The sequence below is a fragment of the Phacochoerus africanus genome, unplaced genomic scaffold, assembly GCF_016906955.1.
Source record: "Phacochoerus africanus isolate WHEZ1 unplaced genomic scaffold, ROS_Pafr_v1 Scaffold_22, whole genome shotgun sequence".
NCBI classification, from domain to species: Eukaryota; Metazoa; Chordata; class Mammalia; order Artiodactyla; family Suidae; genus Phacochoerus; species Phacochoerus africanus.
The window spans coordinates 34,142-105,252 of record NW_025927394.1 but is presented as its reverse complement, the minus strand read 5'-3'; the positions used below and the strand labels follow the sequence as shown (position 1 = coordinate 105,252).

Sequence of the window (71,111 nt, the reverse complement as noted above, 5' to 3'; positions counted from 1 at the left end):
GGAGGTCAAAAAAAGAAGATGATCACGGAAATAAATGTGTACATGCTAGGTAATTTGGTCTGGTCTGATGTCAGTAGGTTAGGGATTCTTGCCAGGTTCACCGGAGCCAGTGTGCCTCTCTCTTCCTGAGAGTCGGGCGAATAGACCCTGACACCTTCTAGGATGAAACCTGAGGCTCTAATGTTGGGGTTTTTTAATTATTTATTATTTGTGAATCTCGCTGATTCCTGGGGGCCCATTTCGCTGCAATGATAATGCAGTCCAGTCGTACCTGGATACACAGGCACCTTTTCTTGCTTTATCGTCCTTTGGCTTGAAAAAGAGTGATGAGATATAGGTCCCTGTGATAAACAGCAGGATTTTTATGCTTCCCCTCTCCGCAGGCCATAGTTTGGATGTATGCTCCTCCACATCCCAGCCCTCCCTGCAGCCTCCCCCTCCAGTCTGGCAACCCTGAATCTGTTTTCCAGTCCATGTGTTTCTTTCCTGTAGACAGCTTCATGGGTGTCATTTGTCAGAGTCCAGAGGGAAGGGGTTTCCCATAGTATTTGTCTTCCTGTTTTTGCACATATTTCATTTAGTGTGAGTTTTTCTTACCGTCTGTGTGGCTGCCGATGGGATTTTGGTCAGCCTTTTTTTGGAGGAGTGCTGATCCAATGGGTATATGGACATCCTCTTCCTAATCCAATGATCTCTCCATGGACAGAGAATGTGTTTGCATGTGTTGCTATTGAATAGTGCTGCATGAACATAGCAGGGCATTTAATTTTTGCAAAGAACATTTTCAGGATACATGCCCAAGAGTGGGATTGCTGGGTCATTCTGTCTTACTAGGTTGATATTTCGAATGACCTAGTTCCTGTGCTCCTTAGTCATTGTACAAATCTACTTACACACCCTCCTTTTTTGGGGGGGGAATCTTCACTTCCACATCTAGTCTAGGATCGTTTATTTAAGAGGTCCTAATAATGGCCATTCAGAGAGGGTGAGGGGTTCATTTTGATTTGCAACTCCTTCCTAATGAGCGATGGTGTTCATTTTCCTGGTGCTTGTTGCTCTCTGTGTGTCTGGTATATATAAAATTGTCTTCAGGTCTTTCCTGCATTTTTAAATGGGGTGATGGTTTCATTCTGCTGTGGGTCTTATCAGTGGTTGTGTTGTTTATTTTGGAATCCTAGCCTGACCTGGGTATTGGGATCCAGAGAGAGTGCCTGCAGGTTGAGCCTGGCAGGGGCATGAATAGTGATACTTTGAGAGCAGCAGTGCCAATCGCTGGGCATTTTCTCTAAAGAGGACTCATGAAACTCCATCCTTTTCTATCCATGTGAACCTCTTCTCCTCTTTCTATGCACCTTATATGTAGATATGACCTAAAGCCAGGTTGGGCATTTAAGGCAGTTAGATTGATATAAAGAGAGCTCTCCCTGAGATCCATCCAGTTACCATGGGTCAAAGAACTGCTTTTTTATTGGGGTGGCTTGTGTAACCACTGTGGCCTGAAAAACATTGATGGGCAACCCACACATATACACTCCAAGTGGGGTCAGTAATTTTAGAAACAATGAGGGAAAGAGAGAAAGATAAGCATTTTTAAGAGAGAGAGAGAAATGAGGCCAGACTTATCAAAGGAGGGAATTCCAGGTGGACAATTCAGGAAAAAATAGATTTTTCCATACCTACACACCTATCTTCATAAATACATAAGTGCAGGGTTATACAGACAAGGAAGAAGACTGGCATACTATGATGGGTAAGGAGCTGAGGGTTTAAAGAATGAGGCATGGCATGTGTTGGCCTCAGGGCTCTGAAAGGCTTAGAGAGTGAAATAGCCCACTTCAAAAGGCACTTCTTTGTATTTCATGAATGCAGGGTTAGGAGGCCTAACAGGCATCTCCCCTGCCACCCGCCCCCTGGCAGTGAAACCCCTGGGACTGTTGAGCCAGAGAGAGGAGGAAAGCCTGAGAGTGGCTTTTAGAGCAGAGGTCCACATAAGGGGGCTAGAGGACCTTCCGGCCCCAGGTACAGCTCTGAGGCTCTAAAAGTGCAGGCTCAGCTTTGGGCTGATAGTGTCTTGAGTGCATCCAAAAACAGGCACCCAGGGGATTCTTGGTTGTTTCCTGGACCTCAGGGATTCTCTGGTCCAAGAAGGCTCATGGCAGAAGTGTCCCTTGAGTATTTGGAGGGTCATGGGTATCCTGGTTGGGTGGAAGTGTGCTTTGAATGCTTGAACCCTTCCCTGGGTTTTGGAATGCCTTGGGTTCCTCGGGGGCAGGAGCCGAGAAACACACAGCATCAATGTGGAATCATGAGCTGGCCATTTCCAAGTGCCTGACCATCTGGCCTTTAGGTAGGTGTCAAAAGAGTGGTGCTGATGACTAAATGGGGGCGCTTTGGTGGCATGAGTGTGAGCAGTTGGCTAATCCCTGGGCTTTGGTCACTCAAGGGGCTTAGGGATATTCCTTTCTTGCCTTTCAAGATGAGCCTCACTTTTCAGGATGGTGCTAGGGTATGGAGGCCTGACCAAAACCAGGATTGATGAATTAAGCTGGGTTGATTGGTATCATCCAGCAAGCTGTCAGGGAGTTCCCTTGTGGCTGCCTGGCTTAAGAGTCTCTCCATGTGACTGTTGTGCCTGTGGCAAGAGCTGCATTGGCAGATCAAACTTTGGCCAGCTATCATTGCAAAGTTGAAGGGGCACCCAATTCATTCATAAATACAACCACATCTTTAAAACAAAGATCTGAGTTGATAAAGAAGTCAGTGAATACATACATTCCTCCATAAATATATTTATTTATATATACACGTGTATATTTATTCCTACAGAAAGCTAAGGGAATGGAAAGGAAAGCAGTCATAACTGTTCCCTGGACCCAATATCTCCAGTGGCAGAGGTTGGATAGGCAAGCCTGGGGAGGTCCATCATAGGAGTGGATTCATTTCCTGGGCAGAGTGTATCTGCATGCCACACATGGGTGCACGAAAATAACTTGGTCATATAAAAAATAAAAAGATACAAATATTTTCACAGAAATAAATTCATACATGCTAGGGAATCTGGTCTGGTATGTTATCGCTGTGTTAGGAAGTCTTGCCAGGTTCAGTGGAGTCAGTGTGCCTCTTTCATTGCCTAAGAGTCAGGGGAATCGACCCTGACACCTTCTCAGATGAACCCTGAGCCTCTAATATTGTTGGGTTTTGTTAATCATTTATTACTTGTGAATCTCATGATTCCTGGGGCTCCATTTCACTGTAACCATAAAGCCATCCAATCGTACCTGGATACACAGGCACTTGTCTTGGTTTTGGCATGATTTGTGTTCCCATGGAGAACAGAGCCGGGGCACACAGAGCATCGGTGTTGTATTGTGTGCTGGCCATTTCCAATCACCTGACTTTCTGGTGTTTAGGTAGGTGGAGAAAGAGGATGGTGCTGATGACTAAATGGGATGGCTTTGGTGGCATTAGTGCAGGAAGTTGGCTAAGCCCTGTGCTTTTTTCTCTCTAGTGGCTTAGGGATATTTCTTTCTTGCCTCTCAAGATGAGCCTCTGTTTTCAGAATGGAGTCAGGGTACAGAGTCCTGATGGAAACCAAGATTAACAAATTAACCTAGGTTGATTGATACCATCCAGCAAGATGTCAGGGAGTTCCCTCATGACTGCCTGGCTTAAGAGTCTCTCTGTTTCACTGCTGTGGCTGTGGCAAGAGCTGCGTTGGCAGATCAACTTTGGCCAGACCTCATCCTAATGTCACAAGGGGTACACAATAAATTGATAAATGCAAAGATATTTAAAACAAGGAGGTGAATTCATAAAGAAGTATATGAATACATACACGCATATGTAAATATAAGTATTCATATATATACACAGATATGCACATAAGTATTTATTCCTACAGAAAGCCAAGGGAATGGATAGGTAAAGTAATCATAAAGGCTCTCCTGTCTCAATATCTTGGGTCACAGAGGATTTTATGTGTGACCCTAGGAGGTCAAGCATAGGAGTGGATTTATTTCCCATGCAGAGTGTATCTCCATACCACACATGGGTACAGGAAAATAACTGGGGAAGTAAAAAATAAGAAGATAAAAATGTTTTTACAGAAATAAATTCATACACTCTAGGTAATTTGGTCTGGTCTGATGTTGCTAAACTAGGAAATCTTGCCAGTTTCAATGGAGTCAGTGTGACTGTCTCTTCCTGAGAGGAAGCCGTCTCGACCCTGACACCGTCTCTGATGAATGCTGAGATGCTTATGTAGTTGGTTTTTTAAAAAATCATTTATTATTTGCCATTATCCCTGACTCTCGGGGCTCAATTTCATTTTAATGACAAACCGATCCAGTTGTACATGGATATACATACACCTTTTCTCCCATTATCCTCCTTTTGCTTGAAAAAGAGTGACTAGATATAGGTCCCTGTGCTAAACAGCAGGATCTCTACACTTACCATCTCCACGGGCAAGAGTTTGGATGTATGACCTTACAAATCCCAGTCCTCCCCACACCCACCCCTCCCTTCTGCCACCCCCACATCTCTCTTCCAGTCCATGTGTTTCTTTCCTGTAGAAAGGTTGATGGGTGTCATTTGTCAGAATCCAGAGGTAAGGGGTTTCCTATGTACTTGTCTGTCACATTTGGACATATTTCATTTACTATGAGAGTTTTTCTTTTCTATGTGGCTTCCAGTGGCATTTTCTTCACCTTTTTGGGGGGGTTGATTATTGTCCCTTTGGGGAAATGGACATCCACTTCCAAATCCATTCATCTGTCCATGGACATAGAATGTGCTTCCATGTGCTGCTCTGGTGACTACTGCTGCGTGACCATAGTGCAGCATTTAACTTTGCGAAAAGAACACTTTCAGGATATATGCCCAAGAGTGGAATTGTGGGGTCATTTGGTTGTACTTGGTGGATGTTTCAGATGACCTAGATCCTGTGCTCCTTAGTTGTTGTACAAATTTACCTACACACCCTCAGTGTAGGAGGGCACCTTCAATGCCTAATCCCATCCAGGATTGTTTAATTGAAGATGTCCTAATGATGGCCTTTCAAGGGGGGCGAGTGGGTACCTCAGCTTCATTTTTATTTGCAATTCACTCTTAATGAGTGATGGTGTTCATGTTCCTGGTGCTTGTTCCCCTTGGTATATCTAAATTAAGGAAAGGTATCTTCAGGTCTTTTCTGCATTTTTCAGTTGGGTTGTAGGTATCGTTTTGCTCTTGGGTGGGATCTATCGTTTAGCAGTTTTGGTTGGAAGGCTAGTCTGACTTGGGTGTTGGGATCTGGATACAGTGCCTGCATATTGTGTGTGGCAAGTGCATAAACATTGATAATTTGGACAGCAGCTGTGCCAATCACTGGGCATTGCCTCTCATGAGGTCTCATGAAACTCCATCCTTTTCTTTGCATGTGAGCCTCTTCTCTTATTTCTATGCATCTTATATGCAGACATGACCTAAATCCAATTTGGGAATTTAAGGCTTGTTGATTGATTGATATAAAGAAAGCTCTCCCTGAGATCCATCCTGGCACCTTGGGTAAAAGATCTGCCTTTGCTCTTGGTTTGGTTTGCTACCTACTGTAGCTTGAAAAACATAGATGGGCAAAGCACTCATGCATGCTCCAGGAGGGGTCAACATATTTAGAATGAATGAGGGAAAGAGAGAAATATAAGGAGAAAAAAAACTCAAGAAAGAAATGAGGGCAGACACAACAAAGGAAGGAATCCATGTGGAAAATTAAGAAAAAATCAATCTTTCCATACCTACACACATATCTTCCTAAACATGTAAGCACATGATTATATAAAAAAGGAAGGAATCTAGAATGACATGATGGGTAGGGAGCTGAGGGCTTAAACAGCGAGGTCTAGCATAGGTTGGCATCAGGACTCTGGGAGATTTTGAGAGTGAAATAGACCACATCTAATGGCACTTCTTGATATTTCAAAAAAGCGGGGGAAGGAGACCTAACCCACATCTGCTGCCCCCCCCTTCCAGTGCAGCCCCCAGGGTCTGATGAGCCAGAGAGAGGAGGAAAACCCAAAAGTAGCTTTTAGAGTAGAAGTCCATGTGAGGGGGCCAGAGGACCTTCTGGCCCAAGGTGCAGCTCTGAGGCTCTAACAGGTGAGAGCTCCAAGGCTCTAAAAGTGCAGGCTCAGTATTGGGGCTGATGGTGTCTTGAGCGGATCCCACAACAAGCACCCAGCTGATTATCAGTTGTTTCCTGGATGCCAGGGACTCTCTGCTAAAAGAAGGATCACGTCAGAGAGTGGGAAGAGGTGTGCTTGAGTATTTGTAGGGGGATGAGTAGCCTGGTTGGGTGGCAGTGTGCTGTGAGTGCTTGAAGCCTTCACGGTGTTTCAGCATGCCTTGGGTTCCTCAGGGGCAGGAGCTGAGACCCAAACAGCATCGGTGGTGGTATCATGAGCTGGCCATTTCCATGCCCCTGGCATCTTAGCATTTAGGTAGGTGGAGAAGGAGGGGGGTGCTGATGAATAAATAGGGGGACTTCCATGGCATGACTGTGGGCAGTTGGCTTATCCCTGTGCTTTTTGGCTCAAGGGGCTTAGGGAAATTTCTTCCTTGCCTTTGGAGATCAGTCCTCACTGTTCAGTACAGCATCAGGGTATGGAGGCCTGACCAAAACCATTATTGATGAATTAACCTGGGATGATTGGTATCATCCAGCAATCTGGCATGGAGTTCCCTCCGGGCAGCTTGGCTTAAGAATCTCTCTGTGTCACTGCTGTTGCTGTGGCAAGAGCTGCATTGGCAGATCAAACTTTAGCCAGATATCATCCCAATGTCGCAAGGGTCACCCAATACATTCATATAAGCAGATGTTGAGAACAATGAGCTGAATTGATAATGTAGTCAATGAATTCATATATACATATATAAATATAAATCTGTCTTCATATGTATATACACTAACACAGATATATATCATATATATCTCTACAGAAAGCTAAGGGAATGGATAGGTAAAGCAGTCATAAAGGCTCTTCTGACCCAATATCTCAGGTGGCAGAAGGTTTTATGTCAAGCCTGGGGAGGTCCAGTGTAGGAGTGGATTCATTTCCTGGCCAGAGTGTATCTGCATGTCACACATGGGTACAGAAAAATAACTGGGGAAGTAAAAAAATAAAAATATAATAGTGTTTTTACAGAAATTTCATACAAGCTAGGTACACCTTCTCTGAGGAACCCTGAGCTGCTAATATTGTTGGTTTTTTATATCATTTATTATTATCAATTATCACTGATTCATGTGATCATAAAACAATCCCATCATACGTGTATGAACATAAACCTTTTCTTACATTATCCTCCTTTTGATTCCAAAAAGAGTGACTAGTTATACGTCCTTGTGATAAGCAGCAGGAACTCTATGTCTTGCAGTATTGAACATCTTGTGGTATGAGAGTTTGTCTTATCATCTATGTGGCTGCCAATGGCATTTTCTTGCCCCCCCCCTTTTTTGGCTGAGTACTCTTCCACTGGGTATTCTATTCTCTATGGATGAGCAATGGTGTTCCTTGTCCCAGGAACACCATGTGTATATCTAGTTGAGGGAAAGTTCTATTCAGGTCTTTCCCCCCTTTTTTTCATTTGGGTTGTTGGCTGTGTGTTTCTTTTGTTTTGTATCAGTTGTTGTAACTGTTAATTCTGGAAGCCCATCCTGGGCTGGGTTTTGGGATCTGTATAAAGTACCTGTGCCATGTACATGGTCAGATGCAAAAACTGATATTTGGGAGAATAATTGAGAGAATTGTCTCTCAAGAGGTCTCATGAAACTCCATCCTTTTCTTTCCGTGGGAGCCTCTTCTCTTCTTTCTATGCATCTGGTATGAAGATGTGACCTAAAGCCAGATTGGGCATATTCAGGATGGTATATGGACTGTTAAAAAGAAAGCTCTCCTAGAGATCCCTTCTGGCGCCCTCAGTAGAAGTTCTGTTTTTAGCACTGTGGTTGGTTTGGTAAACACTGTGACTTTAAAACACCGATGGGGAGATATTTTATGCACCCTCCAGATGGGGTCAATACATTTAGAAAGACAGAGGGAAAGAGCAAAACCAAAAAAATAATTTAGGAAATAAGGACAGATTTTACTCTGTGAATGAAAGAATCGCAGTTTGGAAATTATGAAAAAAATCAAATGTTACATAACTACACACCTATATTCATAAATACATAAATGCAGGGCTATATAAAAATGGAAGAAGGCTGGAATCACATCACTGGTCGGGAGAAGAGGGTTGACACAGCCAGGCATTTCCTCCAGGCTCTGAAAGCCTTTGAGAGAGAAAGAGCCCACATGGAAGGGCACTTCTTTGTCTCTCCTGAAAGCAGGAGATGGAGACCCAACCTGTATATGGGCCACAGAATTGAAGCCCTGGGGAGTGCTGAGTCAGAGAGAGGAAGAAACCCCAAGAGAGGCTGTTAGAGCCAATTTCCCCACGAGGGCGCCAGAGTCCCTTCTGGCCGCAGATGCAGCTCTGAGGCTCTAACAGGTTAGAGCTCCAAGGCTCAAAATGTGCAGGCTCAGAGATGGAGCTGATGGTGTCTTGACTGGAACCCACAGCAAGCAAGCAGATTTTTGGGTGTTCCCTGGGCACCAGGGTCTCTCCTCCCCAAGATGCCTCATGTCAGGCAGAGGGCACAGGAGTCTCTTCAGGATTTGGAGGTGGATTGGCAGCCTGGTTGAATGCCAGTGGCCTTGAATGCTTGAAGCATTCCCTGGGTTTTGGCATGCCTTGTGTGCCTCTAGAGGCAGGCCCCAAGACACACACACAGCATTGGTTTTTTATTGAGAGCTGGCCATTTTCAAGCTGCTGACCATCAGGGATTTATGTAGTGGAGAAAGAGGGTGGTGCTGAAGAATCAGCGGGGGACTTTGGTGGCATTAGGGTGGTCAGCTGGGCTAATCCCTGTGCTCTTTTCCATCAGGAGCCTGGGGGAAATTTCCTCTTGCCCTTCTACATGAGCATGGGGGTTTGAACAGAGAGGCATGGCTGATCCAGAAATACCTGGCTTGAGACTCATTTCCAGAATTGGCAAGGAGTGAAGCTTGACTTCAGGAACACTTGGGTACAGCCCATGCCCCCAAAACCGCCACAGGTGGACACTGCATTCATGACCAGAATCCCAGCTTTCCAGAAGCCAAACTCCACACCAGGATTATTTGAACGATCTGCAAGTCTAACATTGGAGCTACAGCTGCTGGCCTATACCACAGCCACATCAACATGGGATCCAAAATATGTCTGTGACCTACACCACAGCTTGCAGAAATGCCAGATCCTTAACCCACTGAGTGAGGCCAAGGAAAGAATCTGCAACCTCATGGTTACAAGTCGGATTCATTTCCACTGCTCCACAATGGGAACTCCTCCTGGAACAACTCTGGACCCAGAGACACCTGGCTTGCTTTTTCCCATACAGTTTGCTAGGATCAGGGCCTTGTGAAATTGAGCTTCCAGGTATATGTATTTATTTTGAGTGTACTGTGTCATCCCAGTTGTTTTGGGGGTCAAGCTGTGCTCATACCCATGCTCTTCCTCTCTAGAGATTTCCTCATGCTTTTTCTTCCCTCCCATCTGAGACTCTTCATCCTCTGCAAGACACTGGTAACAAGAAAGCTATCTGCAACAAGATAATGTGAATAAAGGCTGGGTGGTTCTTAGTTTCATGCTGGTTCCTAGGGCTTAAGAGAGCTGATTTTTTCAGAGCCTGCTCACATGTCTTATTAAGTGGGGTCATTGATTCCAGTTTGTGTGGAGATGTCATGGGGGGGTGAGCGTCTTTCCCAAATGTGAGATAGTCATACCCCAGCCCATAGTGTGTTTCACTTACTCCAAAAGGGAGAACAGTAAGGACATCCTGCTGGCAAGTGCCCCAGGCCAGAGAAGACCGGCTTCTGCTGAGGGAGGCAGAGGAAGGTCTGAGAGATGCTGTTCAAGCATATGTCCACCAGAGGACGCCAGAGCAGAGCAGAGCACTATGTACCTGCTTGTTTGTATCTCCAGGCTCAGAAGGAATTGGAGTTTCACTCATGGATCTTCAAGGGTGAGTCCTGGAGCCTGGCATTTGTGTTCCTGGTACCGCTCACCCTGAGCTCAATTGGCCTCAACTCATTGAGGGGACAGAGTTCTGCCACCACAAGTCTAATTGAATTCTGGTCTTTTGGGGTGACCACAAGATGAGAGAAATGGACAGGTTTCCTGGGGTCTAAGTGTCCTTTGCTTGCTTGGAGGCAATTCTGGACCCAGAAACACCTGGCTTCAATGTTAGACTTGCAGATCGTTCAAATAATCCTGGTGGGGAGTTTGGCTTCTGGAAAGCTGGGATTCTGGTCATGAATGCAGTGTCCACCTGTGGTGGTTTTGGGGGCATGGGCTGTACCCATGGCTGGGTTTCTCTCTCCAGATTTCTGCACAACTTTCATCTTCCCTCTGCACTTGCCTGAGTTGCTGCAGCCTCTACAAGACACATATTTGAAGGAAGTTCTCTCAATCCATGTAAGGTGAATCACAGCTGGGTTGTTGAGGACTCCAAGCAGACTCCCAGGGAGGAAGGCTGCCAATTGGAAGCCTGTTGCCCTGACATAAATAGCAGGGTTGTTTATTTCAGGGAGTGAGCTAAAGTAATGTGGGTTGAGTGGCTTGGCAAACTGTGAGAGTGTCATGCCCTGTATATGATGCATTTGAGTGTGCTGAGTGGGAGTGGAGGAAATAAATCTCACTTGTGATGAGTTCCTGTTGTGGCTCAGTGGTTAACAAATCTGAATAGGAACCACAAGTTTATGGTTTTGATCCCTTAGTGAGGAGCTCAGTGGGTTAAGGATCTGGCATTGCCATGAGCTGTAGTGAAGGTCGCAGATGCTGCTTAGATCCCCTGTTGCTGTGGCTCTTGCGTAGGCCAGAAGCAACAGCTCCAATTAGACATCTAGCCTGAGAACCTCCATATGTCACCAGCGTAGTCCCTAGAATAGACAGAATGACAGCTGCGGGGAGCTGAGGCGATGCTAGGACTCAAAAAAAGGACCTTGCCTGATGGCAAAAAACCTGAAGGCATGTTCCTAACCAGGGAAGGGAGCTCACCTGAATGGTACATGCCAAAGGTGGGCCTCTGGACAGGATAAAAGCCTGCCTGTGTGGTACAAGCCGAGGACAGGCCTCAGGTTACACAGCTCTCATTTTGATATTGATGAAAAAGAATTGGGGCTTTCTTGGGAAAACAATTTCCATGTTTGCACCAGAGAACATGGATTGTTTCTCAGGTGACCTACTCTTTCCTGTTGTTTTATTTGTTATTCAGGTTTCCTCAGGCTATCCTGATTATTTACTTATTATTCTTATTTTCCATTCTTATTTTCCAGTGGTGATTTGTGATTTAAAAAATTACAATAATAATATAAGAATTTCATTCTATGGGACTCTCCCCTATTTAAATCCAACTTAATTAAACATAGTGTTTATCTACTAACCAGTTATACAGTAAACTTTAGAGTTAGGATTTTAATGAGGTTCATAGAAGTGAGACATATATTATTCTTGATCAAAAGAAACCCAGCTGTGAGTTTTGTCCTTGTCTTTAGAAACTTTTAGTGGCAGCTGGCTAAGTTGATTTGTATTTTCTCACACTGTCTCCCTGCCAAGGACACTTTGAAGATAGACTCTATTCTAAAGACAGGATTTTTTTGTGTTTATAACTTCTTCAGCTTGTGGGAACTAGCTGGCCATGAGATGGTTTGTACTGGGTCTCCTCTTTCCACATAATACACTGTGTCTCTTTGTCCTTGAATTGTTCTCACTAAATTTAGATAAAGATTTTAAGACATGACATATTGCTGCTGTACCATGTGATAAAAAAACAAGGCCTAATAGTTAACCAATGTACTTTTAACACTATGAAAGTAATTTGTAGTGAAAAACTGTCTATATAATTAACAACATATGCCAATAAAATTTGAGCAGTCCAGCGCCCTTAAAGAAGGGACAAAGAGGCTGTCTCCATTCTTTTGCCTACGCTGTCCATCTCCGATTGGGACGTATACTCCCTGGCTGCTGGAGCTGGCCTCTGTCAGACAGCAAGAAAGGGAAGGAAGGAGAGAGAAGAGGAGAGAGAAAGGTAGAAAGGGAGGAAGGAAGGAAGAAAAGAAAAGAAACAAGGAAAGAAAGAAAAGAGAGAAAGAAGGAAAGAAAGAAAAAATTTTACTTCTAAGTGCTCCAGGTGAGTGTAGAGCAGGGTTCTTCTGTGGGAGTTTGACGAAGGACCAAGATTTGGTGTTAGGGCCCATGCCCAGCAGATGGTGCCAGAGTGAGAGCACAGTTCCTGCCCCACCCAACCATGTCCCCTCCACAGCTCCATGGCTGCATCGACAGGCTCAGATTCAGAGTGGAAAGTGATTGGTGGAGGCCCAATATGTTCAGATATTTTCCTTTGGGTACATGGTTCAGTGGACACCATGGCCCAGTGTGCCTCAAATCAGAGAAGGACTGAGTTTCTTCCACCCCATCTCAGGTTCAATCTCTGGACAATCATGTGGCCCAATGTCTACAGAGTTTGTCAGGCTCCCTGGGGCCTGAGTGCCCATTGCTTGTTTGAAGTACAACACTGGACCCAGAAATCCCAGAAATTCCAAAACATGGAGTGTTTTGGAATCAGGATGCTGTGAAATTTGGTTTCTAGAAACTGGGGCCTTTTGTTATGAATGCAGCATATCAATGCACTTGTATACTGGGGGCAGGTCTCAGCCTGTCCCTATGCCCTTTCACTTTAGGGATCTCTACATCCTCCTCTTTCCCACTCCACCTGAGCCACCTACGCCTCTTCGGGGGAGCCTTGTGCCAAGAAACCTACCTTAATCCAGATCAAGTGAATGAAGCCTGGGATTCTGGATCTCAAGGTGGGTGCAGGGCTGAGGGGTGCTGATTGAGGCCAGCCGGCTCTGTTGATTTACCAAGTAGGGTGTCTGATTTAGGGAGTTGGATGGTCTCAGTTGGGGTGAGATAGGCCAACCTTGAGGTAGTCCTATGCCTGCCCATCATGCATTTCAGTGCACTGCAAGGGAGAGGAATCAGGAAATCAGGCTGGAATCTACCCAGGCCAGTGTAGACCTGGATTCTACTGGGGAAGGCCTGGGAGTTGCTGTTAGAGCAGATTATCACCAGATGGGGGCAGGGCACCAGCAGAGCCCCTCCCCCTGAGCTTACAGACTTCACCTCAGGCTCAGAGGCAAGGTTGGAGATGTGCCCCTGGCACCACAACGAGGTGCCCCAGAGCCTTCCATTTTGGTATATTGTGCCCCTGAAACTCTGGCCAATTTGGCCTCCTCTGAGAGTGGGGAAATAATTCTGCCCTCACATCTATGGTAATTCCTTCCTGGTCAGTTGGCCCAAAGGCTAGAGACTTTGACAGACGGGCCTGGGTTCTGAGTGCCTTCTGACTGTCTGGGGGCAGATCTCTGGATCCACAGGTACCTGGTTTGAGGCTTGGGTGTGCAGTTTTCTAGAATCACGATGGAGTGCAGCTTGATTTCTGGAAAAGTGGACATCATCTTATGAATATGACCAGATGATCCAAATGGAAGTTATCTTGGGATATACAGTGCTGGTCTCTGTGCCTTTTCTCTCCAGAGATCTCCTCCACAACCCCCTCCTTCCCTCCCATGTTAGCCTCTACTGAATCCAGTGACAAGGAACCCACCCAAATCCAGGTAATGTGAAAAAGATTGGGTGATCTTGATTTCAAGTTGGGTCCAAAGTTGACGGTTACTGACTGAGTCAAAAACTGCTCACTTGATTTCAATAGGGGTGGGGGGGCTGATTTCAAGGAGTGGGGTTGTGTCACACCTGTGGGTAATTACCCTGATGCCCTTGAGACAGTCATAATCTACTTGTCATGTGTTTCAGTAGGCAGAGAGTGAGAGGAATAAAAAGTCTTGCTGGAAGGTGTGCCAGGCCAGAGCAGAGCAGGGTTCTGCTGAGGAGGCAGAAGAAAGGCTGGGAATTGTGATTAGAGCACATGTCCACCAGATGGTGACAGAGCACCCGTGTAAACTCCCTCTCCCCTCGCCTGAGTCTCCACAGCTCCCTGGCTGCCCCTTAAGACTCAAATATATGTTGGAGATAGGTTGGTGGAAGCCCAATGTGGTGCCCAGAACTGGGGCCTGGTTATAGGGCATTTCCAAGTCTCTGGGCAATGTCCCTTCTCTCAGAAGAGGGGATGTAGTAATGCCATCACATCTCAGGTAAATTCCCTCACCGTCTGGTATCCCAATGCCTAGAGTTTGACAGGCTGTCTCAAATTTGAGTCCCCTTTGATTGTTTGAAGGCCCAACACTGGACCCAGAATTCCCTGGCATGAATTTTGGCTATCCAGTTTGCTCATGTCAGGCTGGTCCACATAGAGTTGAGCTTCTAGAAATCTGGCCCTCTGGTTGTGAGTGTACTGTGTCAACCCAGTGCTTTTAGGGGGCAGGCTGCACTCATACCCATGCTCTTTCTCTCTCCAGGTCTCCTCAAACTTCTTCCCTCACACCCGAGTCTCTTCCTCCCCTAGGAGTCTCCTGGTCCATGGAACTGACCAGAAACTGGATAATGTATATAAATATGGGTCATCCCTGGCTTCATGCTGGATCCAAGGGCTGAAGGGTGCTGGTCAATGTGGAGCCTGCTCTCATGACTTACAAAATGGAGTGGATTTCAGGGTGTGGGGTGGTGGTGTGTTGGGTGAGGGTCTTGGCTGACTGTGATATTGCACCTGACAGGGAGAGGAGAAAGAATATCATGCTGGGAATTGCCCCGGGCCAGGGCACACAGAAACATTTGCTGCGGGACACAGAGGAAGGTCTGAGAGTTGCTGTTAGAGAACATGTCCTCCAGAGGGCGACAGAGCACCTAGCAGAGCCCTCTGCATCTCCAGGCTCAGATCGGATTGGAAAGGGACCCATGGAATCCCAAGGAGGTGCCCAGAGCCTGGAGTTTGTTTTCATGGTGCTCTGACACTGCAGCCCAATGGGACTCCATTCAGTGAGGGGGTGGAATTTTGCGATCACGTATCTAATTCAATTCCTGTCAGTTAGGCAGCCAGAGTATGAGTGAATTTGACTGGCTCTATGGGGTCTAAGGGTCCTTTTCTTGTTTGGAGGCTGGACCCAGAGAAACTTGGCTTGAATCCTAGACATGCAGTTTTCAAATCAGCCTGGCAGGGTGTTTGAAGTCTAGAAACCTGAGTTTCAGAGTGTTAAGGTCGTATGTCTACACTTTCAGGGTGTGATCTGTGCTTATGGTTTGATTCTTTCTCTCCGGGGTTCCCCCAAAGCCTCTATCTTCCTTCTGTAGCTGAGCTGCTTCAGCCTCTGTGGGACACCCATTTGAAGGAACCTGTCTAAATCCATGTAAGGTGAGTCATGGATTGGTTGTTTAGGAGTCCAAGCTGAGTGCTCGGGAGGAAGGCTGCTGATGTAAGGCTTATTGTCCCAACTTAAATAGGAGGGTTGCTTCTTTCAGGGAGTTGGATAAAGTTGGGTTTGGTGACTGGCCTGGCTGACTGTGAGATTGTCACTCCATCATATGTAGTGCATCTGAGGGGGTCTAGAGAGATGTGGGCATGAAAATCCCATTAGCAAGAGTCCCAGGGCAGAGCAGGGTTCTTCTGTGGGATGGAGAGGAAGAGCTGGGATGTGCTGTGAATGCCCCAGCCCACCAGATGGCACCCAAGCACTAGCAGAACCCCTTTTGCATCTCCAGGACTGCACTTTCAAACTCAAATATATGGTTGGAGATGGGTTAGTGGAAGACAAAGAAGGGCCCATATCTGGAGCTGGGTTTCCGGGCACCTTCAAGTCTCTGGACAATGGGCCTCATCTCAGGAGATTGGCCTTAGTTCTGCCATCTCATCTCAGTTCATGGTCTGGTGCCCCAATGGCTAGGACATATGACAAGCTGTCTGGGGTGTGAGTCCCCTGCTTGGTTGGATGCATAAATCTGGACCCAGAATAACTTGGCTAGAATTACAGCTGTACAGTTTGCCAGAACCTGGCTGGCACACATGGAGTTGGGCTTCTAGAAAGGTGGCATTCTGGTCATGAATGTACTTTGTCATCCTGGTGTTTTGGGGAGGCAGGCTGTGCTCTTTCTCTCTAGAGATCTCCTATTTTTTCCCTCCCACATGAGACTCTTGCTCCTCTACCAGACATCTGTTCCAAGGAAGCTCCTGCAACAAGGTAAGATGAATCAAGCCTGGGTGGCCCTTGGCTTCTATCTGGATCCCAGGGCTTAAGGGTGTCGATTGATTCAGAGCTGGCTGAAGTGACTTACAGAGCTGGGTCTTTGATTTCAGGGTGTGGGCTCGTGTCGTGAAGGTTGAGTATCCAGGGGGACAGTGAAGAATCCTACTCCCACCGCAAGAGTGGATTTCAGTGTGCCTGAGAGGAAGAGGAGCAAGACATCTTGTTGGCCTCTGCCCCAGGTCAGTGCAGACCAGAGTTTTGCTGTGGGAGGCAGAGGAAGGGCTGAGAGTCGCTGTTAGAGCACATGTCCACCAGAGGGCACCAGAGCCCCTCATAGCCTCTCTGCAGCTCCCTGTTTGTATCTCCAGGCTCAGAAGGGGATATAAGAGGGACGCATGGAATCTCAAGGAGGGGCCCAGAGCCTGGTGTTGGTTTGCAAGGTGCCTCTGACACTGTGGCCCCATTTTCCTCAATTCATGGAGGGGACACATTTCTGCCATTAAATATCTAATCAATTCCTATTTGGTTGGGTGGCCCCAACTTTAGGGAGTTTGATATGCTCTCTGGTCTGTGTGTCCTTTGCTTGTTTGCAAGCAGAACTCTGGACCCAGAAACACCTGGTTTCAATGGTGGATGTTCAGTTTTCTAGAATCAGCCTGGTTGGGAGTTCGTCTTCTGAAAAGCTGGGCTTCGGTGACAAATGGGGTGTGTCTGTGCTGTTGTATTTTGGGGGTGGGTGGGCTATGCTCATGGCTGGGCTCTTTTTCTCCAGAGATGCCTACAACCTTCATATTTCCACTGCCCTGAGCCACTTCCATCTCTGCATGACACCCATTTGAAGGAAGCTCTCTCCATCCACCTAAGGTGAATCACAGCTGGGTTGTTTAGTGTTCCAAGGTGAGTCCTGGATAGGTAGGCTGCTCATTCAAAGCCCACTGGCCTGATTTAAATAGGAGGGTTGCTGATTTTAGGGAGTGGATAAATGTGGATGGGGTGAGGGGCCTGGATGACAGTGAGACAGTCTCTCCCCACCCATCATGCATTTGAGTGTGCTGAGAGGGAAGGCAGTAAGAAAGTCAACTGACAGCTGCCCCAGGTCCAGGCAGAGCAGGGTTCCTCTGTGGGAAGCAGATGAAGGGCTGAGACTTGCTGTTAGACATTTGTACTTGGGTACTTGGTGCCTCCTATGCTGCAACCCAATGTACCTCAGCTCAGAGGAGGATTAAGGTTCGGCCACCATATTTCAGGTTCAATCTCTGCATGATCAGGTGGCCCAATGGTGGGAGAGTTTGACAGGTGGCCTCTGGCCTGAGTGCCCTTTGCTAGTTTGAAGCATATCACTGGACCCAGAAACCCCTGCCTTAAATCTTGGGCATGCAGTGTTTTTAATCAGCCTGGCATGATATTTGGCTTCTGGAAATCTGGGCTTTTGTCAGGAATGCAGTGCATTAATGTGGTGGTGCTGTGGGGGCAGGTCTCAGCTCCTCCCTGTGCCTTTCTCTCTAGAGAGCTCCACCTCCTTCTTCCTCCTGTTCCACCTGAGCCTCTTCCTCCTCTGTGGGAGACCCTGTCAAGGAACCTCCCTCAATCCAGGGAATGTGAATGATGCCTGGGAGGTCCTGGATCTCAAGCCAGGTGCAGGGCTTCAGGGTGCTGATGGAGGCCCCCTGGTTCCATTAACTTACCAAGGTGTCTGATTTCAGGGAGTGGGGTGGTCTCAGTTGGGGTGAGGGCCCTGGCTGACTCTGAGATAGTCCCCCCCATCATGCCTTTCAGTGCGCTGTGAGGGAGAGGACTTAGGAAACCAGGCTGGCAAGGGGCCCAGGCCTCTGCCTGGAGCGCAGACCAGGCTTCTGCTGTGGGAGGCAGAGGGAGGCCTGAGATTGTTAGAGTGATGGCCACCAGATGCACCATAGCACCAGAGTGCCCACCCCCTGCATCACCTGGACTTCACCTTCAGGCCCCCAGGCAAGATTGGAGATGGGTCCTTGGTCCGGTGGCCCAATGGCTAGAGACTTTGACAGGCTAACTCGGGTCTGAGTCCTCTTGGAGGTTTGGAGGCACAACTCTGGACCCAGAAATACCTGGCTTGGATTTTGGCCCTACAACTTGCTAGAATCAGGCTGGTCCCTGTGGAATTGTACTTCCAGAAAGGTGGCCTTCTGGTTGTGAAGGCACTGTGTCAGTACAGTGGTTTTGGGTGCAGACTGTGCTCATACCTGTGCTCTTTCTCTCCAGAGATCTCCTCAAGCTTTTCCTTCCCTCCCACCTGATCCTCTCCCTCCTCAGCCAGACACCTGCTGCAGGGAGGTTACCTAAAACCAGGTAATTTTACAAAGGCTGGATGGTCCTTGGTTTCATGCTGGGTCCCAGGGTTGAAGGGTGCTGACTGATCAGGGGCTGCTCACATGACTTACAAATGGTGTCATTGATTTCAGGGTGTGGGGTGAGTTCTGGCTCTGAGATTGTCATACCCCAGCCCATAGTGTACGTCTGTGCACTGAAAGGGAGAAGAGTAAGGAAATCACACTGGTGGTGCCCCGGGCACCGCAGAGCAGACTTCTGCTGTTGGAGGCTGTCAGGGTTCAGAATTGCTATTAGAGCAGCACATTCTGGTCAAAGGGCTCTAGAGAACCCCGGAGACCCTCCTCTCCTTCAGGCTGAAATACATGGTTGCCCATTGTATGATGAGACCCCATGGAAGTGCTTGGGGCTGAGATGGGGTTACAGGGCACCTCTTATCATCTAGCCAATTACTTTCACCTCAGGATATTGGCATAATTCTGCTCTCACATCTTTGGTTCAAATTCAGTGTGTTTCTCTGATAAATGACCAGAAATTTGACAGACTCTCTGAGGGGACAAGCAGATACCCGGCTTGAATCTCGAATGTTCAGGTCTCTGAAACCAGGCTGACATCACACCTTCTCCCCTTGTGTATTCAGTTCGCTGAGAGGAAGAGGACAGTCACACCCATCTGTGCCCAAGACCAGTGCTTAAAATGTCAATGTCCAATCTTTAACACTGTTGTTTCTGGATGCAAAGGTCTGCCTCTGGAGAAACAGGGCCAGCTGACCCAGGGAACATGTCACACTCTGGCCCTGGGGCACCGATCTTGCTGACATGTCCACCAGATGCTGAGGGCACAGTTGTGTCCCTTCCCTGAGGTGAGTCCATTTGGCCAGAGCCGTAGAGGTTCCCTGTTTCCAGCCCCAAACCTATGAGCATGTTCTGAGTGTCCCACAGTCCTTCAACTGCAGCTCTGAGCCTGGAGTCTCAGCCAGGCATCTGCACAGGGGCTCTGCCTGAGCTGGGGTTCAGCCTGGCGACCTTCAGTCTAACACCATCTCTCAGCCCTTCCACCTGTTTCTCAGCCACCCTAGAAGCTACCTGGGCCTTGGGCTTGGGCAGCTTGATTTCACACTGGCCTTGGGCCTGGGCTGCTTGATTTCATTTCTCCTCAGCTGTTGACCCACACAAATATCTAGATACTGGGGTATTTCCCTCTCACAGCCTCCCTGAGCGCTCACTCCAACTTACCCCACCCCAACACATAAACCTCTGTATCCCCACCATTGGGTACTGAGAGCCTTCTTGAAATAAGTCCCAGATGCCTTCACTCTCAGGATCTTCTCTTATTTGTGCTCCTTGAAACAACAATTGCAGACAGGATATAGAGGTTCAGATGGAAGGGGAAGAAAGAATTCGGGGAGAACTCCTGAAAAATAAAGCACAGGGATTCCTGTCTGCCCCTCAAAATAGCACCACTTTCACAAGCTCCATTCATGACCACCAGCCCCTTTGGACACGTGATGCCTTTACTGAGGCTGCAGGCTTGGTAATTGCAAGGCCAAGATTCAAACAGATATTGTGGGTCCAGTGTCCTTGCCCCTTGAGAAACAGAAACAAACCAACCCCAGAGAACACGTCCTACCTCTCTGGCGCCTGGGCAGCCAGAGCCGGATGGACCTACCCATCAGATGCAGAAAACACACGTCTTTCTTCTCCCTGATGTGAGTCCATTTGTGCCAAAGAGTCAGTGGTGCCCTGTGAGCCATCTTAACACATCCTGCGCTCCCACTAACCCCTCTTGGCACCACCTTGTAGCCTGAAGGTGAAGCCAGGGGGCTTCAGATGGGCTTTGTCTGTGCTCTGGTCCCTTCAGGAGGCCATCTCCTCTAATACTGACTCTCAGCCTTTCCTCCTGTTTCCCTCAGCGGCCCCCCAGGGCTCTCCTGGCCTTGGACAGCTGCCAGCTTGATGGAATTCCTCCTCACCTTCTAAGCCAAGTGAAGTACCCAGAGAGAGGGGCAATTCTCTCAAAGACTCCCAGCACGCACCCCCCACCCCACCTTAATGCATTAAAATCCTTTTAATTACCCTACTTTAATTCCCGAGAACCACCTTTAAGTCTGCTCCCTGAACCAGGGCTTGGGGACAGGAAAACGAGGCCCTAAAGAAAGAGAGGAGGGAATTTGGGCGAGGGGTCTTGAAGCGCAAAGCCTAGCGATTTGCACAGTCACCCAGTGGAACAAGCACCACTGTTAGGTGCTCCATTCATGACCACCAGCCCCTTTGCCTCATGACAATGACCTGGGGGGTGGGGCTTGGCAATTGCAAGGCCAAGATTCAAGACAGACATTTTGGTTCCAGAGTCCTGCCTCTGAGAAACAAAAAGCAATCCATCCCCAGAGAACCTGCCAAACTCTCTGGCCCCTGGGCCACCCAGGCAGGCTGTAAATGCCCATCAAATGCTGAAGGCACAGCCCTGTCCCCTCCCTGAGGTGAGGCCTTTTGGGACAGAGTATTGGAGGCACCCCAACCACCCCCAAACATATGAGCCTGTGCTGAGTGCTCCCACATTCCTTCTTCCACTCGGGCTCTGAGCCTGAATGTGCTGCCAGGCAGCTGCAGAGGGTCTCCACCGTGGCTCCGTGTGGCCTGGTGACCATCTGCTCTAACCCCATTTCTCAGCCCTTCCTCCCCGTTCCCGCAGCAGCCCCTGAAGCTACACGCTCCTTGGGCCCTGGCCGCTTGATTTTATTGCTCCTCAGCCACCCAGCACAGTGAAGTACCCCAGACGCTGGGTCATTCTCAGTCTCCTAGAGCCCGCACGCAGCCTACCTGATCCTCGGACATTCAAACCCTCTGCCTTCTGACCCACTGCGTCTTGAATCTTTAAATCAATCCGCTTTCATTCGCAAGACCTACCTTCAAGTCAGCTCCTTGCGATACATAGGTAGAGGCCAGGAAAAAAAAAAAAAGGCTCAGATGGAAAGTGAGGTTTGGGGAGACAGGGTCTTGAGGAAGAGACCCAGGGCTTCTCCAGCTGCCCCCAGAATCAGCGCTGCGGCTCTGAGCTCTGCTCACAAGCACCCGCCCCTTTCACACGGGACGACCTCAGGAGGCCGGCGGCTCGGAACCTGTACGTCCGGGACTCAGGACACATATTTGTGAGTCCAGAGTCCTGCCTCTGAGAAAACAAAGGCTGTGTTTCCTCCCACCAACAGCTCGCAGCCTTCACTTCTCATTCCCTCGGCGGCTAAGCAGGACCTGCTGGCCTCTGCTGACCCCTGCCAGCTGGATGTCCTTCCTCCTCCCCTTTTAGCGCAAGGACTGCCCAGCAGCCGGGGCCTTTCCTTCTCACAGGCGCCCAGCGCACTCACCTCGGCCGCCTCTGCCCCAAGCGTGAGAGTCCCCGCCTCCCCTCCTCTTGCTTCCCAAGCGCCTTGTTTATTTCAACCACGTGCGCTCAGGGCGGCTCCCAGAAACCCGCTTAGAATCGGGGAAAAGCTCAGATGGAAGCACAGTTAGAAACGCAGGTAGAACTCTTGAGAGATAAGGTACATAGATTGGGACAGCTGCCACCAAAATATTGCCCCTTTAACATGCTCCATTCACAAACACCCACCACCTTTTTTTTTTTTGCTTTTTTTTAGGGCCACACATGGAGATTCCCAGGCTAGGGGTCCAATCAGAGCTACAGCTGCTGCCTATACCACAGCAATGCAGGATCCAAGCTTTGTCTGTGACCTACAGCACAGCTCACAGCAACACCAGATCCATAACCCACTGAGAGGCAAGGGATCCAACCAGCAAACCTCATGGTTCCTAGTCAGATTCATTTCCACTGTGACACATTGGGAACTCCCACATTTTTTTTAACATAACACTTCATTGGAGTTCCTGTCATGGCTCAGTGGCTAACAAATCCAACTAGGAACCATGAGGTTTCAGGTTCAATCCCTGGCCTTGCTCAGTGGGTTAAGGATCTGGTGAGCTGTGGTGTAGGTTGCAGACACAGCTCAGATCTTGTGCTGCTGTGGCTGTGGTGTAGGCCGGCGGCTGAGGCTCCAATTCGAATCCTAGCCTGGGAACCTCCATGTGCCACAGGAGCAGGCCCAAGAAATGGAAAAAAAAAAATAACACTTCATAGAGGCTCGAGGCTCCTGCAAGCCCAGGATTCAGACATATTTCAAATCTGGAGTCCTGCCTTTTGAGAAAGAAAAAGCAATTTGACCCCAGAGAACTTGGCAAACACTCTGGCCCCTGGGCTGCCTGACTGGGCTTGACATTCACATCAGATGCTGAAAGCACAGGCCTGTCCCCTCCCTGAGGTTAGGCAATTTAGGCAAGAGCATCAGAGGCACCCTGTAACCAACACCAACACTCTGGGCACCTCCTGGGGGTCCTGCCAACCCATCTTCAACTTCAGCTCTGAGGCTGGAGGTGCAGCCAAGGAAGAGCAGAGGGACCTCTCTGTGCCCTGGTGCTGTCTGGTGGCCCTCAGCTCCAACATCAACTCACAGCCCTTCCACCTGTTTCCCTCAAACAGAGCCCCCCAAGGGGGGGGCTGCACTGGCCTTAGACCCCTGCCAGCTGGATTTCATTCCTCCTCACACTCTGAGTGCTACACTCTGGCCTCGCTCAGTGGGTTAAAGATCTGGTGAGTTGTGGTACAGGTTGAAGACACTCCTCAGATCTTGTGTTGCTGTGGTGCTATGAGTGCTCCTAGTGCTATGAAGGGCACTACAGACTGGAGTGTTTCTCAAAGTCTCCCAGAGCACTCAGGCCAACCTACCCTACCCCAGTCCATTAAAACCCTCTGCCTCCCCACCCACTGGGTCTTGAGTGTCTTCTCAGAATCAATCATCCTACCTGAATCCATAAGAACTGCCTTCAGGTCTGTTCCCTGGAACTGGAGTCAAGAGAAAAAAGAGACTCGGATGGGCAAGAAGGATGTTTGGCGAGGACCTTGAGAGGAAAAGCACAGAAATTAGCATAGCAGCCCAGCAAAACCCATCCCTTTTCCATACTCTGTTCACAATTACCAGCCAGGTTTTTTTACATGACACCTTCTTGGAAGCTGGAGGCGTAAAGATTCCAAGTCCAGGATTCAGGACAGATATGTGTGGTCCAGAGTTCTGCCCCTTGAGAAACAAAGGACAACCCGACCTTAGAGAACCTGTCAGACTCTCTGCCCCTGAGGGCAGCTAAACTACACTGGAAATACCCACCAGAGGATGAGGGCACACGTATTTCCCCTTCCTGAGGTGAGGCAATTTCGGACAGAGTGTCAGAGGGACCCTGGAATTAAGCCCAACTCTCTGGGCATGTCCTGGGGTACTTACCAACCCGAATTCAACCCCACCTCTGAGCCTAGAGGTGTGGACATGGAGCTGAAGATGGGATCTGCTTGTACTCTGGCGCCATCTGGCGGCAGGCCCCTCTAATGACAACTCTTCATGCTTCCTGTTTCCCTCAGCAACCCCCAAGAGGGCACTGGCCTTAGTCACCTGCCAGCTTGATGTATTCCTCCTCACATTTAAGTGCCACGACTTGCTCTGCAGACTGGGGGTATTTCTCAAAGTCTCCCAGAGCACTCATCCCAATGAAACCCACTGCAATACCTCAAAACCCTCTGCCTCCCTGACTACTGGGTCTTGAGCACTTTAAGTCAATCAGTGTTCTTTCATTCATGGAACCTGCCTTAAAATCTGCTCCCTGTCAGAGGTTGGAGGCCAGAAAAAAAAGGGCTCGGGGGAAATAGAAGAAGGAAGTTAGGGATAATGTCTTGAGGGAAAAAGCACAGTGATACAAACTGCCAGCCACTAAAATGGTCACAACATTTACCAGCCCTTTTTCCACATGACAACTTTACAGAAGCCAGTGGCTTGAAAATTATCATTCTAGGATGCAAGACAGATTGGTGGGTCCAGAGTCCTGCTTCTTGAAAAACAAAGGCTGGTCTGACCCCAGAGACCTTGGAAAACTCTCTGGCCCCTGGGCTATCTGACCGGGTTGGAATAGCCAATCTGATGCTGAAGGCACACTTATTTTTTCCTCCCGAGTTTCACCAATTGGGCCAGAAAATCAGAGGTGCCCTGAAATTAGCCCCAGACTCTAGGCACCCAACTTTCACCCCATCTCTGAGCCTGGAGGTGAGGCCAGGGAGGTGCAGGTGGGCTCTGCCTGTGCTCTGGTGCCACCTGGTGGCCATCTGCTCTAACACCAACTCTCAGCCCTTCTAGCTCAGCCCCCCTGGGTCTGCCCTGGCCTTGTACACCCCCTCAGATGGATTTTGTTACAGATCTCCCTCTCAACCCAAGGAGATGCAGATGCCCTACAGATGGAGTCATGACTTTCTCAAAGTCACCCAGTGCACACCCCACCCTAGGCCATCCACTACCTGGAATCTGTCAGAGGCCCCACATTTTCAATACTGTGAAGAGGATTTAAAACAATCAGCACCCTTTAGGCCTGTGAGCCAGACTTAAATCAGTAAACCTCCACCCCCATGAATGTTACAGGTTTTCAGATAGGTCCCACTAACAGGGTTCTGGCTGAGGAGGAAGAGGCTCAGATGGGAGGGGAAGCAGGACACTTGGGGAGTACACCTGAGAGAAAAAACTCTCAGGGACCCCAAAGCTGACCACCAATCTACCATGAGGTTTCCACGCTCCATTCATGAAGAACACACACCCCCTTTTTCTTCTTTTTCTTCCTTTTTTTCCCCTTTTAGAGCTGCAGGGTCATATGGAAGTTCCCAGGCTAGGAGTCACAATGGAGCGATGGCTGCTGGCCTACACCACAGGTCAGAGCAATGCCAGATACTTTAACCCACTGAGTGGGGCCAGGGATGGAACCTGCATCCCTCATGGATACTAGTTGGCATCATTTCTGCCTTGCCACAATGGGAACTCCCAACAGACCCCTTTTCCAAATGACAACCCACACAAGTCAGAGGTTAGCTAATTGCAAGCCCAAGGTTTAAGACAGGTTTTTCTAGGTCCAGAGCCCTGCTCATCATTAAAAGCAAAGGACAGTCTGACCCCAGGGAATGTGTCAAACCATCTGGCACTTGGATGCAGGTGGGCTCTGCCTGTGCCACCCAAGGAGACTAGAAAGGCCCATCAGACTGGAAGGCATGGGTGTGTCCTGTGCCTGAGGTGAGGCAGTTGGGGAGTGGGGGGAGTCAGAGTCTCTTGTAAACAACTTCACAACTCTTGGTGGATCCAGGTAGTTCCATCAACCCATCTTCAACCCTGTATCTGAGCCTGGAGGTGTGTCCAGGGAGGGGCAGTTGGGATCTGCACCTTCTTACACAATGAAGTGAACAAGCAAAGCCCTTTGAGAGTTGGATGTTTCTCCAAGTAAAAAACAATGACACACACTCCTTCCTATATCCCACACCAGACACAGTAAAAGAGGTGAACCCAAGCCAAACAGGTGACCAGACTTAAATGAAACAGCATCCTGCTCTTCATTTCTGTGTCTTGGCTTGAGGTAAGAATTTTCACCAGGGGTGAAAGGAGGGGAGAGGCTCAGATGGAAGGAAAAGAAGAAAATTTTCAGAGGTCTTTCAAGAGACAAGGCACTGGGATGGGTGCAAAATGCTACCAAAGAACCCCTGTCTTTGCACTCCCCATTCATGACAACCGCCAAGCTGCCCAGATGCCAAAAGCAGTGCAAACCAGATATGGGAACTCTGCAGGACCAGTGTTCAGTCCAACACACTTTTTGGGCTCTGATGTCCACCTCTGCAGAATCTGAAGGCAATCAGAATTCTTTTATGGACGTTCCCAGGGTAGGGGTCCAATTGGAGCTGTAGCCACTGGCCTACACCAGAGCAACAACAGTGCAGGATCTGAGCCATGTCTGCAACCTACACTACAGCTCATGGCAAAGCTGGAGCCTTAAACCACTGAGGGAGGCCAGGTATTGAACCCACGTCCTCATGGATGCTAGTCAAGTTCACTAACTGCTGAGCATGATGGGAATTCCCTGAAGGCAGTCAGAATTCTTTTTATTTGTCCTTTTTTTTAGGGCTGCACCTGTGGCATATGGAGGTTCCCAGGCTAGGGATCAAATTGGAGCTGTAGCCGCTGGCCTATACCACAGCCACAGCAATGCCAGATCCAAGCATCATCTGCAACCTACACCATAGTTCATGGTAATGCTGGATGCTTAACCCACTAAGCAAGGCCAGGGATTGAACCTGCAACCTAATGGTTCCTAGTCAGATTCATTTCCAATGCTCCATGATGGTAGCTCCCAGTCAGAATTCTTGACAGCATGTCCAGTCATCTGGACCTCAGGCTCCCTGAGCTGTCTGAAAGTGACCCAGAGATGACAAGGTCCTTCCTATCAGGTGAGTTAATATAGTCCCGAGAGTGAGAGGTGACCTGTAACCTAGCCCCCCTCACAAGGCAGACACCAGAGGGACCCAAACCACGGACTCAAACTGCACCTCTGGGCTGGGACATGCCAATGCCAAGCTGCTGGGTGTGTCAGGCTCCTCGTCCTCTAGTGGCCATCACAACTCCCAGACAGCCTCATCCCACATTTCTGTCTCCTGACACCACCTGGTTCTGCGGGCACTGCCCTTAAGCACCTGGGAGCCTGGTGTGGTCCTCCCGTCTCTCTCAGACTCTGAGGCCTGTGGAGGACAGTATCTCCCTAAGTTCCTCCACATGCCTCCCTGCTCCCTGTGTGTCAGCCCTCCTTTGAATCCATCAGGGGGACACACTTTGAGTCAGGCATCCTGATTTACCCACCCTGCCTCTCTTCACCAGCCTTTACTCTGTGTCACCTGGATTCAGGTAAGATGTGCCCTCAGTGGTGCTTGAAAGGCAGGAGAGGCACAGACGGAGGAAAATCTAAGGAACAATGCAGAGCACCCCCAAGAGAGAGGGCTCCTGCATAAGGACAGCCCACCCACCACAAGACATCAGCTTTTACACACACTCTTCATTGATGACCAGCAGCCCAGCTCTCCAGAGGCCAAGCCCCTGCAGGCCCCAAACCCCAGCCGGCCACCTGCGTGCTAACACTCCTACTTCTGGAGAACCTCAAGGCCCTGCGGACCCCAGTGGCACATACAATGATGTGGGCTTTGGGTTAGCTGAGTTGACTGAATGTGACCATGACATTTGGGGGGCAGAACATGTTCCCTTTTACCGGGTGTGCCAATCCAGACTGGAGAGTCACCTGAGACCTGTACATAACCTCTTTTCGAAGGACATCTCCTGGGGGATCCACCCATCCCCAACTTGAAACCCATCTTTGAACCTGGAGGTGATACTACCAAGCCTCTGCTGGGCTTGAAATGTGTTTTGGCGCCCTCTGGTGGCCATTCTCTCTAATGACAACTCACAGCCCTGCCTCCAGCTTCCTGAACAGGAAAGAATGCCCTTGGCTTGTGCTCCAAATAATGGATTTAATCCCTCCTCTCACTCTAAGAACAATCCTGCTCATTCTAGGGGCATTATCATTCTCTTAAAGTCAGCTATGGCACTCACTCCTCCCAATCCTTCCCCACTCGTCTAAATCCTTGAGTCAAACCCATCCAAATCTTGTGACAAGATTTCAATGAATCCTGTTCCCCACTCTTCATTTCTGGGTTTTGGCCAGAGGTTTGTTTTTCCCCTCCAGGGCGAATTAGAGGAAGGGAGAGGCTCTGAAGGAAGGAAAAGAAGAAACTTTTCAGAGAATCCTCAAGAGACCCATCTCTGGGATGAATGCAGCCTGTGGGCTGATCAAGGGAGCATGGATTTAGTGCATTCAATTCATGAGCACCCACCAATCTGTCCTGAGGGCAAACCCTGCAGACTGAGAGCACTGAAAGCATAGTCCTCAGTCTCATGCCTTTTGGCTGAGATGTCAGCCTCTGCAGAAGCCAAAGGCCATCAGAGATCCTGCCCAATCATCTGGAATTTAGGCTCCATCAGCTGTCTGAAAGTGACCCACAGATTATAAGAGCAGGACAAGTCCTTCCTCTCAGGTGAGTTAATTTAGACCTGTAACCTAGCCCTCCTGGCAAGGCATGTCCCATGGGGATCCACTTCACCCAATTCCGACCTCACCTCTGGGCTGGGATTTGCCAATGCCAAGCAGCTGCTGGGCCCTGTCAGTGCTCTGTCACCCTCTGGCAGCCAACCCCTCAAATAACAACTCAGAGCCCTTCCTCCTGCCTCCTGCCCAAAACCATGGATGCGCTGCACTCTCCTCCTTCAGCTGAAGGCCGAACTCCCTCCTGCTCTCATCCTAATTTCCACCTTGTGCTTTACAGAGGCCAGAAGTCTCTCTCAAAGTCTCCTGGGACTCTCCACCATCCAGCCTATCCAACTCAATACACTACATCCATCAGCCAATCCCACTTCAAGTCAGCTCAACAGCTGGAAATTCATAAGCCTGAATTAATACATGTGACCTGCAAGCTCTGGTTAGTTCCTCAGGAATAATTTGCAGGAAGCAGTGGGACAGGTAGACAAAGAAAAAAAAGAAACTCAAGGGAACAATTTGTGACTGAAATCCCTGGAAGGAGCACATCCTGGCCACCCCAAAGCACCGCTTCTACACACTCCACTCAGGTTCTCAAGCACTGCTTTCCAGATGCCACCTCTGACCAAGCCCCATTTTGGTAAAGGGACACACACAAGGCTCAAACAAAGTACCTGTGAATTCTGGGTTTTAATGCTGCAGAACCCAAAGGCTGTAAGACCACCCCACCCAACCCCAGAGAGCCTGTCAAATCATCTGTAATTAGGGCTTCATGTTCCCTGTGGAAATTATCCATAGTCATAAAGCAGGAAACTATGCACCCACTCCTGGGACATGTGTTTGGCACCCGAGAGTCAGAAGCAACCTGTAACTCAACTGACTTCACTGGGCAAGTCCTCCAGGTGCCACCAGCACCCACTCCAACCACATTTCCTATGCTCAAGATGCCAACACAAAACAGCATCTCAGTATGTTTGGGCTCCTCCTCCTCTAGTGGCCATTACCACTCTTGTCCCACACTCCTCCCTCCTGACCACACCTGGTACTGTTGGCACATTTTTTGTGTACCTATAAGCTAGAGTTGGTCCTCCTGTCTGGTTCACTCTCTCAGAATAATCTAAGGCTTTATGGAGGTGGTAATTCTCTGAGTCCTCCATATGCCTCCAAGCTCCCTGTGTCATCACTCCTTTGAGTCCATGAAGGAAACACACCGAGTCAGGCAACTGCCTTTACATTATTCCCCACAACACCCCACATCTCCAGCCTTTGTTTTCTGTCACCTGGCTTCAGGTAAGATGGAGAAAAAGTAAGGCGCATTGCAGAACGCCCTCAGGAGAGGGCTCCTGCATAAAGACAGCCTGCCCGCCACAAGACATTGGCTGTACACTCGCTCTTCAGTGATGACCAGCAGCCCAGCTCTCCAGACCCCTGGACTCTGGGAATCTGCATGTCCAGTAATCCAGCCACATGCCTGCCTGCTCAGAGTTCTACTTCTGGGGAACCCCAAGGCCATAGGAGCCCTGATGGCCTGTCCTACAACATGGGCTTTGGGCTGGCTGGGTCGACTGAAGGTGACCCTGATATGTGGAAGGCAGAACACTTTCCCTTTTACGGGGTGTTCTACTTCAGACTCGAGGGTCAGCTGTGGCCTGTATGTGACCACCTTTTAATGGACACTTCCTGGAGGATCATCTGGCTACAGAGCTGTATGAAAGGTGGAAAGGGCAGCACAAGTCCTTTCTATTGGGTGAGTCAATTGAGACTTGAGAGTCAGCAGCAAACTGTAACCTGGCCCTCCTTGCAATACGTCTCAGGGGGATCCACCTCCACCAACACAAACACCACTTCTGGGCTGGGATTCACCAATGCCAAGAAGCTGCTGGGCTCTGTCAGTGCTCCTTTGCCTTGTGGTGATGAATTATCAAAAATTCAGAGCCCTTCATCCTGCATCCTGACCAAAGCCACACTAGCACCACGATTGCTTTGTTCACCTGAAGGTGCATCTCCCTCCTGCCCTCCTTCTAAGTACAACCGTGTGCTTTACAGGGGCCAGAGGTCTCTCTCAAAGTCTCCTGTGACTCTCCCTCCTCCTCCCTGCCCATCACCACTACCCCATGTCATCCAGCTAATCCCACTTCAGTTCAGCTCACCACCTGTAAATACATCTGGTTGCCTTAATACATGCAACCTATTCCTCGCCATTGTTCATTTTTGTGGGTTACTTTTAGCAAGCCACGGCTCAGTTAGGAAAAAAATAGGAACCACAGGGAGGAATTTGAGACTTAGACCCAGGAAAGAGCACATCCTGTGAAGCCAAAAATGCCACTTCTACAACTCTCCATTCATGTCCTCAAGCACTGCTTTCCAGGTGCCACCTCCCACCAAAGCCCCATTCTCTAAATCAGACATGCCCAAGGCTCAAACGAAGTACCTGTGGATTCACAGTTATAGTGCTGGAGAAACCAAAGACTACGGGTCCAAATGCACATGCTCCCTAGATAGATCAATCAATACTTAGGGCTCCGTGATCCCTATGGAACTGACCACCTGGTCATGATGGAAGAACTATGCAGCCACCCCCAGGGGATGTGTTTGGGTCCTGAGAGTCCAAGGCAGCTGTAACTCAACTTTCCTCACTGGGAGATCCTTGGGGTGCCACCAGCACCACCTCCAACCCCATCTCTAACCCTGGAAGGGCCAACACTAAGCAGCATCTAGGTATGTCAGAGCTCCTTGACCTCTAGTGGCTATTCCCACTCCCAGGTATTCTCATCCGAAACTTCTGCCTCCTGACCAGACCCAGTTCCATTGGCACTGCTCTTGAGCACCTGGGAGCCTGGCCTGGTCCTCCTGTTGCTTTACTCTCTCAGAATCATCAAGGCCTTATGGAGGGTGGTATTTCACTAAGTCTTCCATGTGCCTCCCTGCTCCCAATCTGTCAGCACTCCCTTGAGCCCATCAGGGGAACACATTTCAAGTCAGGCAACTGGCTTTACATTACTTCCCAGAACATCCTGCTTCACCAGTCATTCTACTTTGTCACCTGTTTCAGGTAAGATGTGCCCTCAGTGGGGCTTGCAAGGCAGGAGAGGCTCAGATGGTGGAAAAACTAAGGAACATGGCAGAACACCCTCAAGAGAGAGGGCTCCTGAATAAAGTCAGCCTCTCTCCAAAAGACATTGGCTTTTACACTCACTTCTCATTGACCAGCAGCCCAGCTCTCCAGAGGCCAAGCCCCTGGACTCAGGAAGACTACGTGCCCAATACTCCAAGCAGCTGCCTGCTTGCTCAGAGTTCTATATCTGGAGAACCTAAAGCATGTCTGAACCCTGATGGCCCATCCAATAATGTCGGCTTTAGGCTAGCTGAGTCAACTGAAAGTTACCCCCATTTTTTTTGTTTGTTTTTTGTTTTGCTTTTTAGGGCCACACCTGTGGCATATGGAGGTTCCCAGGCTAGGGGTCATATCAGAGCTGTAGCTGCTGGCCTGTGCCACATCCACAGCAACACAGGATCTGAACCACATATTTGACCTACACCCCAGCTCATGGCATCACCAGATCCTTAACCCACTGAGCAAGGCCAGGGACTGAACCTGCATCCTCATGGATGCTAGTCTGATTCTGTAATTGCTGAGCCATGATGGGAACTCAGTACCCTGATATTTTTAAGACATAACACTTTCCCTTTTACTGGGTGATCCAATTCAGACTGGAGAGTCAGCTGTGGCCTGTACATAGCCACTTTTTGATGGACACCTCCTGCAGGATCCACCCATCCCCATTTGAACCCCATCTCTGAACCTGCAGGTGCCACTACCAAGCAGCTCTTGGACTTGGACCTCCCTTCATCACCCTCTGGTGGCCTTTCTCTCTAATGACAACTCACAGCCCTGCCTCCTTCCTTCTGAACAGAGCCCCTGGTTGGACTGCATTTGGCTTGTGCAACCAATAGTAGATTTAATCCCCCCTGTTACTCTTAGAACAACCAAGCACATTCCAGGGGGGGAATTATTCTCTCAGAATCATCCATGGCACTCCCTCCTCCTAATCCTCTCCTCTCCTCAAATTCCTTGAGTCAAACACCCTTCAAATCATGTGACCGGATTTCAATGAATCAGCTCCACAAATTTCTTTTCTGGGACTTGGCCAGATGTAAGATTTTCCACTCAGGATAAAGAGAAGATGGGAGAGGCTCAGAAGGAAAAAAAGAATCTTTTCTGAGAACCCTCAAGAGACCAGTCTCTGGGGCAAAGGCAACCTGGGGCCTGAGCAAGGAACCACTGTTTTGCACCCTCCATTCATGACCACCTGCCCAGCTGTCCAGAGGACAAACACCGTGCAAGCCTCCTCAGAGTACCCTGCAAGCCCAATATTCAATTCCATGCCTTTTGTCTCAGATACAGCCTCTGTAGAGTCCAAAGGCAGTCGTAGCTATAGACAGCCTGCCCAATCATCTGGACTTTAGGCTGCCCAAGCTGTCTGAATGCGACCCACAGATGGAAAAGGGAGGACTTTCATTCAGGTCAGTTAATTTAGACCTGAGAGTCAGAGGCAACCTGTAACCCAGACCTCCTCAGAAGGCATGTCTCCTGAGGATCTACCACCCCCAGCCTCCTGGTTCAGATTCTCCTATGACAAATAGCTGCTGGGCTCTGCTGGTGCTCCATCGCCCTCTGGTGGCCAATATCTCTAATAACAACTCAGAGTTTGTTCTTTCTGAGCAAACCCCTCAGAGCACCGCACTCGCCTTGTTCACCTGAAGGCCAAACTCCCTCCTAATCTCACTCTAATAGCCCATCCATGTGCCTTACAAATGCCTAGAAGTCTCTCTCCAAGTCTCCCCTCCTCCTCCCTATCCAACACCACTACCCTATATCCACCAGCCAATCCCACTTCAAGTCAGCCCACCAGCTTTACAGTCATCCTCCTGTCTTAATACCTGCGACTTAGTTCTCACTATGTTTCATTCCTCATGGGTAACTTACAGGATGCTGAGGCTCAGGGGGAAAAGGAAAAAAGGAACTCTAGGGAGGAATTTGAGACTTAGACCTGGGAAGGAGCACAACCTGGCCAGCCAGAAATGCTGCTTCTACACACTCCACTCAGGTCCACAAGCACTGCTTTCCAGATGCCACCCCGACAAAAGCCCCATTCTCCTAAATGGACATGCCCAAGGCTCAAACCACGTACCTGTGGATTCAGGGTTATTCTGCTGGAGAACCCAAAGTCTTTCTGACCACCGATGCCTCCCGGTCCAGACAGGCTGTCAAATCATCTGTAGATCAATCTCCATGATCCCCAAGGAAAAGACCATTTAGTCGTGTAGGAAGAACTATGAATCCACTCACAGGAGAAGTCTTGGGGATCTGAGGGTCAGAAGCAACCTGTAACTTGACTTTCCTCACTGGGCACATTTTTGCTCTGCAACCAGCACCACCTCCAAACCCATCTCTGAGCCTGCCAGTGTCAACATGAAACAGAACCACTCTCAGCCACTCACATGTCAAACTTCTCCTTCCTGAGCACACCCAGTTCTGTTGGCACTACGCTTGAGCACCTGGGAGTCCGATTTTGTGCCTCCCCCCCCCACAAACAATCTAAGTCTTGATGGAGGGTGGTATTTTTCTCTCTAAATCTTTGACCTGCCACCCTGTTTCATGTCTGTCAGCACTTTGAGTCCATCAGCAGAACATACTTCAAATCAGGTGACAGGTTTTACATTGTTCCCCATCACACCAGGCTTGGCCAGCCTGTATTTTGTGTCACCTGGTTTCAGGTAATGTATTCCCTCAGTGGTGCTCAAAAGGAGGGAGAGGTTCAGATGGAGGAAAATCTAAGGAATTTTGCAGAACACACCTGAGAGAGAGAGGGTCCCTGCCTAAAGACAGCCTGCCCACCTCAAGCTGTCAGCTTTTACACTCATCCTTCATTGATGACCAGCAGCCCAGCTCACCATAGGTCAAAACCCTGGACTATGGAAAACTGCATGCCCAATACTCTATCTGCCTGTGTATTCACAGCTCTACTTCTGCAGAACCACAGGGCCATATGAGCCCTGAGGCCATCTACAATAAAGTGGGCTTTGGGGTAACTGAGTCAACTGAAGGTGACCCTGATATTTGGAAGGCAGAACACATTCCCTTTTACCAGGTGAGCCAAATTGGACTGGAGAGTGTTGTGGCCTTTTCAGTAAGCCTTTTTGATGGACCCCTCCTGGGGGATCCACCCATCCCCAACTCAAGCTCCATCTCTGAGCCCGGAGGCACCACTACCAAGCAGCTCCTAGGCTTGGGCCATGCTTTGGCCTCCTTTGTGGCTATTCTCTGAAGGACAACTCACAGCCCTGCCTCCTGCCCCATGAACAGACCCCCTGGATGGGTTGCCCTGGGCTAGTGCATTCCATAGTCCATTTAATCCATCTTCTCACTTGAAGAACAAGCCAGCACCATACAGGGGGTGGTTTTTCCTCAAAGTCAGCCATGGCACTCACTCCTCCCAATCCTTCCCCACTGCTCTAAATCCTTGAGGTGAACCCATCCAAATCTGGTGACCAGATTTCAATGAGTCTGTGTCCCACTCATCATTTCTGGGACTTGGCCAGAGGTAAGATGTTCCCCTCACAGTGGAATGAGAGGAGGGGAGAGGCTCAGATGGACAAAAAGGAAGCAAATTTTAAGAGAACCCTCAAGAGACCTGTCTCTGGGGACACAACCTGCCGACCAAAGAATCATTGCTTTTGAGGATTCCCTTCATGTACACCCTCCAGCTGTCCAGAGGTCAAACACCGTGCACGCCTGATCTGGGAGCCCTGCAAGCCCAGTATTCAGTCCCACATATTTTGGGATCAGGCGTTAGCTTCTGCAGAATCTGAAGTCAGTCAGAACCCTTAGCAGCCTCGCCAATCATTTCGACATTTGTCTTCCAGAGCTGTTGGAAAGAAACCCACAGATGTGAAGAATTTATAGGCAGGACATGCCTCCTCTCCATGCATATCCCAGGGGGATCCACCATCCCCAACTCAAACCCCACCTCTGGCCTAGGATTCCCCCATACCAAGCAGCTCTCGAGCTTTGTCGCCCTCTGGTGGCCATTCTCTTGAATAGCATCTCAGAGTCCTTAACTCCTGCTTCCTTACTAGGGCCATGGGTGCACCGTGCTTGTTTTGTTCACCTGATGGCAGAAGTCCCCACTACTCTCACTCTAAATACCACCCTGTGATTTACAGAAGGCCAGATGCCTTTCTCAAAGCCTCCTGGGGCTCTCCATCCTCTTCCCTATGCCGCAAAACTACCCTACATCCAGCAGTGGATCCCATTTCACATCAGCTCACAGGCTGGACATTCACCTGCCTGCATTAATACACACAACGTAGTTCTCTCTATGGATCGTCCTTGGGAGTACAAATATAGGAGGCCATGGCTCGGGTAGAAAAAGAAGAAAAGGGAGTTCCCATCGTGGCTCAGTGGCTAACAAATCCGACTAGGAACCATGACGTTATGGGTTCGATCCCTGGCCTTGCTCAGTGGGTTAAGGATCTAGTGTTGCCGTGAGCTGTGGTGTAGGTTGCAGACGTGGCTCAGATACCACGTTGCTGTGGCTCTGGTGTAGGCTGGCAGCTACAGCTCCAATTTGACCCCTAGCCTGGGAACCTCCATATGCCATGGGAGCGGCCCAAGAAATGGTAAAAAGACAAAAAAAAAAAAGAAGAAGAAGAAGAAGAGGAAAAGGAACTCTAGGGAGGAATTTAGGACTTAGATCCCAGGAAGTACCATATACTGGCCAACCAAAATGCTGCTTCTACACATTCCACTCAGGTCCACAAGCACTGCTTTCTGGATGTCACCCAGGACAAAAGCACCAGTATCCTAAATGAACATGCCCAAGGCTCAAACAAAATACCTGTGGATTCAGGGTTATACCAATGGAGAACCCAAATGCTTTCAGACATGCCCCCCCCACAACCAGCTCCAGCCCTGATAGCCTGTCAAATCATCTGGTCTTAGGGCTTGGTGACCCCTTGTGTAAATGACCCCTAGTCATGAAGGAAGAAATACACACCCACTCTCAGGAGATGTGTTTGGGAGCTGAAAGCCAGAAGAACTCATACCTCGAATTTCCTCACTGGGCACATCCTCAGGCTGCCATCAGCACCACATATAACCACCTCTCTGAGCCTGGTAGTGCCAACACCAAACAGCAGCTGGGCATGTCATAGCTCCTCATCCTCTAGAGGCCATTACCACTTCTGGCCAGTCTCGTCCCCAACTTCTGCCTCCTGACCCCACCTTGTTCCACTGGCAATGCTCTTGAGCATCTGTGAACCAGATCTGGTCTTTTTATCTCTCTCAGAAAAATAAAAGTGTATGTGGAGGGTGGTATTTCTCCCTCTAAGTCTTCCATGGGCTTGCCTGCTCCCATCTCTCAGAAATCCTTGAGTCTATCAGGGAACAAACTCTGTGTCAGGTAATGGGCTTTATACTAGTTCCCCGCCCCACCCCCACCCCCTCCCCGCTTCATCAGCCCTTAGTCTGTGTCAGTTGGCTTCAGGTAACATGTTCCCTCAGTGGTTCTTGAAAGGAGGGAGAGGCTCAGATGGAGGAATAAATATTTAAGGAACTTTGAAGAAAACCCTCAAGAGGGACGTCTTGGCATAAAGACTGCCTGCCAGGTAAAAGACATCAGTTTTACACTCACTCTTCATTGATGACAAGCAGCAGCCCAGCTCTCCAGAGGCCAAACTACTGACTCTGAAAAACTGCATGCCCAATACTCCAGCCAGCTGCCTTCGTGCTCAGAGTTCTATTTATCAGCCATCTGGACTCTGCAGACCTGTCTAACAATGTGGGCTTTGTGCTAGCTGACCCAACTGAAGGTGACCCTGATATTTGGAAGGCAGAATCCTTTACCGGGTGTGTCAATTCAGACTGGCATGTCAGCTGAAGCCTGTAAGTAACCCTATTTCAATGGACACCTCCTGGGGGATCCACTCATCCCCATCTCTAAGCGTGGAGGTACCACTATCAAGCTGCTCCTGGGCTTGGATGATGTTTCAGCACCCTCTGGTGTACATTCTTTTTTCTTGCCTTTATTTTTTGGTTTTTAGGGCCACACCTGCAGCATATGGAGGTTCCCAAGCTAGGGGTCTAATTAGAGCCACAGCCACGTCAGATCAGAGCCATGTCTGCAAACTACACCACAGCTCTCAGCAACGCTGGATCCTTAACCCACTGAGTGAGGCCAGGGATCAAACCTGCAACCTCATGGTTCCTAGTTGGATTCATTTCCACTGCACCACAACAGGAGCTTCTGGCAGACATTCTTTCTAATGACAACTCACAGCCCTGCCTTCTGAACAGACCCCATGGATGGACTGCCCTTGGCTCCTGCACCCCTTGGCATATTTAATCACTCATTCTCCTCTAAGAACAAGCAAGAACCTTCTGGGGGGTTGTTTTTCTCTTAAAGTCAGCCATGGCACTCACACCCTCCCCACCCCTCTCAGTCCTTGAGCCAAACCCACTCCAAATCAGGTGACAGGACTTCAGTGAAGAATCCTCCCCTCATCATCTCTTTGACTTGGCAAGAGGTAAGATTTTCACACACGGGGGGGGAATGGGAGGAGGGGAGGATGGAAGAAAAGATGAAAATTTTCAGATATCCCTCAAGAGATGAATCTCTGGGATGGATTCAACCTGCCAACCAAGGAACTGCTGCATTTGTGCTCTCCATTCACCACCACCTCCCCAGCTCTCCAGAGGCTTAACATCATGCAAGTCTGATCTGCAAAAGCACTGCAAGCCCAGTATTCAATCCCATGCCTTTGGGCTGAGATGTAAGCTTCTGCAGAATCCAAAGGCAGTCATAACTCTTCAGAGCCTGTCCAATCATTGGGATTTTAGTCTACCTGAGCTGTTGGAAAGTGACCCTCAGATGGGAAGGGCAGGACAAGGTCCTTCCTATCAAGTTGAGTTCATTTAGACCCAAGAGGTAGAGTCTACCTGTAAAGTAGACCCTCACACAGGGCATGTCCCTTGGGACCCACCACCCCCAAATGGAACACCAACTCTTGTCTGGGATATGCCAGTGCCAAGCAGCTCCTGGGCTCTGCATGTTTTCTCTCACCCCCTGACAGCCAACCTCTCAAATAACAACTCACAGCCATTCCTCTGGCCTCTGGACCAAATCCATGATGCACCACACTCACCTTGTTCACCTGATGGTTGATCTCCCTCCTACTCTCACTCTAAGTACCACCCTGTGCCTGACAGGAAGCCAGACGTGTCTCTCAAAGTCTCCTGGGACTCTCTCCCCTCCCCCCATCCAACTCCACTACCCTGTGTCCACCAGCCTGTCCCACTTCAAGTCAGCTCACCAACTGAAAATTCATCACATGCCTTAATACATGTGATATAGTTCTAGCTATGGCTCATTCCTCCTGGGTAACTCACAAGAAGCGGTGGCTCAGGCAGATAAAGAAAAAAAGGAATTCCAGGAAGGAATTTGAGACATAGCTCTCAGGAAGAGCATATACTGGAAAGCCAAAAATCCTGCTTCTACACACTCAATTCAGGTCCACAAGCACTGTTTTCCAGATGCCACCCCCAACAAAAACCAATTCTCTTAAATGGACATGCCCAAGTCTCAAAACATGTGGATTCAGGCTTGTACCACTGGAGAAACCAAAGGCTTTCAGATAATCCCCAACACCAGAGAGTCTGTCAAATCATCTGGTCTTAGGGTGTCATTACCCCTATGCAAATAACCCCCTGGTCATGAAGGTAGAACTATACACCCACTCACAGGAAAGGTGTTTGGGGTTGCAGGAACAGAAGTGACCCATAACTCTAATTTCCTCACTGGGCATATCCTCAGGCTGCCATCAGTGTCACCTGCAACCCCATTTCTTTCTTTCTTTTTTTTTTTTTGTCTTTTTGCCATTTCTTGGGCCCCTCCCACGGCATATGGAGTTTCCCAGGCTAGGGATCTAATTGGAGCTGTAGCTGCCAGCCTACGCCAGAGCCACAGCAACACCAGATCCAAGCCATTTCTGCGACCTACACCACAGCTCACAGCAATGCCAGATCGTTAACCCAATGAGCAAGGGCAGGGATCGAACCCGCAACCTCATGGTTCCTAGTCGGAGTCGTTAACCACTGCCCCACAACGGGAAATCCTGCAACCCCATTTCTGCGCCTGGTAGTGCCAACACCAAACAGCAGCTGGGCATGTCATAGCTCCTCATCCTCTAGAGGCCATTACCACTCCCAGCCAGTCTCATCCCAAACTTCTGCCTTCTGACTCTGTCCAGTTCTCTTGGCACTGCTCTTGAGCACCTGGGAGCCTGATTTGGTCTCTCTCTCTCTAAGTCTCTCTCTCCCTCAGGCTCTGTCTCTCTCAGAAAAATCACAGGCCTTGTGGAGTTTGTCATTTCCCCAAGTCCTCCATATGCCTCCCTGCTCCCTATCTGTCAGGACTCCTTTGAGTCCATCAGGGGAGCACACTTTGTGTCAGGCAACTGGCTCATTAATTACCCACACCACCCTGCTGTGCCAGCCCTTATTCTGGGTCACCTGGCTTCAGGTAAGATATTCCCTCAGTGGTGCTTAAAAGGAAGGAGGGGCTCAGATGGAAGAAAAACTAAGGAACTTTGCACAACACCCTCAAGAGAGAGGGCTCTGGCATAAAGTCAGCCTCCCTCCAAAAGACATTGGCTTTTACAATCACTCTTCATTGACGAGCAGAAGCCCAGCACTCCTGAGGCCAAACCCCAGAACTCTGGAAAACTGCATGCCCAATACTCCAGCCAACTGCCAGAGTGCTCCTAGTTCTACTTCTGGAGAACCCCAGGGCTGCATGAGCCCTGGAGGCACATCCAATAACACGGGCTTTGTTTGGCTGAGCCAACTAAAGGTGACCCATATATTTGAAAGGCAGCATGATTTTCCTTTTACTTGGTGAGCCAAATGGGACTGAAGAGGTAGCTGCAGCCTGTAAGTAACACCTTTTCAACAGACACCTCCTGTGGGATCCACCCGTTACCATCTCAAACCCCATCTCTGAACCTGGAAGTGCCACTACCAAGCTGGTGCTGGACTTGGCTGGCATTCCCAAGCCCTCTGGCATCCATGTCTCTAAAGATGACTCACAGCCTTGTCTCCTGAACAGAGCCCCTGCTTGGACTGCACTGGGCTTGTGCACCCAATAGTCAATGTAATCTCTCCTTTCACAGTAAGAACCACCAAGCACCTTCCGGGGGCTTATTTTTCTCTCAAAGTTAGCCTTGGTGCTCATTCCTCCAAATCCCTTCTTACGTCTCTAAGTCACTGTGTGGAAACCACTCCAATCTGGGGAGCAGATTTCATTGAATAAGCCTCCCCCTCTTCATTTCTCGAACTTGGCTTGAGGTACGATTTTCCCTGTCAGGGGTGAATGAGAGGGCATTAAAGGCTCAGATGAAAGGAAAGGAAGAAAAATTTCATAGAACCCTCAAGAGAGGAGCCTCTGGGATGGATGCAACCTGCAGACAAAAGGACAGCTGCTTTTGCACTCTCCACTCACAACCACCCTTCCAGCTGTCCAGAGGCCCAACGACATGGATGCATGTTCCACCAAAACACTTGAAGCCCAGGATTCGATCCCATGTCCTTTTGTCTCAGATGCAGCAGAATCTGAAGGCAGTCAGAACTCTAGACAGCCTGTCCAATCATCTTCACTTTAGGCTACCCAGCTGTCTGAAAGAGACCCTCAGATAGGAAGGGCAGGACAAGGTCCTTATTATCAGGGGAATTAATTTAGACACGAGAGTCAGAGGCGACCTGTAACTTAGCCCTCTTCACAAGTCATGTCCTGGAGGTGGTGTGGGGGGGTGATCCACACCCCACCAATCAAACCCCACCTCTGGCCTGGGAAAACCAGTGCCTAGCAGCTGCTGTGCTTGACGTGCTCTTTGGTGCCCTCTGGCGGTCGTTCTCTCTCATGACAACTCAGAGCCCTGCTTCTGCCTCCTGAACTTCAGAACCCTTGGATCGACTGCTGTGGGCCTGTGCACCTGATACTTGATTTAATCCCTCCTCTCACTCTATGAACAACCAAGCGCCTTCCATGGGGTTATTTTTTTCTCAACTTCAGCCATGGTGCTCACTCCTACCAATCCTTCCTCACTCCTCTATGTCATTGAGCTGAACCCGCTCCAAATCAGGTGACTGATTTCAATGTATCAGCCTCCCTCTCTTCATTTCTGGGACCTGGATTGAGGTCAGATTTTCCCCCTAAGGGGTAAACGAGAGGAGGGGATAGGCTCAGATGGAAGGAAAAGAGGAAACTTTTCAGAGCACATTCAAGAGTTGAGTGTCTGTGATGGTTGCAACCTGCTGACAAAGGAACTTCTGCTTTTGCACTCGCCTTTCACATTCGCCTGCCTGGTTGTCCAGATGCCAAACAGTAGGCAAGCCTGATCCATGAACACTGCAAGCCCAGTGTTCTGTCCCACACCCTTTGGGCTTGGATGTCTGCCTCTTTGGAATCCTAACTCAGTCAGATCTCTTGACAGTGTGTCAAATCATCAGGACTTTAAGCTACCCAAGCTGTAGGAAGGTGACACCCAGATGGGATAGGGAGGACAAGGTCAGAGGTGAGAGTAAGAGGGTATCTGTAAGCTAGCCCTCCTCACAAGTACGTCCCTGTGGGATCCATCGTCCCCAACTCCAACCTCACCTCTGGGCTGGGATTTGCCAATGCCAAGCAGCTCCTGGGCTCTGTTGGTGCTCTGTCACCCTCTGGTGGCCAATTTCTCAAAAACTCAGAGCCCTCCCTCCTGCCTCCTGGCCAAAGCCAAGAATGCACTGCTCTCCCCTTGTTCCCCTGATGGCTGAATATTCTCCTATTCTCACTCTAATTATCACTGGTTACTTATAGAGGCCAAAGGTCTCTCTCAAAGTCTCCCAGGGCATTCCCTCCTCCTCCCTATACAACATCACTACCCTACTCCCACTGGCCATTCACACATCAGGTCAACTCACCACCTGGACATTCGTCTGCTTGCCTTAATCTATTTGATCTAGTTCTATCTATGGATCATTCCTCGGGGGTATCTGACAGGATGCAGTGATTCAGGTAAAAAAAAAAAAGGAGAAAAGGAGTGAATAGAAGTGATGTTTTCGGCTGGCAAGGATGTGCTCCTTCCTGAGATCTGTGTCTTACATTACACCCTAGGGTGTAAGACACCTCTACACACTCCATTCAGGTTCATGAGCACTGCTTGCAGATTCCACACCTGACCAAATCCCAGTTCTTTAAAAGGAACATGCCCAAGGCTCAAACCAAATACCTGTTGATTCAAGGTCCTACTGCTGGAGAACCCAAAGGCATTCAGACTCTTCCCCCTCCCAGGTAGCCTGTCAAGTTATCTGGTCTTAGGCCTCTATGACCCCTATGCACGTGACCACTAGTCATGAAAGAAGAACGATGCACCCACTCTCAGAGGACCTGTGTGGGACCCAAGAGTCAGAAGAAACCTGTAACTCGCTTTTCCTTGCTGGGAACATCCTCAGGGTGCTGCAAGTGCCACCTAAAATCCCATCTCTGACCCTGAAAATGCCAAAACAACAGCAGCTGGGTATGACAGGGTTCCTCGTCCTCCAGTGGCCATTTTCACTCCCAGCCAGTCTCATCCCAAATTTCTTCCTCCTGACTCCCCTGGTCCCACTGGCATAGATCTTGAGAACCTGTGAGCTCAATTTAGTCTTCCTCCTCCTGTCTCTTTCTTACAGAAAAATCAAAGGCCTTACGGAGAATGGAATTTCCCTAAGTCTCCTATATGCCCCCCTGTGCCCTATCTGTCAGTACTCCCTTGAATCCATCAGGGGAGCACATTTTGAGTCAGGAAACTGGCTTTATTTGCTCCCCCCCCATAACCAGCCCTATTTTGTGTTACCTGGCTTCAGGTAAGATGTTCCCACAGTAGGGATAAAAATGAGACCAAGGCTCAGATGGAGGAAAACCTATGGAACTTTGCAGAACACCCTCTAGAGAGAGGGCTCTGGCATTAATATAGCCTGCCCTCTAAAAGACACTGGCTTTTACACGCACTCATTATTTATGACCAACAACCCAGCTCTCCAGATGCAAAACACCTGGACTCTAGAAAACTGCATGTCCAGTACTCCAGCCAGTTGCATGGGTGCTCTGAGTTTAAATTCTGTACAGCCTCACAGCCAGCTGAGCCCAGAAGTCCCACCAAATAATATGGGGTTTAGGCTAGCTGGGCTGACTGCAGTTGAGCCAGGTATCTGGAAGGCAGAACTCCTTACATTTATTTATATTAGAAGAGTCTATTTGGACTGGAGAGTCAGCAGCAGTGGTACCTTAAACAATATTTCCTGACCCCCTTCTGGAGGATCGACCCATACACATTTCAAACCACATCTCTGAGCCTGGAGGTGTATGTACCACTAACATACCAGGCTTGGCCGGCACTTTGGCGAGCTCTGGAGGCCATCAGGTCTAATGACAGCTCAGAGCACCACCTCCTGCCTCCTGAACAGACCCCTGGATGGACTGACTGCCCTGGGCTTGTGCCCTGGGTAGTTGACTTAATCCCTCCTCTCATTCTAAAGCAACCATTTTCCTCTCATAGTCAGCAAAGGTGCTCAACTCCTCCCAATCCTTCCCCTCTAGGTCATTGAGCTGAACCCACTCCAAGTCATGTGATCAGATTTCAATGAGTCAGCCTCCCCATCTTCATTTCTGTCACTCGGGTCGAGGTAAGATTTTCACCATCAGGGGTGAATGAGAGGAGGGAGGGAAGAAGCTCAGATGGAAGGAAAAGAAGGAAACTTACAGAAAACCTTCACGAGATGAGTCTATGGGATGGATGAACCTTCTGAACAGGGAAATGCTGCTTTTGCACCCTCCATTCACGGCCACCCACCCAGCTGCTCAGAGGCCACACACTGTGCAAGCCTGTTCTGGGAGCGCCGAAAGCCCAGCATTCCATCCCACACCCTTTTGTCTCAGATGCAGCCTCTGCAGAATCCAAAGGCAGTCAGAACTCTTCACGGACTGTCCAGTCACCTGGACCTCAGGCTACCTGGCCTGTCAGAAAGTGACCCGCAGATGGGAAGAGCAGGACAAGGTCCTCCCTATCAGGTGAGCTAATTTAGACCCAAGAGTCAAAGGAGACCTGTAACCCGGCCCTCTTCACAGGGCATGACCGTGGCCGATCCACCACCCCCAAGTCAAACTCCACCTCTGGGCTGGGATAGGCCGATGCCGAACATCCGCTGGGCTCTGTTGCCCTCTGGTGGCCAATCTCTTGCATGACACCTCAAAGCCCTTCCTCCTGCCTCTGAAACAAGTCCAGGGGGCTGCCCTGGCCTTGTACACCTCAGAGCCAATGTAAATCATCCTTTCCCTCTAGGAACAATGGTTTCAGCTCTCCTAGGAAAACACCGTGCATTCCTGGCTCTGGAAAACTGCATGCCAAATTTTCTGACCAACTGCTTGTGGGTTGAGAGTTCTCCTTTGGGAGAACCCCAAAGTCAGCCAGACGCCTGACTGCCAGTCCCAGGGTGTGGGCTTTGGTCTGCCTGAGCTGACTGCAAGTGACCCAGATGCGTTGAAGGTGGAACCATTTCCCTTTTACCTGGTGAGCGAATTTTGACTGGAGAGTCAGGGGCGGCCTGTAACCTTCCCCTCCTCACCAGACACCCCTCCCCATCTCTGAGCCTGGAAGGGCCAACAGCAAGCAGTTGCTGGGCTTGCCCGGTGCTTCAGGGCCCTCTGGTGGCCATTTCCTCTAATGACAACCCAGAGCCCTCCCACTCCTGCCTCCCAAACCAACCCATGGGCTGCACTGGGCTCAGGGCACCTCAGAGCTGACGTAATTCCTTCCTTTCCTTCTAGGAACAACCAAGTGCCTTCCAGGATGGGGGTGTTTCCCCCCTCACAGTCACCCGTGGCTCTCACTCCTCCCTATCCCTTAGCATCCCTCTTAGTCTCTGAGCGAGCTGAACCCACTCCAAATCAAGTAACTGGGTTTACGCTAGATCAGCCTCCCCTCTTCATTTATGTGACCTGTCTTGAACTAAGATTTTTTTTTTTCCCCCCCTTGGGGTGAAGGAAAAGAGGGAGAGGCTCAGACGGAAGAAATAGAAGGATATTTTCAGAGAACCCTCAAGAGACAAGTTTTGGGAAATGTGCAACCTTCCCACCAAGGAACCTCTGCTTTTCCACTCACCATTCACGACCACCCACCCAGCTTTCCAGGTGCCAAACATGGTGCAGGCATGATCCTGGAGCACTGCGTGTCGAGTAGCCAAGCCAACTGCCTCTGGGTTCAGGTTTTCTGCCTCCGCAGAACCCAAAGGCAGTCACCACTCTTGCCAGCCTGCCCAACTGTCTGGACGTTAGGCCACCTGAGCTGTCTGAGAGCGCCCCACAGATGGGAAGGCAGAAGAACAGGGTCCTTCCTCTCAGGGGAGGTAACTATCCTGGGGAGTCGGTGGTGCTCTCTATCTTACCCCTGGCTCCCTAGGCATGTCCTGGGGGCTCCACCAGTCCCATCTTCAGCTCTGGCTCTGTGCTGGCACAAGTCAATCCCAAGCAGCCGCTGGGCGTTGCTGGTGCTCTGGCAACCATGCTAATAACCACGCAGAGTATCTCCTTTTGCCTCCTGACCAAACCCAGGGATGGACTGCACTAGGGTTGTGCACTTGACAGCTGATTTCCAACCTACTCTCCCTCTAATGAGAACTACATCCCACCTGACAGAGGGCAACATCTCTGTCTCTCAAAGTCTCCTATGGCACTGCTTCCTCCTTTTCCAACACCACTGCTCTACGTCCATCAGCTGATCCATCCCACTTCGTGTCAGGTCACCAGCTGGAAAGTCATCTGCTCACCGTAAAACACGTGATCGCCTCTTAGCAAATGCCCTTTCCCTGGAGATGAATGAGAGGAAGCACTGGTTCAGGGACGAAAATGAAAAGGCGCTCGGGGGTGCGGGGGGTGGGGGGGGGGAGAAATTTTGGAGCTATATCCCAGTGAGGAGCAGAGCCTGGACAGACAAAACACTAGTGCTTTTTCAGACACCACTCAGGTCCTCAAGCACTGGTTTCCTGATGCCATACATGAAACAGAAGGCTGATTTTGGAAAGTGCATGCTCAGGAATCAAGCCAAATAGTTTGTATTCAGGGTTATGATGCTGGAGAATCCAAAGGCAGTGAGACCCCAGGCAGCCTGCCAAACCGTTTAGTCTTAGCGCTCCACCAGCAAGCACTATGGAAATGACCCTTAGTTGTAAAGGAAGAACCGCGTACCCACTCTCAGGAGAGGAACTTTGGACCCGAGAGCCAGAAGCAACCTGTAACTCACCTTTCCTTGCTGGGCACATCCTCGGGGTCCCACCAGCACCATTTCCAACCCCAGCTCTAAGCCTGGGAGTGCCAAACTGCAGGTGGGCAGTGTCAGGGCTCCTTGTCCTCTAGCGACCGTTACCTCTACTGACAATTCAGATCCCATCCTCTGCCTCCCGATGGCAAACCGTTCTGTCTGCACTGCTCGTGACCATCTGTGAGCCTCATCTGGTCCTCCTTTCTTTCTCAGAAAACTCAAGGGCCTTACAGAGGGTGGTGTTTCTCTCTCAAAGTCTCCCATATCCTTCCCTGCTCCCTATCAGCAGCCCTTGAAGTCAATCAGCCAAATGCACTATGAGTCAGATAATTGGCTGTAAATTATCTCCCCTCTGTCCTCCTTTTAGCCCCCCTTTATCTTACGCGATCTGGCTTTAGACAAGATTTCCCCTCAGGGGTGCACAAAAGGAGGGAGAGGCTCCGATCAAAGAAAAATGTGGAATATTCAGAGAACACTCGAGAGAGACAGGTTTCTGGGATGGGCAGAGCCTGCCCTCCAAAGGACCCCTCTTTTGTACCCTCCCCTGATGACCACTGGCCCTGCCCTCCAGATGCCAAACATCGTGGAAGCCTGATTCTGGAAGACAAAATGCCCAGTCCTCAAACAAACTGCGTGTGCTTCAGAGTTCTGCCTCTGGAGGATCAAAAGGCAGTCTGAACCTCACATATCTGTCCTTTAAGGTGGGCTTTGGGCTAGCTGTGCCACTTGAAAGTGACCCAGATGTGGGAAGGTGGAACAAGTTTCCTTTCACCAGGTAAGCCAACTTGGCCTGGAGAGTCAGGTGTGACCTGTAAGCAACCCCTCCTGGCAGGACATCTCCTGGGGTAACCACATCTCGGAGCCTAGCCGTGCCAACACCAAGCAGCTGCTGTGCTTGGGTGGCACTTCAGCGCCCTCTGGCGACCATTCTCTCCAATGACAGCTCAGAGCACCTCCTCCTGCCTCCTGAACAGACCCCTGGATGGACTGACTGCCCTGGGCTTGTGCCCTGGGTAGTTGACTTAATCCCTCCTCTCATTCTAAAGCAACCATTTTCCTCTCATAGTCAGCAAAGGTGCTCAACTCCTCCCAATCCTTCCCCTCTAGGTCATTGAGCTGAACCCACTCCAAGTCATGTGATCAGATTTCAATGAGTCAGCCTCCCCATCTTCACTTCTGTCACTCGGGTCGAGGTAAGATTTTCACCATCAGGGGTGAATGAGAGGGAGGGAGGGAGGGAAGAAGCTCAGATGGAAGGAAAAGAAGGAAACTTACAGAAAACCTTCACGAGATGAGTCTATGGGATGGATGAACCTTCTGAACAGGGAAATGCTGCTTTTGCACCCTCCATTCACGGCCACCCACCCAGCTGCTCAGAGGCCACACACTGTGCAAGCCTGTTCTGGGAGCGCCGAAAGCCCAGCATTCCATCCCACACCCTTTTGTCTCAGATGCAGCCTCTGCAGAATCCAAAGGCAGTCAGAACTCTTCACGGACTGTCCAGTCACCTGGACCTCAGGCTACCTGAGCTGTCAGAAAGTGACCCGCAGATGGGAAGAGCAGGACAAGGTCCTCCCTATCAGGTGAGCTAATTTAGACCCAAGAGTCAAAGGAGACCTGTAACCCGGCCCTCTTCACAGGGCATGACCGTGGCCGATCCACCACCCCCAAGTCAAACTCCACCTCTGGGCTGGGATAGGCCGATGCCGAACATCCGCTGGGCTCTGTTGCCCTCTGGTGGCCAATCTCTTGCATGACAACTCAAAGCCCTTCCTCCTGCCTCTGAAACAAGTCCAGGGGGCTGCCCTGGCCTTGTACACCTCAGAGCCAATGTAAATCATCCTTTCCCTCTAGGAACAATGGTTTCAGCTCTCCTAGGAAAACACCGTGCATTCCTGGCTCTGGAAAACTGCATGCCAAATTTTCTGACCAACTACTTGTGGGTTGAGAGTTCTCCTTTGGGAGAACCCCAAAGTCAGCCAGACGCCTGACTGCCAGTCCCAGGGTGTGGGCTTTGGTCTGCCTGAGCTGACTGCAAGTGACCCAGATGCGTTGAAGGTGGAACCATTTCCCTTTTACCTGGTGAGCGAATTTTGACTGGAGAGTCAGGGGCGGCCTGTAACCTTCCCCTCCTCACCAGACACCCCTCCCCATCTCTGAGCCTGGAAGGGCCAACAGCAAGCAGTTGCTGGGCTTGCCCGGTGCTTCAGGGCCCTCTGGTGGCCATTTCCTCTAATGACAACCCAGAGCCCTCCCACTCCTGCCTCCCAAACCAACCCATGGGCTGCACTGGGCTCGGGCACCTCAGAGCTGACGTAATTCCTTCCTTTCCTTCTAGGAACAACCAAGTGCCTTCCAGGATGGGGGTGTTTCCCCCTCACAGTCACCCGTGGCTCTCACTCCTCCCTATCCCTTAGCATCCCTCTTAGTCTCTGAGCGAGCTGAACCCACTCCAAATCAAGTAACTGGGTTTACGCTAGATCAGCCTCCCCTCTTCATTTATGTGACCTGTCTTGAACTAAGATTTTTTTTTTTCCCCCCCTTGGGGTGAAGGAAAAGAGGGAGAGGCTCAGACGGAAGAAATAGAAGGATATTTTCAGAGAACCCTCAAGAGACAAGTTTTGGGAAATGTGCAACCTTCCCACCAAGGAACCTCTGCTTTTCCACTCACCATTCACGACCACCCACCCAGCTTTCCAGATGCCAAACATGGTGCAGGCATGATCCTGGAGCACTGCGTGTCGAGTAGCCAAGCCAACTGCCTCTGGGTTCAGTTTTCTGCCTCCGCAGAACCCAAAGGCAGTCACCACTCTTGCCAGCCTGCCCAACTGTCTGGACGTTAGGCCACCTGAGCTGTCTGAGAGCGCCCCACAGATGGGAAGGCAGAAGAACAGGGTCCTTCCTCTCAGGGGAGGTAACTATCCTGGGGAGTCGGTGGTGCTCTCTATCTTACCCCTGGCTCCCTAGGCATGTCCTGGGGGCTCCACCAGTCCCATCTTCAGCTCTGGCTCTGTGCTGGCACAAGTCAATCCCAAGCAGCCGCTGGGCGTTGCTGGTGCTCTGGCAACCATGCTAATAACCACGCAGAGTATCTCCTTTTGCCTCCTGACCAAACCCAGGGATGGACTGCACTAGGGTTGTGCACTTGACAGCTGATTTCCAACCTACTCTCCCTCTAATGAGAACTACATCCCACCTGACAGAGGGCAACATCTCTGTCTCTCAAAGTCTCCTATGGCACTGCTTCCTCCTTTTCCAACACCACTGCTCTACGTCCATCAGCTGATCCATCCCACTTCGTGTCAGGTCACCAGCTGGAAAGTCATCTGCTCACCGTAAAACACGTGATCGCCTCTTAGCAAATGCCCTTTCCCTGGAGATGAATGAGAGGAAGCACTGGTTCAGGGACGACAATGAAAAGGCGCTCGGGGGTGCGGGGGGTGGGGGGGGGAGAAATTTTGGAGCTATATCCCAGTGAGGAGCAGAGCCTGGGCAGACAAAACACTAGTGCTTTTTCAGACACCACTCAGGTCCTCAAGCACTGGTTTCCTGATGCCATACATGAAACAGAAGGCTGATTTTGGAAACTGCATGCTCAGGAATCAAGCCAAATAGTTTGCATTCAGGGTTATGATGCTGGAGAATCCAAAGGCAGTGAGACCCCAGGCAGCCTGCCAAACCGTTTAGTCTTAGCGCTCCACCAGCAAGCACTATGGAAATGACCCTTAGTTGTAAAGGAAGAACCGCGTACCCACTCTCAGGAGAGGAACTTTGGACCCGAGAGCCAGAAGCAACCTGTAACTCACCTTTCCTTGCTGGGCACATCCTCGGGGTTCCACCAGCACCATTTCCAACCCCAGCTCTAAGCCTGGGAGTGCCAAACTGCAGGTGGGCAGTGTCAGGGCTCCTTGTCCTCTAGCGACCGTTACCTCTACTGACAACTCAGATCCCATCCTCTGCCTCCCGATGGCAAACCGTTCTGTCTGCACTGCTCGTGACCATCTGTGAGCCTCATCTGGTCCTCCTTTCTTTCTCAGAAAACTCAAGGGCCTTACAGAGGGTGGTGTTTCTCTCTCAAAGTCTCCCATATCCTTCCCTGCTCCCTATCAGCAGCCCTTGAAGTCAATCAGCCAAATGCACTATGAGTCAGATAATTGGCTGTAAATTATCTCCCCGCTGTCCTCCTTTTAGCCCCCCTTTATCTTACGCGATCTGGCTTTAGACAAGATTTCCCCTCAGGGGTGCACAAAAGGAGGGAGAGGCTCCGATCAAAGAAAAATGTGGAATATTCAGAGAACACTCGAGAGAGACAGGTTTCTGGGATGGGCAGAGCCTGCCCTCCAAAGGACCCCTCTTTTGTACCCTCCCCTGATGACCACTGGCCCTGCCCTCCAGATGCCAAACATCGTGGAAGCCTGATTCTGGAAGACAAAATGCCCAGTCCTCAAACAAACTGCGTGTGCTTCAGAGTTCTGCCTCCGGAGGATCAAAAGGCAGTCTGAACCTCACATATCTGTCCTTTAAGGTGGGCTTTGGGCTAGCTGTGCCACTTGAAAGTGACCCAGATGTGGGAAGGTGGAACAAGTTTCCTTTCACCAGGTAAGCCAACTTGGCCTGGAGAGTCAGGTGTGACCTGTAAGCAACCCCTCCTGGCAGGACATCTCCTGGGGTAACCACATCTCGGAGCCTAGCCGTGCCAACACCAAGCAGCTGCTGTGCTTGGGTGGCACTTCAGCGCCCTCTGGCGACCATTCCCTCCAATGACAGCTCAGAGCACCTCCTCCTGCCTCCTGAACAGACCCCTGGATGGACTGACTGCCCTGGGCTTGTGCCCTGGGTAGTTGACTTAATCCCTCCTCTCATTCTAAGCAACCATTTTCCTCTCATAGTCAGCAAAGCTGCTCAACTCCTCCCAATCCTTCCCCTCTAGGTCATTGAGCTGAACCCACTCCAAGTCATGTGATCAGATTTCAATGAGTCAGCCTCCCCATCTTCATTTCTGTCACTCGGGTCGAGGTAAGATTTTCACCATCAGGGGTGAATGAGAGGAGGGAGGGAAGAAGCTCAGATGGAAGGAAAAGAAGGAAACTTACAGAAAACCTTCACGAGATGAGTCTATGGGATGGATGAACCTTCTGAACAGGGAAATGCTGCTTTTGCACCCTCCATTCACGGCCACCCACCCAGCTGCTCAGAGGCCACACACTGTGCAAGCCTGTTCTGGGAGCGCCGAAAGCCCAGCATTCCATCCCACACCCTTTTGTCTCAGATGCAGCCTCTGCAGAATCCAAAGGCAGTCAGATCTCTTCACGGACTGTCCAGTCACCTGGACCTCAGGCTACCTGAGCTGTCAGAAAGTGACCCGCAGATGGGAAGAGCAGGACAAGGTCCTCCCTATCAGGTGAGCTAATTTAGACCCAAGAGTCAAAGGAGACCTGTAACCCGGCCCTCTTCACAGGGCATGACCGTGGCTGATCCACCACCCCCAAGTCAAACTCCACCTCTGGGCTGGGATAGGCCGATGCCGAACATCCGCTGGGCTCTGTTGCCCTCTGGTGGCCAATCTCTTGCATGACAACTCAAAGCCCTTCCTCCTGCCTCTGAAACAAGTCCAGGGGGCTGCCCTGGCCTTGTACACCTCAGAGCCAATGTAAATCATCCTTTCCCTCTAGGAACAATGGTTTCAGCTCTCCTAGGCAAACACCGTGCATTCCTGGCTCTGGAAAACTGCATGCCAAATTTTCTGACCAACTACTTGTGGGTTGAGAGTTCTCCTTTGGGAGAACCCCAAAGTCAGCCAGACGCCTGACTGCCAGTCCCAGGGTGTGGGCTTTGGTCTGCCTGAGCTGACTGCAAGTGACCCAGATGCGTTGAAGGTGGAACCATTTCCCTTTTACCTGGTGAGCGAATTTTGACTGGAGAGTCAGGGGCGGCCTGTAACCTTCCCCTCCTCACCAGACACCCCTCCCCATCTCTGAGCCTGGAAGGGCCAACAGCAAGCAGTTGCTGGGCTTGCCCGGTGCTTCAGGGCCCTCTGGTGGCCATTTCCTCTAATAACAACCCAGAGCCCTCCCACTCCTGCCTCCCAAACCAACCCATGGGCTGCACTGGGCTCAGGCACCTCAGAGCTGACGTAATTCCTTCCTTTCCTTCTAGGAACAACCAAGTGCCTTCCAGGATGGGGGTGTTTCCCCCTCACAGTCACCCGTGGCTCTCACTCCTCCCTATCCCTTAGCATCCCTCTTAGTCTCTGAGCGAGCTGAACCCACTCCAAATCAAGTAACTGGGTTTACGCTAGATCAGCCTCCCCTCTTCATTTATGTGACCTGTCTTGAACTAAGATTTTTTTTTTTTCCCCCCCTTGGGGTGAAGGAAAAGAGGGAGAGGCTCAGACGGAAGAAATAGAAGGATATTTTCAGAGAACCCTCAAGAGACAAGTTTTGGGAAATGTGCAACCTTCCCACCAAGGAACCTCTGCTTTTCCACTCACCATTCACGACCACCCACCCAGCTTTCCAGATGCCAAACATGGTGCAGGCATGATCCTGGAGCACTGCGTGTCGAGTAGCCAAGCCAACTGCCTCTGGGTTCAGTTTTCTGCCTCCGCAGAACCCAAAGGCAGTCACCACTCTTGCCAGCCTGCCCAACTGTCTGGACGTTAGGCCACCTGAGCTGTCTGAGAGCGCCCCACAGATGGGAAGGCAGAAGAACAGGGTCCTTCCTCTCAGGTGAGGTAACTATCCTGGGGAGTCGGTGGTGCTCTCTATCTTACCCCTGGCTCCCTAGGCATGTCCTGGGGGCTCCACCAGTCCCATCTTCAGCTCTGGCTCTGTGCTGGCACAAGTCAATCCCAAGCAGCCGCTGGGCGTTGCTGGTGCTCTGGCAACCATGCTAATAACCACGCAGAGTATTTCCTTTTGCCTCCTGACCAAACCCAGGGATGGACTGCACTAGGGTTGTGCACTTGACAGCTGATTTCCAACCTACTCTCCCTCTAATGAGAACTACATCCCACCTGACAGAGGGCAACATCTCTGTCTCTCAAAGTCTCCTATGGCACTGCTTCCTCCTTTTCCAACACCACTGCTCTACGTCCATCAGCTGATCCATCCCACCTCGTGTCAGGTCACCAGCTGGAAAGTCATCTGCTCACCGTAAAACACGTGATCGCCTCTTAGCAAATGCCCTTTCCCTGGAGATGAATGAGAGGAAGCACTGGTTCAGGGACGACAATGAAAAGGCGCTCGGGGGTGCGGGGGGTGGGGGGGGGAGAAATTTTGGAGCTATATCCCAGTGAGGAGCAGAGCCTGGGCAGACAAAACACTAGTGCTTTTTCAGACACCACTCAGGTCCTCAAGCACTGGTTTCCTGATGCCATACATGAAACAGAAGGCTGATTTTGGAAACTGCATGCTCAGGAATCAAGCCAAATAGTTTGCATTCAGGGTTATGATGCTGGAGAATCCAAAGGCAGTGAGACCCCAGGCAGCCTGCCAAACCGTTTAGTCTTAGCGCTCCACCAGCAAGCACTATGGAAATGACCCTTAGTTGTAAAGGAAGAACCGCGTACCCACTCTCAGGAGAGGAACTTTGGACCCGAGAGCCAGAAGCAACCTGTAACTCACCTTTCCTTGCTGGGCACATCCTCGGGGTCCCACCAGCACCATTTCCAACCCCAGCTCTAAGCCTGGGAGTGCCAAACTGCAGGTGGGCAGTGTCAGGGCTCCTTGTCCTCTAGCGACCGTTACCTCTACTGACAATTCAGATCCCATCCTCTGCCTCCCGATGGCAAACCGTTCTGTCTGCACTGCTCGTGACCATCTGTGAGCCTCATCTGGTCCTCCTTTCTTTCTCAGAAAACTCAAGGGCCTTACAGAGGGTGGTGTTTCTCTCTCAAAGTCTCCCATATCCTTCCCTGCTCCCTATCAGCAGCCCTTGAAGTCAATCAGCCAAAGGCACTATGAGTCAGATAATTGGCTGTAAATTATCTCCCCTCTGTCCTCCTTTTAGCCCCCCTTTATCTTACGCGATCTGGCTTTAGACAAGATTTCCCCTCAGGGGTGCACAAAAGGAGGGAGAGGCTCCGATCAAAGAAAAATGTGGAATATTCAGAGAACACTCGAGAGAGACAGGTTTCTGGGATGGGCAGAGCCTGCCCTCCAAAGGACCCCTCTTTTATACCCTCCACTGATGACCACTGGCCCTGCCCTCCAGATGCCAAACATCGTGGAAGCCTGATTCTGGAAGACAAAATGCCCAGTCCTCAAACAAACTGCGTGTGCTTCAGAGTTCTGCCTCTGGAGGATCAAAAGGCAGTCTGAACCTCACATATCTGTCCTTTAAGGTGGGCTTTGGGCTAGCTGTGCCACTTGAAAGTGACCCAGATGTGGGAAGGTGGAACAAGTTTCCTTTCACCAGGTAAGCCAACTTGGCCTGGAGAGTCAGGTGTGACCTGTAAGCAACCCCTCCTGGCAGGACATCTCCTGGGGTAACCACATCTCGGAGCCTAGCCGTGCCAACACCAAGCAGCTGCTGTGCTTGGGTGGCACTTCAGCGCCCTCTGGCGACCATTCTCTCCAATGACAGCTCAGAGCACCTCCTCCTGCCTCCTGAACAGACCCCTGGATGGACTGACTGCCCTGGGCTTGTGCCCTGGGTAGTTGACTTAATCCCTCCTCTCATTCTAAAGCAACCATTTTCCTCTCATAGTCAGCAAAGCTGCTCAACTCCTCCCAATCCTTCCCCTCTAGGTCATTGAGCTGAACCCACTCCAAGTCATGTGATCAGATTTCAATGAGTCAGCCTCCCCATCTTCATTTCTGTCACTCGGGTCGAGGTAAGATTTTCACCATCAGGGGTGAATGAGAGGAGGGAGGGAAGAAGCTCAGATGGAAGGAAAAGAAGGAAACTTACAGAAAACCTTCACGAGATGAGTCTATGGGATGGATGAACCTTCTGAACAGGGAAATGCTGCTTTTGCACCCTCCATTCACGGCCACCCACCCAGCTGCTCAGAGGCCACACACTGTGCAAGCCTGTTCTGGGAGCGCCGAAAGCCCAGCATTCCATCCCACACCCTTTTGTCTCAGATGCAGCCTCTGCAGAATCCAAAGGCAGTCAGAACTCTTCACGGACTGTCCAGTCACCTGGACCTCAGGCTACCTGAGCTGTCAGAAAGTGACCCGCAGATGGGAAGAGCAGGACAAGGTCCTCCCTATCAGGTGAGCTAATTTAGACCCAAGAGTCAAAGGAGACCTGTAACCCGGCCCTCTTCACAGGGCATGACCGTGGCTGATCCACCACCCCCAAGTCAAACTCCACCTCTGGGCTGGGATAGGCCGATGCCGAACATCCGCTGGGCTCTGTTGCCCTCTGGTGGCCAATCTCTTGCATGACAACTCAAAGCCCTTCCTCCTGCCTCTGAAACAAGTCCAGGGGGCTGCCCTGGCCTTGTACACCTCAGAGCCAATGTAAATCATCCTTTCCCTCTAGGAACAATGGTTTCAGCTCTCCTAGGAAAACACCGTGCATTCCTGGCTCTGGAAAACTGCATGCCAAATTTTCTGACCAACTGCTTGTGGGTTGAGAGTTCTCCTTTGGGAGAACCCCAAAGTCAGCCAGACGCCTGACTGCCAGTCCCAGGGTGTGGGCTTTGGTCTGCCTGAGCTGACTGCAAGTGACCCAGATGCGTTGAAGGTGGAACCATTTCCCTTTTACCTGGTGAGCGAATTTTGACTGGAGAGTCAGGGGCGGCCTGTAACCTTCCCCTCCTCACCAGACACCCCTCCCCATCTCTGAGCCTGGAAGGGCCAACAGCAAGCAGTTGCTGGGCTTGCCCGGTGCTTCAGGGCCCTCTGGTGGCCATTTCCTCTAATGACAACCCAGAGCCCTCCCACTCCTGCCTCCCAAACCAACCCATGGGCTGCACTGGGCTCAGGCACCTCAGAGCTGACGTAATTCCTTCCTTTCCTTCTAGGAACAACCAAGTGCCTTCCAGGATGGGGGTGTTTCCCCCTCACAGTCACCCGTGGCTCTCACTCCTCCCTATCCCTTAGCATCCCTCTTAGTCTCTGAGCGAGCTGAACCCACTCCAAATCAAGTAACTGGGTTTACGCTAGATCAGCCTCCCCTCTTCATTTATGTGACCTGTCTTGAACTAAGATTTTTTTTTTTTTCCCCCCTTGGGGTGAAGGAAAAGAGGGAGAGGCTCAGACGGAAGAAATAGAAGGATATTTTCAGAGAACCCTCAAGAGACAAGTTTTGGGAAATGTGCAACCTTCCCACCAAGGAACCTCTGCTTTTCCACTCACCATTCACGACCACCCACCCAGCTTTCCAGATGCCAAACATGGTGCAGGCATGATCCTGGAGCACTGCGTGTCGAGTAGCCAAGCCAACTGCCTCTGGGTTCAGTTTTCTGCCTCCGCAGAACCCAAAGGCAGTCACCACTCTTGCCAGCCTGCCCAACTGTCTGGACGTTAGGCCACCTGAGCTGTCTGAGAGCGCCCCACAGATGGGAAGGCAGAAGAACAGGGTCCTTCCTCTCAGGTGAGGTAACTATCCTGGGGAGTCGGTGGTGCTCTCTATCTTACCCCTGGCTCCCTAGGCATGTCCTGGGGGCTCCACCAGTCCCATCTTCAGCTCTGGCTCTGTGCTGGCACAAGTCAATCCCAAGCAGCCGCTGGGCGTTGCTGGTGCTCTGGCAACCATGCTAATAACCACGCAGAGTATCTCCTTTTGCCTCCTGACCAAACCCAGGGATGGACTGCACTAGGGTTGTGCACTCGACAGCTGATTTCCAACCTACTCTCCCTCTAATGAGAACTACATCCCACCTGACAGAGGGCAACATCTCTGTCTCTCAAAGTCTCCTATGGCACTGCTTCCTCCTTTTCCAACACCACTGCTCTACGTCCATCAGCTGATCCATCCCACCTCGTGTCAGGTCACCAGCTGGAAAGTCATCTGCTCACCGTAAAACACGTGATCGCCTCTTAGCAAATGCCCTTTCCCTGGAGATGAATGAGAGGAAGCACTGGTTCAGGGACGACAATGAAAAGGCGCTCGGGGGTGCGGGGGGTGGGGGGGAGAAATTTTGGAGCTATATCCCAGTGAGGAGCAGAGCCTGGGCAGACAAAACACTAGTGCTTTTTCAGACACCACTCAGGTCCTCAAGCACTGGTTTCCTGATGCCATACATGAAACAGAAGGCTGATTTTGGAAACTGCATGCTCAGGAATCAAGCCAAATAGTTTGCATTCAGGGTTATGATGCTGGAGAATCCAAAGGCAGTGAGACCCCAGGCAGCCTGCCAAACCGTTTAGTCTTAGCGCTCCACCAGCAAGCACTATGGAAATGACCCTTAGTTGTAAAGGAAGAACCGCGTACCCACTCTCAGGAGAGGAACTTTGGACCCGAGAGCCAGAAGCAACCTGTAACTCACCTTTCCTTGCTGGGCACATCCTCGGGGTTCCACCAGCACCATTTCCAACCCCAGCTCTAAGCCTGGGAGTGCCAAACTGCAGGTGGGCAGTGTCAGGGCTCCTTGTCCTCTAGCGACCGTTACCTCTACTGACAACTCAGATCCCATCCTCTGCCTCCCGATGGCAAACCGTTCTGTCTGCACTGCTCGTGACCATCTGTGAGCCTCATCTGGTCCTCCTTTCTTTCTCAGAAAACTCAAGGGCCTTACAGAGGGTGGTGTTTCTCTCTCAAAGTCTCCCATATCCTTCCCTGCTCCCTATCAGCAGCCCTTGAAGTCAATCAGCCAAATGCACTATGAGTCAGATAATTGGCTGTAAATTATCTCCCCTCTGTCCTCCTTTTAGCCCCCCTTTATCTTACGCGATCTGGCTTTAGACAAGATTTCCCCTCAGGGGTGCACAAAAGGAGGGAGAGGCTCCGATCAAAGAAAATGTGGAATATTCAGAGAACACTCGAGAGAGACAGGTTTCTGGGATGGGCAGAGCCTGCCCTCCAAAGGACCCCTCTTTTGTACCCTCCCCTGATGACCACTGGCCCTGCCCTCCAGATGCCAAACATCGTGGAAGCCTGATTCTGGAAGACAAAATGCCCAGTCCTCAAACAAACTGCGTGTGCTTCAGAGTTCTGCCTCCGGAGGATCAAAAGGCAGTCTGAACCTCACATATCTGTCCTTTAAGGTGGGCTTTGGGCTAGCTGTGCCACTTGAAAGTGACCCAGATGTGGGAAGGTGGAACAAGTTTCCTTTCACCAGGTAAGCCAACTTGGCCTGGAGAGTCAGGTGTGACCTGTAAGCAACCCCTCCTGGCAGGACATCTCCTGGGGTAACCACATCTCGGAGCCTAGCCGTGCCAACACCAAGCAGCTGCTGTGCTTGGGTGGCACTTCAGCGCCCTCTGGCGACCATTCCCTCCAATGACAGCTCAGAGCACCTCCTCCTGCCTCCTGAACAGACCCCTGGATGGACTGACTGCCCTGGGCTTGTGCCCTGGGTAGTTGACTTAATCCCTCCTCTCATTCTAAAGCAACCATTTTCCTCTCATAGTCAGCAAAGCTGCTCAACTCCTCCCAATCCTTCCCCTCTAGGTCATTGAGCTGAACCCACTCCAAGTCATGTGATCAGATTTCAATGAGTCAGCCTCCCCATCTTCATTTCTGTCACTCGGGTCGAGGTAAGATTTTCACCATCAGGGGTGAATGAGAGGAGGGAGGGAAGAAGCTCAGATGGAAGGAAAAGAAGGAAACTTACAGAAAACCTTCACGAGATGAGTCTATGGGATGGATGAACCTTCTGAACAGGGAAATGCTGCTTTTGCACCCTCCATTCACGGCCACCCACCCAGCTGCTCAGAGGCCACACACTGTGCAAGCCTGTTCTGGGAGCGCCGAAAGCCCAGCATTCCATCCCACACCCTTTTGTCTCAGATGCAGCCTCTGCAGAATCCAAAGGCAGTCAGAACTCTTCACGGACTGTCCAGTCACCTGGACCTCAGGCTACCTGAGCTGTCAGAAAGTGACCCGCAGATGGGAAGAGCAGGACAAGGTCCTCCCTATCAGGTGAGCTAATTTAGACCCAAGAGTCAAAGGAGACCTGTAACCCGGCCCTCTTCACAGGGCATGACCGTGGCTGATCCACCACCCCCAAGTCAAACTCCACCTCTGGGCTGGGATAGGCCGATGCCGAACATCCGCTGGGCTCTGTTGCCCTCTGGTGGCCAATCTCTTGCATGACACCTCAAAGCCCTTCCTCCTGCCTCTGAAACAAGTCCAGGGGGCTGCCCTGGCCTTGTACACCTCAGAGCCAATGTAAATCATCCTTTCCCTCTAGGAACAATGGTTTCAGCTCTCCTAGGAAAACACCGTGCATTCCTGGCTCTGGAAAACTGCATGCCAAATTTTCTGACCAACTGCTTGTGGGTTGAGAGTTCTCCTTTGGGAGAACCCCAAAGTCAGCCAGACGCCTGACTGCCAGTCCCAGGGTGTGGGCTTTGGTCTGCCTGAGCTGACTGCAAGTGACCCAGATGCGTTGAAGGTGGAACCATTTCCCTTTTACCTGGTGAGCGAATTTTGACTGGAGAGTCAAGGGCGGCCTGTAACCTTCCCCTCCTCACCAGACACCCCTCCCCATCTCTGAGCCTGGAAGGGCCAACAGCAAGCAGTTGCTGGGCTTGCCCGGTGCTTCAGGGCCCTCTGGTGGCCATTTCCTCTAATGACAACCCAGAGCCCTCCCACTCCTGCCTCCCAAACCAACCCATGGGCTGCACTGGGCTCAGGCACCTCAGAGCTGACGTAATTCCTTCCTTTCCTTCTAGGAACAACCAAGTGCCTTCCAGGATGGGGGTGTTTCCCCCTCACAGTCACCCGTGGCTCTCACTCCTCCCTATCCCTTAGCATCCCTCTTAGTCTCTGAGCGAGCTGAACCCACTCCAAATCAAGTAACTGGGTTTACGCTAGATCAGCCTCCCCTCTTCATTTATGTGACCTGTCTTGAACTAAGATTTTTTTTTTTCCCCCCTTGGGGTGAAGGAAAAGAGGGAGAGGCTCAGACGGAAGAAATAGAAGGATATTTTCAGAGAACCCTCAAGAGACAAGTTTTGGGAAATGTGCAACCTTCCCACCAAGGAACCTCTGCTTTTCCACTCACCATTCACGACCACCCACCCAGCTTTCCAGATGCCAAACATGGTGCAGGCATGATCCTGGAGCACTGCGTGTCGAGTAGCCAAGCCAACTGCCTCTGGGTTCAGTTTTCTGCCTCCGCAGAACCCAAAGGCAGTCACCACTCTTGCCAGCCTGCCCAACTGTCTGGACGTTAGGCCACCTGAGCTGTCTGAGAGCGCCCCACAGATGGGAAGGCAGAAGAACAGGGTCCTTCCTCTCAGGTGAGGTAACTATCCTGGGGAGTCGGTGGTGCTCTCTATCTTACCCCTGGCTCCCTAGGCATGTCCTGGGGGCTCCACCAGTCCCATCTTCAGCTCTGGCTCTGTGCTGGCACAAGTCAATCCCAAGCAGCCGCTGGGCGTTGCTGGTGCTCTGGCAACCATGCTAATAACCACGCAGAGTATTTCCTTTTGCCTCCTGACCAAACCCAGGGATGGACTGCACTAGGGTTGTGCACTTGACAGCTGATTTCCAACCTACTCTCCCTCTAATGAGAACTACATCCCACCTGACAGAGGGCAACATCTCTGTCTCTCAAAGTCTCCTATGGCACTGCTTCCTCCTTTTCCAACACCACTGCTCTACGTCCATCAGCTGATCCATCCCACTTCGTGTCAGGTCACCAGCTGGAAAGTCATCTGCTCACCGTAAAACACGTGATCGCCTCTTAGCAAATGCCCTTTCCCTGGAGATGAATGAGAGGAAGCACTGGTTCAGGGACGACAATGAAAAGGCGCTCGGGGGTGCGGGGGGTGGGGGGGAGAAATTTTGGAGCTATATCCCAGTGAGGAGCAGAGCCTGGACAGACAAAACACTAGTGCTTTTTCAGACACCACTCAGGTCCTCAAGCACTGGTTTCCTGATGCCATACATGAAACAGAAGGCTGATTTTGGAAACTGCATGCTCAGGAATCAAGCCAAATAGTTTGTATTCAGGGTTATGATGCTGGAGAATCCAAAGGCAGTGAGACCCCAGGCAGCCTGCCAAACCGTTTAGTCTTAGCGCTCCACCAGCAAGCCTCTTGAACAAACCCATCGACTTCCCTGGTATTGCTGATTCAGTTGCTCCTCTAAGAAGAACCAAATTCTTTCCAGAGAGAGTATTTTCCCCCTCCAATTCAGCTTTGGCACTTACTTCTCCCAATCCTTCACCATTCCTCTTAGTCCATGAGGCACCTCCACTATGAATCAGGCAATCTTTTTAAAATTAATCATACCCCCTCCTCATTTACATGACTGTTCTTGAGCCAGATTTTTCCTCTGGTGTGATCCAGAGGATGGAGAGGCTCGTATGGAAGAGAAAGAAGAAATTTTTCAGAGACCCCTCAAGAGACAAGTCTGTAGGATCATCGCAGCCCGCCCACCAATGAAACTCTGCTTTTACACTCTTCATTCATGACCACCAGCCCAGCTTTCCAGGCCCCACGCAGTGTGCAAGTCTGATCCTGGAGCACTGCTTGCCCAATATTCAAGCCAACTCCTCTTGGGTTGATTTCCCTCCTCTTCTCACTCTAAGAACCACCACTGACCTCATATGTGTCCGTGAGCCATCTCTCTCTCTCAACATCTCCCAGCACAGTCCTTTCTCGCTGTCCAACACTACTAGGCTGGTTGGAGCTTGCCCTACCTCCAGGACAGCCCCAAACTCACCCTCCCCAAAGTCACTGGAGTGACACCTATCTGGTATCGAGGCACATATTCAGGTCAAGACTGGCAAGCTGTTTTTACAGTAATTCTCTAGGCACAAGGAAATTTTAGATATTTGTGGATTTTGACTGACACCTTCTCAGACTGCATGGAGTCATTTCCCACCTGAACTGAGACTGCCTTGGAGGTTTCTTTCTTTTTTTCTTTTTTTTTTTGTATTTTTGCTATTTCTTGGGCCACTCCCGCGGCATATGTAGATTCCCAGGCTATGGGTCGAATCGGAGCTGTAGCCACCAGCCTCCACCGCAGCCACAGCAACACGGTATCCGAGCCGCGTCTGCAACCTACACCACAGAACACGGCAACACAAGATCCTTAAGCCACTGAGCAAGGGCAGGAACAAAATCCGCAACCTCATGGTTCCTAGTCGGATTCGTTAACCACTGCGCCACGATGGGAACTCCTGCCTTGGAGGTTTCTAAGAACTTTCTCAAGAAAATCATTCCCCGTTTGGTCCCCTAAGTCCATCAAGAGGGACAGTGGGCCTGCCTTTGTTCCCCAAATTAGTAAGGGAGTCTCTGGGAATTAAATGGGGTTTACCCTCCACTTGGAAACCACAATCCTCAGGAAAGCTAGAACAAATCAAATCCTCAAAAGAATCTCCTAGATTTCCCATTGTGCCTCAGAAGGAGAAGGTAGTTCTGGATTGTTTTATGGTGTAAAGCTGTGATTATTTTCCCCTCTCTGTATGGCATATTTCTATTAGTCCATATCCCTCAGGGTCGTCTCAGAGCCAGTTCCTTCAGGAATGTGCCTCCCATACATGGTCTCATATCGACTCAACATGATTTTTCCTTTAGGGACTATTCGCATTTGCACAAGTACTATGGGGAAAACGGAGATCAAGCGTTGGTGAGTGTCTTGACATAATTTGAATGTTTCCCTTTATTATTTATTTTACTGCAGTGTGTGTATATATATATATATATATGTATATATATATATAAATACATACAGAGAGAGAGAGAGAGAGAGAGAGAGAGAGATAGATTCATTTTCTTCCCCATATAGGTTATTACAGAATATTGAGTATATTTCCCTGTGCTCTACAACAGATTCTTGCTCATTTTCTATTCTGTACATAGTAGTGTGTATATGCTAATACTATTGTCCCAATCTATTCCCCCTCCCCATGGTTTCCCCCTGGGTAACCATAAGTTTGATTTCAAGAGCTGTGTTTGTTTATATTTTATATAGAAGTTTTGTATAATTTTACTAGATTCCACATAGAAGTGATCACATAAGGTATTTGTCTGATTTACTTGATATGTTAAACTCTAGGTCCACCCATGTTGCTGCAAATGGCATTATTTCATTCTTTTTACAGCCAAGTAATATTCCATTATATATACCACATCTTTAGCCATTCCTCTGTCAAAGGACATTTAAGTGGCTACTATGTCTTGGATAGTGTCAGTAGTTCCACAATGAATATTGGGGTGCATATAATTTTTCCAATTATGGTTTTCTCCAGATATATGTCCAGAAGTTTCTTTTTTTGTTTTTTTTTTGTTTGTTTTTCTTTTTAGGGCTGCATTTGAGGCATATGGAAGTCCCCAGGGTAGGAGTTAAATAGGAGCTGCAGCTGTTTTCCTATACGACAGCCACAGCAATGCCAGACCCCAGCTGCATCTGCAACCTGTGCTGCATCTTGCAGCAATTCTGGATCCTTGCTTAAATGATGCCCAGCTTGTGCACAATGCACACTAGGCTGGTAAGTTCTAGGAGCCTAGGTATAACCATTCATAATATCACCCAGCACTGAGATAAAGGGGCAAAAATATTCCCTCCAGCAGGAGTAGGGATTGCTCTTTGGTGGCCCCATGGGGAGGTTCTGCATACCATGAAATCACTGTACAAATCCTTACACGAGCCCCTGAGGACTTGCCTAAAAGCATGAGGGATGCTTTATTCCCTCATGCTTTATTCCATACTTCTCTGGACTCAGTAGAAAATATTGTACTTGACAGTAGGCTAGCCCTTGACTACTTCCTGGCTGAGCAAGGGAAATTCTGCATAGTTATTAATAAAACCCACCACATGCATGGGAATAACTCTGGTCAGATTGAGGTAACCATAAGAGATGTATAAGCAAGATCAAAGGGCACAAAGATATACCCCCAAAGGTCCCAATCCAAGCTCTGTCCAGAATATGGTCAGAGAGAGCCTTTCTAGTTTAAGCTGGTTTCTTCCATTTCTTGGCACACTGACTGCAATCAAACTTGTGCTCATTTTCAGGCCTTGCTTCCATAACTGCCTTGTCAACTTCGTTATCAAAGAACTTGAATCCCTCAAACTTCAGATGATACTAACACAAGGGTACAAGAACTGAGACTGCAGCCTTGTGAAGCTCAGACTTATGTTAGGCAGAGCAGGGACAGTTCTGTGCCTCCAATCCAGGGGAAACCTATGCCCATATTCAGCAGGAAGCAGCCCTAGAAGACAGACCTTCCCCTCAAGAATGGGGAGTAGTGATGAGGAAAGGGGGTGTTGTTGCCAGAGCCAACAGCAGATCCTTGCCAAAGCCTGCAAAACCCTCCTTGAACTGGAGTTATCATGTATCAAGAAGTGAAATGTCTGGAGACAAGAGGAGGAAGCTATAGGAAGAGACAAACCAGATGGAACCAGGTGGAATCAGGATGATGATGACTCTGACCTCCCCCAGACTCCGAGTCTCATTCAACACAGATTTTGCCACATTAGCTACTAGATGACACACCTACTGGTGGTCGTGTCAGGAAGATGCTGACCAAAAAAGGATAAAAGGGGGGGTGGCACCCATTTCCAGGAAAGTCCTGGCACTTCCCTGCAGAGTAATGGGCAGGCTTCCCTGTCATTAGCCTCACTCCTCTTCCCTTTATCTTTACTCCTTAAAATCAAAGACCTCTCACAACTTGGCTGGGAACTTCAGCTGTGAACTAAGGTCCTACTTATCCATTCTTTGCCCACTGAATAAAACCTGGGCATCCACCTCCACTTTGGTTTCATTTTTTTGGCTGCATAAACCCAAACTAGCATCTAGTCTATGCTTTTTTTTCTTTTTCTTTTTAGGGCCACTGGTGAGGCATGTGGAAACTCCCAGGCTAGGGATTGAATTGGGGTTATAGTTCCTGCCCTGCACCACAGCCATGGCAATGTGGGATCTGAGCCATGACCTACACCACAGCTCATGGCAACTCTGGATCCTTGAACCACTGGGCAAGGCCAGGGATCAAATCCACTTCTTCATGGGTATGATTTGGGTTTGTTACCACTGAGCCACAGTGGGAACTCCCCTATTCTATAGTTTACTTTCATTCTTGTCCTTACACTAATGACAAGGATGATTGAAAATGACCACCTTAAAAAAAGAGACTTTGCAATGTATTTATGACCCTTGTTTGTAAATCAGAAAAATAGAACAATGCATCTCCCTAAGACTCAAGGAAGAAGCTCTAGCTCCACCTTCAGCTCCCAAATTTGGAATTCAACTTAAACTCTTCCCTGAACCATTTGCATATGGGACATTTACACTATCTTTACGTGCTGTGTAAATACTAAAAATTTTATCATAAAACTGACAGTACTATGTACATTGTGCATCACATGTCCTTCCACATATGTAAGCACAATACATATGCTTTATTACACATAATACATGATGAGGTAATTATGTTTCAATTATCTCCCTCATGTGTATAAGCATGTACTTCAGCCTGTTATTACAGGACACATTAAACAGTTCAGTCCAGGAATTCCCTCATGGCTTAGTGGTTAAGAACTTGGTATTAAGACTGCTGTGGCCCAGGTTACTGCTGTGGCTTGGGTTTGATCCCAGACCTGGGAAATTCTACATGCTGCAGGTGCCACAAAGCAAAAGACAGTTCAATGCTTATTAGATTCCAGTCACTAGAGAACATTCATGGGGTAACTGAAGTGATTTATACTGTATAGAACTATATTTATTAATTCTACATATCACATTATGTCCAAACATTTTCCAGTCAACATGCTTATCATAACCAACAACCAGAACATAGTCAGAAAGCCTTAATAAATCATCAACCTGCCCAAAAATGTGCCTCTGTCCTAGTTCAGGGCCCAAGAATCATGGGGATTTCTATAAATGAGTTATCTATCCATCCATCCATCCATCTGTCCACACTTGTGGCATGCTGAAGTTCCAGGGCCAGGGGTCATTCCCAAGCCACAGCAGTGGCAATACCAGTCTTTAACCACTAGGCCACCAGGAAACTCCAAAGGAATTATGTCTTGCATTTGGTACTTATTTTGGGGCCATTTTCCCCTTAACTTCCCACTTTTTCTCCTTAAGTAAGGCATCCCAGTGGACTATCATATCAATTTGTGTTCACACATAATCTGGCTCTATGCATTTGGTATTTTTAATTCTGGAGGGGGCTGAGACTCAGTTGTGGCCATCAGATGCCTTATCACAGTCAAGTAACTTGTAGCTGGGGTTAATCATTTACCAACATGATTAACCATAATGTGTTATTGAGTCAAAGGTCACAGGACATGCCCACCACCCTCCTCAAATACAGGACAGTTTTTATAACCTATTAACAAGTACCAAACATAAAAGGGGAAATAAGGAGTTCTTGCTGTAGCTCAGTGGGCTAAGAACCCAATTAGTATCCAAGAATATGTGGGTTCGATCCCTGGCTTTGCTCAGTGCATTAAGGATCCAGCATTGCCATGAGCTGCATTATAGGTCACAGATATGGCTCGGATCTGGCATTGCTATGGTTGTGGTGTAGAGCAGCAGCTGCAGCTCTGATTTGACACCTAGCCTGGGAACTTCCAAATGCTACAGGGGCCATGTTAAAAACTCAAAGGAAAAATGAGGGGTGGGAGGGAGAGAATTTGTGATGAGGTGAACATATTGCAAAGTGTGCTTGGATCAATCAAAATGTAGCTTCAAGAAAAGCATCTAGTTTATACCCAGGAGAGTTCATACTGCATGAATTCCTGGAACTAAAACTAGCCACAACTTCTGAAATTCACCTATTGTAATTAAATTAAATCAAACATTCATTCAACATCTATTGCATAGAAGCTAAAACCTGGTACTGTAAAGTACCATAAAGGAATGATGATAGAAGCATTAAAAATACCAAAAATGTATCCCTTTTACTTTTTGCATAATGATTTAACTAGAAAACTTTAACAAAGAGAATGTAGGTTAAAATCCCTGAAACCAGATGAGCTACTTTGGAAAAATATACAAGAACAAACTCATTTAAAAGGCAAGATAGGAGTTCCTGTCATGGCTCAGTGGTTAATGAATCCAACTAGGAACCATGAGGTTGTGGGTTCAATCCCTGGCCTTGCTCAGTGGGTTAAGGTTCTGGACTGCCATGAGCTGTGGTGCAGGTCACAGACACAGCTCGGATCCCACATTGCTGTGGCTCTGCCATAGGCCAACAGCTCTGGTTCCAACTGACCCCCTAGTCTGGGAACCTCCATATGCCATGGGAGCAGCCCAAGAAATGGAAAAAAGACCAAAAAAAGGGCAAGATAGAGAATTTTTGAGTAGAGGTGACAAGACTGACAAGCCTGGTGACCTCTGGCTTTCCAAAAAAAGTTTTGGTTCAACTTTAAATATGACTTAAGAACAGTAAATTTAGATACAGACTTTTAGATACAAGATACAACCTTATCTGGAGGTTAAGCATACACCATTGTTGGCTAAAAGTAGCCACCAATTAAGAAAATATTCAAGGTCGACCGCACATTCATCTTAACACCAACAGTAACTAGATAAAACAATAATATTGACTAATTAATAGAAGAAATGCTGTTAATATGAGTAACAAGAAATATCTCTCCCTGCATAAGCTTATATCAGAACAGAAAGCCCACTGACAGTTAACAATAAAATAAACCTAAACTAACAATAAACCTAAACTAATACTTAATATATTCAAATATTGTTAACCCAATGCAAGTATGCATTTAAAAAAGATTTTAAAAAGTAAAGGAACCTGATAACCACAAACCATATAAAAAACATTGCCTCTAGCACTTCTGGTATTAGAGGTGCTGCCTGCCCAGTGGTATTTATTTAATGGTCACCATAACCTGAGTGTGGAAGGGTAACACAGTCATTTTCTCTCTAAATAGGGATTGTGTGATTGGTCAAACTAGAGTTTTACTATCTCTTTAATTAGTGAAATTTACCTGCTCAAGAAGAGGCAGGAGTAGTGTAAGACAAGAAACCCCTATGAAACTTTAATTAATCAATAAAAACTCCAATAACTGGACTTTAAGAATAACATAGTTTTTACTGGACTCACAATTTTGGTTGGGGTGACCTTGGAGAATAACATTTAGGGTAACAGTGCAATCTTATTCTAGAAGTTGACAATAGAGTAACGACATTGATGCTGGATCAGGACATCCCAGTGGTGTAGCTGGGTATAATGGTCTGTTTGTTCAAAGACTGGAGTCCTACGTGTTAGACTGGAGTGGTCCTGGTCACTCTATCTATTATAGATTTCTCCCACTGTGAAAGGACAACAAGAGATGTAAGACCTAATTTTCAAAATGCCTTCAAACTAAATGATGATATAATCTACATTTGATTGATTTATACATACTCCAATGCAGAACAGGGTGTGTTAGGGTTTGTAGAGCCCGGCAACTGTATAAATCTTGAAATTCTATCCACAGTGGTTCAAGTCCTCTTCCTAAGAATATACTTATAATTAGCATTCTTTCACTAATTCCCCAATTTTACTTGCTATAGCATTCCTTACATTAACTGAATCAGAAATTAGGCTATCTACAAACCTGGAGAGAGCCAAACAACATCAGCTCCTATGGATTATTATAACCCATTCCTGATGCAGTCCAATTATTTATTAAAGAACCACAATGGCCATCCTACCATCATCAATGTATATTTATTGCACCAGTGCTCGCCCTAACCCTGGCTGTCACATAATGAGTTCATCTTCCCATGCCCTATCCACTAATTAATATAAAGCTAGGTGTACTGTTTATGTTAGTTGTATGAAGCCTCACAATTTATTCAATCCTCTGAGCTGGATGAGTTTCAGATTCAAAACACACACACAACTGGAACTCTGTGGGCAGCAGAAATCTCATATGAAGAAACACAAGCTACTATTCTCTTATCATTCCTGCTGCTAAATGGACCATTTACATGTTCACCAGTAATTATTACACAAAAACACCCATGACTAATTTCCCATCCTGACCCCTGCCCATAATTTGATTATTAAAGTAGAAATCCAGCGGAGCCCCATTTGATTTAACGGAGGTAGAATTAAAAGCTCTGTTTAGTTTCAATGTAGAAAATGCAGCAGGCGCATTCACGTTGTTCTTCCTGGAGAGTATGTCAATATCATTCTCATCAACATTTTCACAACAATCGTATTTTAGGAGCATTTCAGAACCCCTATAAGCCAGAATTGTATACAGCCAATGTCATCATTAAAACACTTCCTAACAATCTCCTTTCTATGAATTTGAGCATCCTACCCATAATATTGATACAATCAACTTATACATCTATTATAAATTTTTTTACTGTTAACATTATGAGAAGTGTACCAAAGTATATGAGCAGTTTCACTACATATCTTCACATCAGACATCCCACCACAAACACAAGACATATGTCTGACAAAAGAGTTATTGAGAGTGAATAATAGATGTTTCCTAGAATTGTAGGAATTGAGCTGCTGTTAAGAGTTTTACATGCTCCTTGTCACCATGTTGTACCACATGCTACAGCAGGTCCACTAAGTGAGCTACTGGGCCCAGACACCCAAGATGTTCTAGACATGTTGTGTTATATCTTCACGCACTAATAAACCACATTGTTTGTGCTATCATTTTACTGACCATCATCTCGGGGAGCATAACTGTAGTAACAGGCTCATACTCGTTAACAGTATCCTCATTCTAATAAAAAAATTAAACCCTGAGCCGTAGAAGCATCCAACAGATATTTTCTGAAACAATCCACCACATCAATACTACTTATGATGGCTGTTACTGTTAATCTCATATACCCTGGTCAGTGAACACAATAAATTATAAAAACCTTTAGTCCATCAAAATAACAGCTTTTGTCCTAAAATTAGGATCTTCCTTGTTTTATTTATGAGTGCCTGAAGTAACACAAAGCAGTCTATGAGCAGTAGGCCTGATGCTGTTAATGCGACAGACTTGTATCCAAATCTCACCACCCATCATCATACTGTTGGTTACAGCTATATTATGAATCGTAACTGGAGGCTGCAGGGAACTCAACCAAATTCAACTACAAGAATTATGGGCTCCTCATCAACTGCCCATATGGAATGAG

The 71,111-nt window shown here is 49.2% G+C and overlaps 4 long non-coding RNA genes across 7 annotated transcripts; all 4 read left to right on the top strand.

Annotated features, from left to right (window-relative positions):
- Window positions 1-44,625: 44,625 nt before the first annotated feature.
- Window positions 44,626-45,474, top strand: LOC125119266 (uncharacterized). Its single transcript, XR_007133055.1, has 3 exons — window positions 44,626-44,679; window positions 44,951-45,178; window positions 45,436-45,474. It is a non-coding gene; the product is annotated as an uncharacterized LOC125119266 (long non-coding RNA).
- A 2,600-nt stretch (window positions 45,475-48,074) lies between these two features.
- Window positions 48,075-49,403, top strand: LOC125119269 (uncharacterized). Its single transcript, XR_007133061.1, has 4 exons — window positions 48,075-48,117; window positions 48,376-48,507; window positions 48,779-49,006; window positions 49,263-49,403. It is a non-coding gene; the product is annotated as an uncharacterized LOC125119269 (long non-coding RNA).
- A 990-nt stretch (window positions 49,404-50,393) lies between these two features.
- Window positions 50,394-53,221, top strand: LOC125119268 (uncharacterized). 2 transcript variants are annotated; one of them, XR_007133060.1, is made up of 5 exons: window positions 50,394-51,523; window positions 51,855-51,940; window positions 52,194-52,325; window positions 52,597-52,824; window positions 53,081-53,221. It is a non-coding gene; the product is annotated as an uncharacterized LOC125119268 (long non-coding RNA). The 2 variants fall into 2 exon arrangements; XR_007133059.1 differs by lacking the exon at window positions 50,394-51,523 and having other exon boundaries at window positions 51,805-51,940.
- Window positions 53,222-53,286: 65 nt separating this feature from the next.
- On the top strand, window positions 53,287-60,858 carry LOC125119267 (uncharacterized). 3 transcript variants are annotated; one of them, XR_007133058.1, is made up of 9 exons: window positions 53,287-53,652; window positions 55,675-55,760; window positions 56,014-56,145; window positions 56,417-56,644; window positions 56,901-57,472; window positions 59,492-59,577; window positions 59,831-59,962; window positions 60,234-60,461; window positions 60,718-60,858. It is a non-coding gene; the product is annotated as an uncharacterized LOC125119267 (long non-coding RNA). The 3 variants fall into 3 exon arrangements; XR_007133057.1 differs by lacking the exon at window positions 53,287-53,652 and adding an exon at window positions 54,913-55,342; XR_007133056.1 differs by lacking the exon at window positions 53,287-53,652 and having other exon boundaries at window positions 54,913-55,760.
- The last annotated feature ends 10,253 nt before the right edge of the window (window positions 60,859-71,111 follow it).